At 37.5% G+C, this 54,933-nt stretch overlaps 2 protein-coding genes and 1 long non-coding RNA gene across 3 annotated transcripts; 2 read left to right on the top strand and 1 right to left on the bottom strand.

Moving 5' to 3' along the window:
• The first annotated feature begins 4,118 nt into the window (after positions 1-4,118).
• On the top strand, positions 4,119-7,353 carry LOC119778971. The gene is made up of 3 exons (XR_005280158.1): positions 4,119-4,292; positions 6,855-6,910; positions 7,119-7,353. It is a non-coding gene; the product is annotated as an uncharacterized LOC119778971 (long non-coding RNA).
• Positions 7,354-19,317: 11,964 nt separating this feature from the next.
• snrpc (small nuclear ribonucleoprotein polypeptide C) lies at positions 19,318-26,076 on the bottom strand. Its single transcript, XM_038278512.1, has 6 exons — positions 25,961-26,076; positions 25,405-25,447; positions 24,068-24,176; positions 21,760-21,819; positions 20,052-20,153; positions 19,318-19,735 (listed from the first exon to the last, which is right to left on the bottom strand). Exons 1-6 carry the CDS (start codon positions 25,966-25,968, stop codon positions 19,614-19,616), a joined length of 444 nt encoding a protein of 147 aa, XP_038134440.1. The 5' UTR covers positions 25,969-26,076; the 3' UTR covers positions 19,318-19,613.
• Positions 26,077-29,099: 3,023 nt separating this feature from the next.
• ilrun (inflammation and lipid regulator with UBA-like and NBR1-like domains) lies at positions 29,100-38,559 on the top strand. The gene is made up of 5 exons (XM_038278510.1): positions 29,100-29,257; positions 30,610-30,764; positions 30,882-31,079; positions 31,232-31,536; positions 35,697-38,559. Exons 1-5 carry the CDS (start codon positions 29,100-29,102, stop codon positions 35,730-35,732), a joined length of 852 nt encoding a protein of 283 aa, XP_038134438.1. The 3' UTR covers positions 35,733-38,559.
• Positions 38,560-54,933: the final 16,374 nt, after the last annotated feature.

The following is a 54,933-nucleotide window of genomic DNA, read 5'->3' as shown; positions in this document are numbered from 1 at the left end:
AGCCCTGCCACCAGGTGGAGGGGGAGTAAAAGTTCCGAAAGGACAAAGATTGCATTCAGCCCTGCCACCAGCTGGAGGGGGAGTAAAAGTTCCGAAAGGACAAGATTGTGTTCAGCCCTGCCACCAGCTGGAGGGGGAGTAAAAGTTCCGGAAAGACAAAGTGTGCGTTCAGCCCTGCCACCAGCTGGAGGGGGAGTAAAAGTTCCTAAAGGACAAAGATTGCGTTCAGCCCTGCCACCAGCTGCAGGGGGAGTAAAAGTTCCGGAAAGACAAAGAGTGCGTTCAGCCCTCCCAAAAGCTGCAGGGGGAGTAAAAGTTCCGAAAGGACAAATAGTGCGTTCAGCCGTGCCACCAGCTGCAGGGGGAGTAAAAGTTCCGAAAGGACGAGTGCGTTTAGCTGCAGGGGGAGTAACAGTTCTGAAAGGACAAAGTGTGCGTTCAGCTCTCCCACCAGCTGGAGGGGGAGTAAAAGTTCCGAAAGGACAAAGAGTGCGTTCAGCCCTGCCACCAGCTGGAGGGGGAGTAAAAGTTCCGAAAGGACAACAAGTGCGTTCAGCCCTGCCACCAGCTGCTGGGGGAGTAAAAGTTCCGAAAGGACAACAAGTGCGTTCAGCCCTATTATGTTGCTATTGTTACATTATTTTTGGCAATCAGCATTAAAAATACTCTGTAATTAATACTGTTATTAGAGCTATTATTAATATATAAATGAGGTACTGCATTAATCAATAATCAGGAAGTAAAATGAAGGTGTGCTTATAAAATACATATAAACAAGATGAGATAATTTTGTGATGTTGCTGGAGAAGGGGTGGGGCTTAATACATTTAGGGCCGGATCTATCAAAGGTTTGCGTGTATAAAAACGTGAGCTATTTCACTGCGCACGCTAAAAAATGTACTAACTGATCTATCAACAGCGTGCTAAAAGGATTTGGTCTTTAAAACGTGCTAAATAGCGCCTCTTATCCATTTAGCACTTTTTCTGCAATGAATATGCAATATGGGGCGTTTACACGCAAAAGGGCGTCTTGTGGGAGGAGAACATGTAAATATATTAATTCAGCACTCGCAAAGTGATTTATTAAACCTGAAAGCAATTTTGCTAACGGTATCTGACTCTATATTTAACACGTTTCAAAAGAAGGTGCAATTGGTCTGTATGCGTAATTGCGCACACATGGCAGCGGTGGGTTGCGCAAGAAGGAGACATCGAAATAAAGCAAGGAGACGCAGAGAACACATTTTTTCACTCCGTGTGAATATTTTTGGAATGAACGAGGAAACGATCATCAAAACATATCGTTTATCCAAAAATTTGTATTAAAAAAATATCACTGCTGTTGATACTGCATACCTTGTTATTAATTTATTCGATCATTAAATGGCATTCAATGATGTTATTCATTGTCAAATTTCACTTTTTGGGTAATATTTGTATTAAAAAGAATTATTCAAATAATATCACTCAAGTTAAATCATGAATTTCTTAAAGCTGAAGTCTGTAAGTTTTTAAAAATCACTTTTTTGTCATATTGGCTAAAACTGTCCCTATGCCCAGACAGCAGTACATGTGATATGTAACCTGTGAAAAAAACTGCTTCAATTGGTCCCGCATACTGCCTGTACTTCAATCTGGAAAGAATAATTCGGGACGAGTCAAAACAACCAATCACAGCCAGAGGAGCGTCTGAGCGTCTCACAGCTCCCCCCCCTCACCGCTTAACCTGCCGCAGCCCGGCTGCCGCAGTCAGGAGGACGCCATGACTTCCGCTCCGTGGAAGTCATGGCGGAGCGGGGTGAGAGGGGTGGGGCTTGGAGGTGGGGCATGAGTGAAGCAGAGAGGGTGGGGGAGTGGCGTGAAACCTGTTTATCTTCAAATTTTCAGTCGAAGTCTGCTCTCTTCTCAATGTTACAGACTGCAGCTTTAAAAGAGTTAAAGTAATTAATTGTAGTAAGCAAATACTCTCCACTAGTGGCTTGTTTTTTTGTTTTTTTTGGACAGTATGTTGACAGGAAAGGGGGTATGAGAGAAGGGGAGAGAGATGCAGCAAATGACCACAGGCTGGATTCGAACCCGGGTCAGCTTCGTCGAGGACTAAGGCCTCCGTACATGGGTTGTGTGCGCTAACCATTGCGTGCCACCATAGCGCGCCCTAAGCAAATCCTCTTCAGGTACAAAATCAAACCGGGTACAGGCCGTTCTATTGCAGTATGTAAAGGTCCCCACTTGGATATGTAAATGTTGGTCAGAGATCCAGGTCCTCTCTTGGCAATTGCTTTAAAAATGATTAAAAATCAAATCTTCATTCATATTATGTCAATAGAGCTTTAAAGTACATTTTATTTTGGCTTTTTGCTTTTTCTATAAACTAGAAACAGAAGTCCTCTCTTGGCAGGATAGGCTGACAGTCCACTGTTGGTAGGGTGGGCGTGTAGGTGTGAACAAAATGACAGATAAGAATCAACCTACAAATATAACATGGTCACAAGTTTAGGATCAAAGGTAGCAGATAATGTGTGTGTGTGATTTTATGCATGCATCTGTGCACGTGTGTTTCTGTAAACAAGTGTGACTGTGAGCAAGCAGGTTTAAACGTTTATGTTGAAGCCAGAGGCACACGAATGTGTTAGGTGGTTCTTTCACAGGAAACAATGAGTAAAGCCTTCTGTAAATATATGTGCAAATCTGGCTTAGAAAGCTTTTTCCAGCAAATACAAATGAAATCAAGTTTTCTAAGCAGAGATGACTTTTATTTGTTTTATATTAATATGTTTTTTATGACTGGGGACATTAAAGGCATCATCACTCAGAAATCAGACCTCTTCATGTTAAGGCCTTTGCATTGGCTCAGTGAAAACCTCCTGGATAATCCAGACAGCAGGGTGTGTTTTTTTTTTTTTTTCATGTGGGCTCCATGTTCAAACCAGAAAAGCCAACAATGACGTTTAGATAAAATCCTCCTTTATTTACATAATTTGTGGAAGGGTAAAACGACATCCCTGTGTTATAACTGCAGAGTATATGAGGAAAAAAAAGGAGCACATGAGAAAAGTCATTTTTAAACTTTGAAAGTAATTTTTTATTAGAACCTCACTTCAAAACCTATAAGTATGCCTTTAAATTAAAAGGACAGAGTGGACAAAGAGGGAATAATTGCTGGGTAATTATTCCACAGTTAAAACTGACAGTATACAGCCAGGTCATTTCCAGTGTAACATCACCATAATAGCTGCCCTTGACAAGCTCCATATCCAGCTGGTACTGAAGATGTACGTCTAAATTATACTAATGGTATTGGCAGTCATGAATCAATCAGATCTGCTCAGTATATTCAGCTCTGAATCGGGAAATTCATTCTCAGCGAAGTGGAGGACAATCCATTTCCATTATGAGCCGGTTTTTCAACATAGATTCAGAACACAGGCTGAGAAAAAAAGACATGCATCACTGCTGACAGCTAAAGGAAATATATATATATCTATAAGACCTCTGACATACTCATGCTGCAAATTATTTTCTGTTTATTGTCGCACTGAGCTGCTTGTTGAACAAAACGGGTTCTCCAGCTGGCCTCCAAGGGGTGTACTGCCAAGCCTAAATCTGTCTTCATCTTTAGATACCAAAAGGCTTTTAGCCTTTTAGTGTCTGAACATCAAAGAGTTTGAGAGTAAGAAACCTCTTCCTCTTTAAATAGATCCTGCCCTTATCTCTATATCGAGACCATTTTTAGAAACAATTTTGCTCGTTGCAGGAATACAAGGCAACCCAAGCACTATGGTTTTCAAGTTCTCCTTGCTGTTTGATTTAAAAGATGAGATCACAGAGATTTCCTTTTGTTTTGGTAAGAATCAAATTTTACTTCTTTGTCTGAAAACCCCAGTAAGCAATACTGCAGTATAAAAAAGAGAAAATAAATTAAAATAGAATTAAATAAAGTTAACTGATTATGACCCATTTAACAAAATGATGTGGTTAAATCTCAAAATATGTTTTAAAAAACTGAATAAATAATTTATAGCAAGCTTATGTAACCAGGATAATTTTTCTATATTAGATTCAGTTAATTTTATTTTCCATTTTTAGATTTAATTCTATTTTTTTTTTAAAGGTTTAATTAAAATCCTCCTTTCTTTAATTTATTCAACACTAATCTAGTGAGAACAATACTGTTCTCGCACGGTTTTGACATCATGTGCCAGCTGCACGTCATTGTCCTAATTGACAGCTATGGCTTATATGGCTGCTAACCGCGCCTTAGGTAGGAAATGCTGTTGGACCCTGACGTGCAGGTAGGCTTCTGGTCTGTTCCCAAGTGGTTATCATTAGGGATGGGCAAGTGAAGCCACATGAAGCAATGAAGCTTTCCAACGCAAAGTGTTGAAAAAAGTTCATTACTCGATGCTTCATTCATCACTCACTAGTGACATCTGCTGGTGAAACTGTAACAGCCTTGTTACTCAGTTGGATCATACTTCCAAATATTAGGAAATGCAATATTGTCACAAAGTTTTCACCAAACTCATGTTTAGTAAGAGGAGAATCCTATTCAATTGTCATGTTTTAATGATTAAAATGATTTGTAGCCAATCTAATCCTTGACCATCAGTGGTGGTGTTAAGTTTTCTTTTATGTCATGGACTTATTAGACAATGAAGATGTGTTACTTTAATGTATTGAGAACTGAGTGACTGTTGCTGCAGACTCTGTGTACTTTGAGCTTGAAACGTGCTTCCTTAAAGACAGAATTTGTTTAAAATCATCTCTTCCTAGGAGTTCTAGTTCTGATTCTTAATATTAAGTTACACATATTTGCCTCTTCTAATGGCTTTTAGTCTGGTTTTGATGTGTGATTCTGATGCATCTCCTGATTAAACAAAAGAAAATATAGAAATTTCTGGATTTTAGGTTTAATTGTTTTTATTTAGGAATAGGACTTTTTTCACTGTTTCAGGTTGTGATTGTGATCTGTCATCTCATAATACTCCCACATATGAGAGGTTTTTCTCTTTTTTGACGGCTCCATTTCAACCACTGCTGATGAAAACTGTTCTGCTGATACCAAACCACCTACTACAACCCACGAAGAAATAGGATTAATCGCGCTTTTATTTTGAAAACCGACACGCAAAATGAAGCAGTCACGTGACCAATGCAATGCGAGGCCTCGTTTGTTGCCAGTCACGTGGTTTCCAACAAGACAACACAGGCCTCGAAGCGGGGCTTCATTGACACGCCCCCTTATTACTCTGTACAAGCCTCGAAGCCTGGCTTTATGAAGGACCAACTCTGCCATATTTAAAAATAAATACAGAAATAAATAAATGCTCAATAAATGTATAAGCATACAATTAATTGCCAACAAAAAAGTGAGACATAAATGTATATAACTGTTAATTAGCTTCTTTATTTATTTGCCTTTGTAATATTTACCTTATTTATTTTTCTGTCCTTTATAATCTTCAACTTTATTTTTTAATTACTTATATTTTTTTTAAGTATTTATTTATGTGCATGTTATTATATTTTTGTCTGTTTTATTCTTCCTTTGTATTTTTTTACCTTAGTTATTTCTTCGCCGCTGTTTATTTCTCTATGCCCTTTTTACATTTCTCTATGCCCTTTTTACATTTCTGTATGCATTTCTATCTCATTATGCAAATGAGGAGGGGGTGTGTCCTAGAGAGTCAACTTCTGCTCATTGGTTGGCTTGGCTGTCCATCTTCTTAACTCACAGAGCTCAGAGTACTAAGTTAAATGTTCTCTTTTCTGTTGTTCAATAAAAGTACGTTTTAAGATCATTTGAGGCGAGAACCTTATACTTTTAAGCATCACCATGTGGCCCATTCACAGATTTAATACGTAATTTAAAAGAAAATGTGACGAACTTGAGAGGACCGCGGCACCAGCGGAGCTCCGAAGCTGACGGCAGCCAGGTCCGACCACAGCCCATCTGCAGCGGCCCTCTCTCGGCATAGCCGTGTGTGAAGCGTGTTGGTTAGCATTTTACTACATCGGTCGAATCTACAGGAGGAGAGTCTGATGTCGAGTCTGAAGTCATTAGAACTTGAGTAGGGACTTTGCCAAACTTTGCCAAATACAACAAAAAATCGCCATCATAGCCTGGCTATAGACCTGGCTGCCGTCAGCTTCGGAGCTCCGCTGGTTGCCACGGTCCTCTCAAGTTCGTCACATTTTCTTTTAAATTACGCATTAAATCTGTGAATGGGCCATATGGTGATGCTTAAAAGTATAAGGTTCTCGCCTCAAATGATCTTAAAACATACTTTTATTGAACAACAGCAACAGAAAAGAGAACATTTAACTTAGTACTCTGAGCTCTGTGAGTTAAGAAGATGGACAGCCAAGCCAACCAATGAGCAGAAGTTGACTCTCTAGGACACACCCCCTCCTCATTTGCATAATGAGATAGAAATGCATAGAGAAATGTAAAAAGGCAGAGAGAAATAAACAGCGGCGAAGAAATAACTAAGGTAAAAAAAATACAAAGGAAGAATAAAACAGACAAAAATATAATAACATGCACATAAATAAATACTTAAAAATATAAGTAATTAAAAAATAAAGTTGAAGATTATAAAGGACAGAAAAATAAATAAGGTAAATATTACAAAGGCAAATAAATAAAGAAGCTAATTAAGAGTTATATACATTTATGTCTCACTTTTTTGTTGGCAATTAATTGTATGCTTATACACTTATTGAGCATTTATTTATTTCTGTATTTATTTTTAAATATGGCAGAGTTGGTCCTTCATATGGCTTCAGATAGCCCATCACTAGTTATCATAACTATTGTATATCTTCAATCTTGTGCCTCTGTTAATTTGCAGACGTGTGATCAATCAACCAAACATTGTAAAGATCACGGTTGGTCAAGAGGGAACTGGTGAGTGTTTGCTTGGGAGCTAGCATGCTAGCACTAGCCTCCCCAGCCTGTTATAGTTATACACTGAACTAAATTGAAATGCTTACCAAAACTACTGTTCTGTAGAAATACTGTTTTGCATAAGTTGCATTTAACTATTATGTAAACTCCTGCATTTATAAGAAAATACATGTACATGTAAATTGATTATTTAGGCCTGTTTACACAGGCCAGGTATATTGCAGATCCCCCTCAAGGCGTGGCTGAAGGGTCTAGGATACAGCAAAGATTGTCTGGCTTCATGCTGACCAGACTGGCGAGCTAACCGCTTAACGGATTGGGAGATACATCACCTAGTATCTGAGGAAACTCTTCTGAACTGGTTGGAGATTCAGCCCAACAAGTCTCCACTGAAGGAATTGGATTATTATTATTTTTGTTTTTTCTCCCTTTCATCATCAACAAAGACTGGCTGACTTCCTTGGTTTAAGGAACCCATTTGGACTTTAAAATTGTGGAATAACTTGTGTATATATTGTAAATAATAATACAACTCACTAATTTTGCACCATCAAACTGTCTCTGTGTTTTACAATTTGCCACCTCCTCCAGCAGACGAACCTAGTCTATAAGAAATCACATGGGTTGACTTTAATTTGGGTTATTTCTAATCCTAATAGTCCTAGAATGCAACTTGGGTTACACTTACTTTCTAACTTTAATCAATGTGGAGAAAAAAATGTTAGAACTTAACTTGAAGCAGTAATTGTTTTAATTTTTAAGAATGATTTTGTTCATTGGCCTATTTCTAATCAGATTTGTATGCTTTATCAATTTTTCTGAAAAGAAGGAATACAGCAAAATACATTTACAAGCAAGAGCGCATCTTAAAGACAACTAAAAGCAAAAATAGCTTTAATGCAGCAAAAGGTAACAAATGTTTATGGCTTTTTTGTTTTGTGCATATTCTACACCTATATTGTAGATAACATAAGAGAACATCAGAGGATAGAAACAAATTGAAGGGAAGCATTTAGTCTGGAAAACAAGTGCATAATTTTCTTTAAGAAATGCTGTTCCCCAAGATTGTCATGATCTTGGCACCTTTAGGCTGGGTTCTACTCCTTTTTCTCTCATCTGCTTTGCTCTGCCCTGCACTCATTATCTCTCATCACACTCATCTGTTGCTGCTGCTATTTAAGCCTCCGGATCCCAGCCTTTGGTGCCAGACTATTCAAGCTTCTAGCGAGACTAGCTCTAGCGTTCCCTGTATTTAGTTCTGCAAGTTCATGACCTGTTTCTGTCCACGGTCTTCTGAGTTTTGGCCACTCCTGTTTTGCTCTGTTTGCCGGTCCCGTTTTTCTGGACTGTTACCTGGATTCCTCCTGTTGATGACCTTGGACCTGTCTTCTGACTATGGCTTGGATTAACCCTCCTGGATCCTTCAGTTCCCCTGCGTGCTCTGGCTGCTGCAAGATGCTGCTCCTCTTCTCTCCTGAATCTCGGGTACCGGCTCAGTAACAAGCTACAGAGTTCCGCTTCTCTGGACTTCAGCCCTTCTTCTGGGCTAGGACTAAACTTTGCCAGGTCTGTGGCTTTTATGGTCATAGTCGTTCCTCATTTGAGTTTAAGTCACGGACCTTAGCCTCTACTCCTGCAGAGATTCCAGTGAGCCTGCCACAGCAGACGAACACCCACACGCTTTGTTCAATAAACGCCCTTTAATATGTCACTGTCTGCCTCACCTGCATTCTGGGTCCTACTTTTGAGCCTTCTAACAAGGATGGCTTTATTCAGATGCATTCAATGATTCCCATGCTTAGATGGGACTTTAATGGTCAGATAGCATGTTTTTTTTTTATCTTAGAACAATTATGGTATCACAGTTTCCATTTGTTTGAGTTTTTCTCCTGCCTCCTTGGTAAACCCAAACCACACACTCTGAATTTATGTGATCTTTCTCTATATTTTATTACTAACAGAAAGTTTAGGAACATCTGAGGTAATCTTTGAAAGCTTTGTCATCCCTGAGGCCATTTAAGAGGTTCTGCTATACACTATTCTCAAACCCATCAACAGTAGTGTAAAATGTGTTTGCCTCCAGACAAAATTTTTCTGCTTTCAGATTATCAAACAGATTTTAATATTGACCAAAATATCCAGAGGAAAAACAAAAGAATCTCACTAGACATTAAATGCCTTGGATTCTGTGCCTCTCTACCTCCAGAGTGTAAATCCATATTTCACAAATGAGTTGAAATTCTATTCATATTTCATATTATATGATATTTCATATCATATTTCAATCTGAAATTTTGAGTTCCATATGATGTCTTCTTGGTCCAGCCAAGATGCTTTTCAAATAGTCTCTTAATGAGTGGCCTGAGACTGACAGCTGTAATCTGTGCTGTATATGTCTGTCTGGCTCTTAAAGTTATAACTTCAGAGCTTTAAGCGTTTTGAATCAGCCTTAATCTCTGAAATGGGCTTTCAACATGAACTCAACTCTACCCATTTAATTGTGAGCCTTTTTCTTCCGCATGTTTCCTTTCTATTGAACTTTCCATTAATATGCTTGGATACCTCACTCTGAAAAGTCAGCTTCTTTAGCAATGGCCTTTCCTTTTGAAGGGCTGCCAGCAACTATCTGCTGGAGAAGACAAGAATCTTATCCATAATTGTATGGACCATTACATTAATGCTACTAAAAAGGAAATCATTTATTTATTGCCCTAGGTAATACTCTTCTTTTTTTTTTTTTTTTGAAAAACATTACTTTGAGACATTTAACTCTGTGAAATTGATATGTCACAAGGCATCATGTCCATTCATCATCTAACTTATGCATGGGCATGTGTATGTTTAAAACAGACCAGGTTTGTGCAAATCAGATGGAAAAAGATGAATAAAACTAGACAGTTGGATACTTGCAGGAGCAAAGATCATAACCATTCATGTGACGCAATACAACCAGGAAAGAAGACTGATTCACACACTTGCACTCTCGACCTCCAGGTTCCTGGAAATTTATAGAACACCTTTTTTGTCAGAGGGGACCAGAGGAAAGCCACACAGGCAAAGGGGAATAAGACTTCACACATACAGACCCCTGCTAACAAAACTTGTAAACAGACAACCTTCATCCTTTGTGGGAATAGAGGTTTGCAGACATTCTAGCTCAGAGGAAACAGGGACATGTTTTATTCTGGAAGGAAAAAAAGGAGCAAAAAGACCATGAAGCAAAGCACAGAGAAAACAAACACAAAACAAAATATCAAGCTAGCAAAATAAGAAGTATTGATATGTAAAAAGCATATATAAGAGAACAATAAAAACTATAGATGACTTTCTTGGGATGAAGAAAGCATCAATTATTAACTAGTTTTATATGCGTGTATGGATGAGAGCCATATGGACGATGAGAAAAAAAATTTAAATCCTTCAATCAAGTTGGAGGTAAAATTAAATCAAATATTGATTTATACTTAAAAGAGGGTTACCTGTTTGTTTGAGAGTCTATCTTTTCTTATAGTTTCTTAAAAATCATATTAATACCCACCGGACATTAGGCTCCTATTTATGCATGTCCTGAAATACTTTAAGATCAAATAGTATTCATCATCGTGGTGTTTCAGTTTTGATGAGTCAAAATCTAAGCTCCTTAATTTTATTTTTACCCTGTAAAACCTGATGCAACTCGCATTATTAAAACACAACTGCAAAGTCCTTCCTTGCTTTCTTTGCACATTCGGTGTCTGCCACATTTTCTGAAACCCCTGTTCTACTGTGTAGAACAATAAATGACTCAAAAGCCGTTCATATTTTATTGCAACACTTTAATAACTCATTGAAAATGTAATAAAATCTAATTTATTGGAGCAGATTTATTCACTAGAGAGGCACGCAATCTTAAGGAATGATTGTTTCCATGAATATCAGGAGTTATGGAGCCAAAGAATCAGGTTAAAAAACACAAATGAAAATAACTAAAGCCTTTTTTAATCATTCAATCCCGGGGAAGGATAAGAATTCCTGGAAGTGTGTACTTTAGTCCAATATTTTGCTTTTCAGCCAGAAACTCTTTGGATTGAAACAAAGAATACACGTGTGTAAAAAAAAAAAAAAAAAAAAAAAACATTAATGAGAGGAGGAATATTGTAAGTTCTGATTTTATCAATATTAATGTAAAAACATATTTAACTCAGTCAAAAAATCTAAGTTATATATGGAGTGTTACTTGCAGCAACATTAACTCCATACAGAATAGTGTGGAAAATCAGCTTACATTCACAATGTCCAAAAGGATAGAAATAAAAATGGATCAATGGATAATTTATGTTATTATTTGTATTTTACTTATGTTCCACAGTATCAGAAATAATGAAATCTTAAACTGTGTTACAGATAAAGCTCACACTAAAACAAGAGACAAATGTTATGTAATAAGAGCAACCTTTTTTAATAATTTTTTTTTTTTTTTAAGGGACAGTGTCAAGTCTCGGAGCAGTGGACCCAGTATAGAAAGAGAAAATCTGCAGTTATTTCAAAACTGTGGATCTGCAGTAACAGCGAGGACGTCTCAGGCAGGAACCTCCGCAGGACGAAAACTCAGGTTAGTGACCATGTTAATCTGATGGAGGATGATTATGTATGTATAAGTCACTAACCTGGTTTTATAATTTAGAACGAAGTAGGATCCAGCCCGTGGGTTGTCAACAAGATGCAGCAGGCGCCGCACAGAGTGTCGTAAACGCAGCAGCCCCAGAGGATGGTGAACGAGCAGAAGACCAGATCCAGGCAGGCGAAGGAGGGCAGAATAATCCAGAGGGCAAAGGCAAAGCTGTTAAAAAAGGAAATTGTCAGGATTCAGAACCAGGAGATGAGAAGTCAGAAGAGGTTCTGAACAGAAATCCAGGTCCGTGACAGGAAACAGCTCCAAGTTCAGCAAACAGGCAGAATCCAGCAGAAGTCCAAAGACAGTTTAGGCAAACATATCAGAATGGGAACAGGCAGGATCGTTGGTTGAGAGGCAGAACAGGTCAGGATCAGGTCATCAGAAACCCTAAGGTAACGTTGGAACAGTCTTACCACTGGCTCGAGAATAATCTCATCAGATGATTGGAAGCAGGCAGGGCAAATAGAGACAAGAGCCGGTGGATCAGATGAACGGTAATGAGGAAACGGGCAGAGCTAGGTAGGTGACTGAAAAGAGTAATCAAGGCAGTCATGAGCGCAAATATCATCAAAGAAAGTGAAACAAAACATAGTAAAAGAAAATCTTTGCTGTGATGAGATGACAAAGTATTTATAGTTAATACTAATTTTCAACAAAATTCACTGATGTACTGTAAAGATTGCTCTAGATTGAATAATCATTCTGATCTTGACCTTTAGCTTTTATAGACAAGTTTCAATTATTTGTTAAAGCACAAAAAATATCTGTGTAAGAGTTAACTTTCTTAAGAAATAAACTTGTTTGACAAAATAATGAAAAAGATGACTAACAAGTTTTATATAGTTCACTTTACATAAAGCTACTTTTAGTCTGAGATTGTTCATTACAACACTGCTCTGCATGAACTGTGTCTGAGAAAACTGAAACTTAAGTTCATCTCTACCTTTTTTTTTTAGGAATCTTTTACCATCAAGAAACTGTACAGTGACAAAACATTACAACAGCTAAGACCTGACTCGACAAAATAAAAGAAACTAGTGCTCCTTTCTAATGTTAAACTTCTAGCAGCTGTCTCTTGTAAAAGAGACTAGCTTGGTTCGGTTCGGTTGAACAATGACACAAAACTAAGGAGTCTTTCTCTCTCCTGTTGCAGACAGTTTAATGCTAAAAATTTGGGCATAATTCCTGTTGCTTCAAAAAATTTTTTTTTTTTTTTGTATTTTCATCTTACATTAAAATGGATCATAAAAGTTTCAACTAGACCATTAAAACAATCTTCCTATTTATATCTTGGAGCTGTGTTTCCAAGTAAAAAAAGAAACTGAAGAGTTCACATTTTAAATCTTGCTCAACAAACTGCAGCTCTTGAGCGAAATTGTTTGTCATGTAGATTATTATTTCATCTCCAACTTATTTTCTTTTTCTAAGCTTTTAGTTTATCTGTGCCAAACATATAATTGATCTGCACTAGAGGGTATTTTAGAGTCTTTTCAAAAATAAAATAATTTTTATTTTCAAGCAAAGTTATTAACTCATTAAAAGGCAGAAAAAACTGTTTGGTGTTTTTTAACCAGAGAAGCTGGTTGAATTATAAACACTAATGCTTTAAAGTTGCTCATTTCGGTTGCACTGCTGACCTCCTGTGTATAGGAGGTGATGCATAAACTGTCTGCCTGTTCCTGCTCACTTTAAAAACTCAGCTTTAAAGTACATAATGGTTTGCATGCAAATGATGACAGCTAAATATTTAACATGGTTATTTATATAACATGGCAGAGTGGAGCAGGGGAAGGAGAAACATGATGCAAACAGCTGGCGACGGGCAGGTGACCGCACGGCATGTTGCAAAAGGTTTACTCCTAAGCAGCTGGAAATATTATAGTTTTCTCACTTAGAATGTTTCTTTTAAGGGCAGTAACTTCTTCTTTAGCATAGTTTGACATTTTGCTGAGGATCTCAAGAACACCTTGTCAGTAAACGTATGCTTTACATTTAAACTAGCTTCTTCTCTTGGGTCGTGCTGACAGTAAATCAATGGAGCAGGGAACAGAAATAACAGCGATTCCACCTTTTTTTCCTGGTCACTGACAAGATCCCCCTAATCGAATCAGACTTAACTAAGTCTGATGTCATTCACTGACAAACGAGCTCTAGCTGTGCACTACAGCATCTAACATCAGCAACTGGGATTACTAACTCTGCTTTGTTTTCCCGGAAAGTGTATTGTATGGCATCTGCATGGGCCCTGGGGCCCAACAGAGCCCCTGCTAGCCAGCACAACCACTGCTTAGAAACAAGCATATTCAGGCATCTCTCCCTAAGGCCCTGGAAAATGGATATTGATCTGGAGCCATGACTAAATGGATTAAATTACAGAGTAGTGTTGGTAGCACGGCAGCAGAGAGAATGAGACAAGAGGGAGGAGGAGGAACAAGAGATGGCGAGGGAGATGAAACTAAAAGAAAAAGGTGGTATTGGAAGTCTACATTTTTTGCCTCACAGACTGATTTCTTTCTTGTGGACTCATTTAATCCACAGCTAAAATAGCAGCCATCCTTGCATGCCGTGCTTCCTAGCATCATCCTGGTCTTCATGCAGGCAGAAGCCAATTGGCTCCAGAGGAACAGCTAGACAGGGGATTATCATCCTCCATTCAGCCAAGGCTGTTGAGGGGTAAGACTGCTAAGTGTGTGCTGGGAGCAAAAGAAGATGCTCTATCAGGAATTCAGAACCTGAATAATCCCACAGAGAGCGTAAATCTGGGCGAATCAGGCCGTCTGTCAAAGCCGCTTGCTACAAACAGTTAATCAATCATCAGACCCTCTTAAGCCTCACTCCTGCACAACCTTGTTCATGGACCCAGGGGCTGCGGAGAATCGCTTTCTGAGTGTCTCTCCTGTGAGCGCTGATATTCGTGACATCTATGCATTCACTTGTGACAGGAATATCAAAGAGGTGAGTGTGAACTGCACTAGGAAAGTGTAAAACTGAGTGGGAATTGTAGATAACTATAAAAGAGGTTTAGTTTGCCCTATTTACCCTACAGACCCAAAGCAATGCTTTTATTTGAATGCTTCACCACAAAGTTCCCATTTAGAACAAGATCCAAGTAAGTAGTCGTTGGAGCAGACAGTCAACAGTGAGAAGAAACAGAACTCACATAAACCAGGACTTAATTTCAGCAGACTGCAATGCCACTGCCCTCTCTCCACATCTCTACGAAAGGAAAGATTATCTTAGCTATGACTCTGTGGAAGATCCAGATCCCACAGGAGGAATTTTATCAACCCAGCTTCCCAGGCAGCTAAAACTAAAGATCCCCCAAGAGAAAAGAGAGAATATGGTTCAGCATATTCAGCGCCCGTGTCATTTACAATGAATTAATATAGCCCACCTGTATGTCTTTTTAATGCTAGCTTGTATGATTTTAGAAGCTAAGTTCATAAACTTTTACCATAGTTGAGATTAAATTAAGTTTTTACTTAAAACTTACAGATTTACAGTTTCTTCCTCATTATCTGCAGAGTAAGTTAAACATATTTTCTCTGTTTAACTGGTTAAAATTGTGAGCATTTATTGTCTCACGTTCCTGACATTAGCTCACATTATCTCACATAGGCTATTTTAATAATGATAAAAAAAAATAATAATAATAAAAGCTGTTTTAAAAGAGAGAAGAAAAAAAAAGATTTAAAGGGGACCAAAAGTTTTGCTAAAAAGAAATGTTTTAAGGCCTTTTTTAAAACACTCAGTGGATTTAGGTGGCATCATAACCTCTGACCAAGGCTTCTGATATTATCAGAATAGATGGTCTGTGGAAGACGGGAGAAGTTTGACTGTCCTGGAATTCATCGTGATCATCCGGTAATTCAATAATGGCATGATGGTGGTGAGAGTGCTTGAACGTGGAGATTAACTATCACTCTCGAGAGCAGTTACCATTGAAAAACAGGATTTACATGCCAGCTCTACCTTAGGAAGCCTCTAGGAGAATGTTTAGTATTGAATAAGCCTCAGCGATACCACGGTCCACCAAGAAGTTAACTGTCCAGCAAGTAAAAGTACTCACCCTCCTATATGACATCCAAAATAAGTTAACCACTTTTATTTGGGCTGTTGGCACAGACTCCGCCATATCAGGAGCCAGGACTGAAACCCAGACAAAGACCTTCTGAGATAAGCCTGCATTTATAATGTTTACATCCCACTCCAGAAAACTCAGATAGGAACACGTCTGAAAGCTGACCATCGAAATAGCTGCTATACTGGGTATATACAGGATATGTGCACAGTAAGATAATAAATCAAAGTTGGAGCAAATTCATAATCACTATTTTTGCAATGGTCAAGCTTTAAATATGATATGGATATATAAAAACCCCCACAAAGAGTAGATACAGGTAAAGACAGTTTGTTAGACCTTTAAGAGCTCATATCTGTAAAACCAACACAGTGATCTTCCTACAAGAAATTTAATTGAGAAAGCTTCCTGGAGAGGTGGCGAAACGTCTTCAAATCTTGGAAACCAAGTCCAGTGGATATTTTTTGAATTTTTACGGAATTCCTACAAGAAAACATTTAACTTGAGTTGTTAAAAAGATCAGTCTTTTACTGAATGCTGAAAGGTTTTTGTCTTCATGTTACGCTTCATTATAATCCAGATTTCCTATGATTTTATTAACTCTTGAACTCGAATCAAAAACGCTCTCCGCCACTCCGTTCCCTTCAGGGCAGCGCTCCCAATCATTGCTAAATTTAATATTCATAAAGGCTCCATGGATATAGGATGACACATGGGCGTCCGCCTATGCCCGACACACGCATGAAATGGGCATTAACATGGCTTTATTTCTGTCTCGTTGAGGTGGAAAACTGCCCGTTTAAATTATATTCAACAGTCCATCCTTTAAGAGGAGCCCATGGTTTCATGTAATTTGTGCAGGTCTCTTTGAAGATCATAATTTACAGCAGGCATGAGAAGCATCTCTCAAAAGTATTGTGATGTTAACAGCCTCATTAGTGCCTGGATTGACTTGGTTATAATGTTCCTCCATTCTGCAGTTATATGAAATCAGCAAACCCAGCGTAAAGCATATGGATATCTTCCCTCAACAAATTTGTTTTTTTTTTTTCTACATACGTGGCCTAGAAATTTCTTAACCCACAGAGCTCCATATCCTCTGGGTGTGTGAGATACAAAGAAATTTGACAGTCCATGGAAGCACAAAAATCAGTCACTGCACATCATTCCAGTGTCTTGGTTATAATTGAAAAGCATCGTGACTCTCTGGCTCCATCTGTTGAAGCTGCTTTATAGTTAAAGGCAAATGTTTGTGAACACACACAACCCAGCATAAAGGAGGGCACTGAAGTCTTGGAAGGCATTGTGCATACAAATGTCAGCTGGGATAACGATTCGCTGGCTGCAGATGATTCTTACATAAGACTCATAATTCTTCAAACACGCCTGGCTAAGTAAATTAATGAGGCGCTGGGTGAACTTTTTCATCCATCTACAGAAGAGATATTAGAAATATCCATCTGTTTTCAGCATTTCTCAGCCATATTTAGTGTGATGCTCATCTTGGATGTGGATACACTCTGTTCAGGTCAGGAGGCTATAGCAGAAATTTCTTAAACATCAAAATCTGCAGGCTGAGGGCACATGGCGCCCATTTAGGAGATCCTCTTTGTGTGTGCCTGTGCTGGGTTAGAGCTAATAAGATTTTTGACTGATAAACCTAAACAAAGCTCATGGAGTAGCATCAAATGTTTAAGTTCGGGATGTTTGGGAAGAATGAGTGAGAAACGTTCAGAGTGGTTGGGTTCTGATTGAACAACTATTGCAATCTAAAAGCATTAAATCCTCCAACCTTAAAGTAGAGATGTGTTCTGGATGCATCGGTTTCCCAGACAGCACAGCTTTGATCAAGCTTTGTCTTTTTTTATTACTCCCCTCTTTGTTCTTTGAGAGAGCGCAAATATTGTTTTTCCTACTGATCGATGTAGCATCAAGTTCAATTCTGAACAGACCTTTTAATTCTGTCACAGACTCCTGACTGCATCCAGCTGCCAACTGAGAATTTGAATTTCTGGGACGCAGCGTTTTGATGCCGACCAGATCATAAATCAATGTCTCTATAGATAACAGTAATGCCAACAGCCAGTGTTTGTTTACAACATAAAGGAATGAAAAGAAATTGTGGCATTGGCAGTAATTTGGAGCAAAACACCCACAAGTGAAGCAGAGGGGGCTTTGCAAATGAATAAACACATTTTAGAGGGTTTTTTTTCCCTTAGCCATGGTAATACATATAGAAAAAAATTTTTATTGTATCCTTATACTAATGGTTTTAAGGTTAGTCTCAAAATCACTTAAAACCACTGAAAATGATCAACTAATTGAAAGTAGTGTATTGCATTCACCTGAAATAAGAAATGTGTCTTTTTTCTTAATTACATACTTTTTGTAAAAGTAAACAAAAACATTGCATTTCTACTTTAACAAGACACAGCAAAAAGTTTTTTTCTGAATTAATTAGATCAATTTGATAAAAAACGAATAAAGAGCTGTATTTTTTTAATTACGAAACTGAAAAGGGGAAACAACCATGCCATGACTAGCCTCCAGCATGCAGGTAACTTTGCAAAGTCAACAAGCTGATTATTGCATGTTCATAAAGAGACAAGAAATTCCCCAGTCTAAATCTTAACAGTAAAGATGTATTAAATTCAGCAAACAGGACATCGACTCTTGATACGAAATTTGCACTACCAACAGTAAAAGAACATCTAAAATGAAATAACAGCAGTATTATCTCGTTAATTTAGAAAACATTTACTTTGACTTTCTAACTTGTTTTTTTGTAAAAATGAAGTCAATTGAGGAAAACTGAAAATTTCTATTTATTTTAAATGATCTTGTTAATTCAGAAAAACAGACCATTACTTTAATTTTTCTAGGTGAATGCAATACGCTCCTGTATGAAATGGAAAACTTAATCTGACAAAATGAAGAAGCAAACCAAAAAACCCAGAGTCCCCAAAGACTAAAGTTAGCAGAAACAAACAGATTTCAAAGTGATCTTGCAATATGCATTTATTACTCCGCTGGAATAGTATATTCAGTTCATCTTTCCAAACAAGGCCAAAATTCCCAGGTGTGAGACAAATTCTTGACTGATTTTATACACGACTCATACTAAACCTAGTATTTAGAAATGTTACCTGCATTATCGGAAAGGTTCTGACCTTACATGTACAGATGCATCCAAATAGGTTAAAATAACAGCAACTTACTAGTTTTAATAATACAAATACAAAAGGTGAAATTTCTATAAAATACTTAAATAATTTCTAGAAAATTTAGAGAATCTTGGGTTTACCATAACATTTGAAAAGCAAACAAAAAATTTAATGGATCTTTATTGTTAATTTTTTGGGGCTGCAACATTAACAAAAAAAAAAAAAAAAAACCCAAAACAACTAAACATTATTTGCCTAGAGATTGCATAAACTATTCAAAGTGAGAGCTTAAGTGAATATATTACTTAAGTAAATTTCTTTATTAAATTAACTGTTTGATATTCTTGTATATGGAAGGTTCACGTAACATCTGCAAATTCTATTTTCTAAGATTTCAAACTAGACAAGACAAATAAACAAAAGGCTTGAAAAAAAGCACAAGACAAGTTTTCAAAGCATTGTTTTTATTTCTCACCAATGCTAGTGATATACAAAATCCTTTAAAACTACTGTGAAAAAAAAAAAGGAACTAACAACAAGTCTAACTCACATTCACACTGAACAGTTCGCCTATAGAGGGAGAGATCATTCTGGAACCAAAAATGTAAAAAAAAAAAGTTCTCAGATTGACTCAAATCGACTGAGTATCAATAAATATCATCATTAAAACAAAAATGACGACTAAAAGGTAAAGTTTATGTCCCAGCTGGATCAGATGGAAAACTTGCAATGAAAAAAATTGAAGGATCTTCCCTGGACAATATCTGTTCATGATAAAAACGAGAGCAAGACGTCCGCTTGGCCTTATCTGTCTGGCCGCGCCATGCCGGGCCTGACGGGCATCATCATGGGACGAGGATGACGCATCATATGTGGGGGCCCCGGCATCATCTGCATGGGTCCCCCCATGGGTGGCCTCATGCCTCCTAGTGACAGTGATAGGATACCAAGCTCAGTGTTTTATACAACAGATCAGTATTAACAGATGACACCATTTCAATTATACACTGTATTGTTATAAGTTATCGGAGACAGAATTCTGTGATGTAAATAGGCTACATTAATATTCGACACGACATGAGAAACTCCAGAGCATTATTAACCACAATGTGAATAATCCGCTTTCTGCATGTGACCTTTTTAGGTGCCCCGGAGAATGGATGCTAATTTGGCTGCTCTGTGGAAAATATGCTTATCTAAAGCAAAAATGGGTGATAAACTTCAAAGGAGGATGTTTCTTACCAGGCCCACCAGGCATCATCCCATGGGGTGGAGGCCCCATCATGGGCATCATAGGAGGGCCTCCCATCGGCGGCGTTGGTAGCATGCCTGGGCGTGGAGGTCCTGTTATGTTACAAACAGAAAATGTGAAACGACCACAACAGGGAATGACATTGCAAAGTGAGACCTGGAGGCACGACCATTTGAACTTAAAGAAGAAAAAAAAACACATTGTAAAATTTTAAACTACATTTACAAGTGAATATAGATATCATCCAGAGTTCAAAGCCAATTCTCCTGCGGTTTGATTGGTAATCTAAATACTCAAACTTAATTTTAACTCAAATGCATGATATAAATCATCACTAGCCGTTTTTTGGCTAACAAAAATTGACCAACAGAAGTTTCCATTGGTTCAATTTGAGTTTGTTGAGTTTAAACGACACGCCTCAAAATTAGCTTTTTTTGCAGTTAAACACAATAAACTGGACCTATAGGGCGTTTCATGAGACATTTTTTTTTTTAAATCCTTATCGTTAGGATTATTATTTGTTATTCATATATGCTTGTCATATATGCCCTGATATTACCGTACCTATAAGCATAGTAGATGTTTAACATGTCCATTTCTCTGAAAAGGAGCGACTTTAAAGGGAATTTAACATTAATTCCCTTTAACGACCCCCCTTTGAGACATAGACAGGTTTGGGGCATTGCAGGCTGACAAAAGAAGCCAAACGACCCCCATTCCAAAGGGGTGGACCTGTTTGTCCGTTTCAATATGAATGTTGTCTACGCAAAAACAAGGCTTCATTGGGCTACTGTATAAAACAACTCAATGCCACTTCTGACATTTGAATTGAAAAAGCTTCCTGGATGGGAAGAGAAACATCTTCAGACTTGGAAACGAAATCCAGTGGATTGTTTTTTTTAACTTTTTTGGAATGACTATCCTGCATGACTGAGAATCTTCACCAACATACCAAGGGTTTAACTCTATTAAGTATAGCGGCTAATTCACAGACAGGTCAAATTTCTTAACAAAGAAAGCTATGGTAGTGCGCATTGATTTGTCTTTTATAACACTGCATTATCTCAAAATATCTGAGTCAGTGATGTCTCATCATTTACAAACAACATGCCTAAGATGTGATTATGTCTGATGTGACTCAGCAGATTTATAGAAAACTTCTATTAACCGTTATTCGGGGATCTTCACTAACGAAACAAGGCCAGTAAGGACTGCTGTGCATAACCTGAGACACTTTGCTGGTCTTAGATTAAATTCTGTTAAAGCTGCAGTCATGTTTTATAGTCATTTAATATGTATAAATTGTTATGTGTCGTTTAAAGAGTTCGTTCGAGTGAACTCTTCCAAGAAAGAATCTCGGAGAAAGCGCTTAAAGGTGCAAGTACTGTAGCTTTCATTTTTACACCATCTTACTCTTCAGTCCGTTAAAAATGTTGCAGCTTTATCCAACTGCTGACTAATAGTCAAAAAGTTGTGTTAAAAAGGTAAGTGTATTTGGCGCCATCTTCACTCTGTGCTGATGGACATTTGGAGTCGCCAAAAAACATAATCTGAGACAGTTTAGTAGATCCGTCATAATATTGAACAGTTTGCAAAGATGTTTCTATGGGATTAAAATGAAACTCATCATTTTCCATGTAAAACTACAAAACCAAAGATCTTTAACAAATTTCACCGTTACAGAAACGACTGACTCACCTGGGGGAGGACCACCAGGGAAGGGTGTGGGAGGAATCTTTCCCTGCTGAAATGCAGCCGCTGGTAAGAAAAGCAAAGAAAACCAAATGCATTAACAACACAAGACAAATATTTCATCATTTACTGTATAAAGAGCAAAAGAACACAGGCTTTCATTGGCTTTGTTATGATTTAATGTTACCCTTATAACGACAGGGTCTTTAATGTTCAGCATAGCAAATCCATCATGTAATACCATTGTCTGCAGCAGCTTTACTGGAGGCTAAATGAATGGTATTACCAGTAAAGCAAAACATTAAGGTGCAAAGGAAGATCTTTGTGTTGTAAAGAAGCATTTCATTTCTGAATGTCACATTCCTCCACTGTGGATCCAAACTGTACATTAGCTTTGCATTACATGTGTGGATTAGCAGTCTGTAATCCCGGAGGGGGAGAAAAATAAACTTTTTAAAGAGGCCAGTGTTTGGAAAGAGCTTTAAAATCCCACATGTGCTGCAGAAAGCTTGTGCAGAATATGCAAGCCTTTTAGAGTCCATGTCTGACCACTTGATTGAATATAGAGGAGAAAAAGAATGAAGTGCTCGGGTTAATGAGAGGGAACAGCTGACTGCAGTTAAAAGAAAAGATGGAGTGTTTCTCTAAATCATGTCAAAGACTCTGCATCAAACTGAACATATCAATGCGTTTTTTTTTTTTGCACCATGTTTTTTTTCCCCCCCACATGCTTACATTTGATCACTGCTTCACTTACAGAAATGGGAATGTCATGAGAGCTGTACAAAACAAATGTATTTTGTTTGTCTAAGTTACTGGTCAGTTTCATGTTTAAAAATTGTTGTTAATTCCCATCAAAAGTCTTGAGATATTTAGATACTAAGGATTAAAAATGAAGCAGTTTTTTTTTGCCAGTTCGGGTTTTTTGACCATACCAAACCAGTTTGCATCACTTCTGAAGAATGGGAAGCCAACATAGTGGATAAACATACTGAAACAGGTGGCGATGAAAATACTAAGGAATCTTTGTCAAGTGAGTGCATTACAACTGACAACAAACAGAATCCCGTCGAAGAACATTTCCTGAAACTGCTGCCCCATATGTTGGAGCCTGACGAATCGCCGTACAAGGAAAGCAGCAAGGATTTTTTTCAAACATTCAAAAAGCCCACTAGGTTCAAAAGCAACCCATTGCTACACATCTGTGTCATTAAAAAAAAGCAGCAAAAATCTGTTGATCAAAACCATCTCTTAAGTTCCCGTTAGGCCAAAGCCGATCAACCGGTGTCACACCACTGGCCTCGTGCTCGCAGTCGAAGCATTAGGTTGCAAAGACAGTCGCTATTGCCGATTCTTCGATTTGGCTGAATGATCTATGAACCTTTTGTGTGCCATTTGTTAATGATAACTGTCCAGCGAAAAAAAATGAAAGCTTCATTAATTTTATAAAATAAATTTTCATCCCATCTTTAAACTAGGTTTCCTACATCTTTCGGTGTTTTGGAGTTTCATTTTCACAATTCAAATATAGATTTAGACTTTTACATTTAAATTCTATTAAGTTTCTATATTTATGCCAAGAGTTATTAAGTAAAACTTTTTTTTCCATAAAACAAAGACTCAAACGATCAGAACCTGTTTTTAGTCCAATGCATTGCCATCATATGGAGACAAAACTTTACAGAATTCCGTAAAAGTAAAAAAAAAATCCACTGGACGTGGTTTCCAAGATTTGAAGACGTTTCGCCACCGCTCCAGGAAGCTTTCTCAATTCAAGTGAGAAAGTTTCCTGGAGATTTCAGATTTAACTGGAATGCATTTCAAATTGTTTTGTCAGATTAATTTGGGATAAGAAAGCTAATTTCCTTTACAAAGTAAAGCATTATTCAATTTGCTATAAAGTCCACTATATAGTCCCCATTGCATGAGGACACAGTAAGCTTGTATGAGCTATGAGAGCAGTACATTTTAAACAGGATGTGCACAAGGAGAAATGGGCTTGTGCAAGCTCTTGCAAGTGCATTTTATTTATTCTTTTTATTGGAGGGGCCTTTTAAAAAGTCCTCCACAATACTTTTAAATAACAGTTAATAGTTTTTTGTTAAAAAAAAAGACAAACAGACAACAAATATTTGCACCCTTAATAAATGTTTACTGCATAAAAAACATTTTTGTTTGAAGGCTGACCCTCTTTGAGTAAAACTTATGCTTACATTGCAGCAAAAAAAAAAAAAAAAGTACCGACAATCAATATACATGAAAATGTGATTAGAGTTGCTGGCATAAACAGATCCTTGAACAGATATTTACTTACTTGTTTTATCAATCAAGCTCTGGGCTTGCTCTTCCATCCATTTCTGGTAGTAGTCTTTCACATTTTCTTTGTGTTTTCGGCCACTGCAGTGCGTCTTCCTCACTGAGGGCTAAAAACAGGAGGAAAAAAACAAAAAGAGAGAGACTGGTTTAAACAAGTGACAGTACTTTAGGGATGGGACGATTTATGAAAATCGTCAGAATCGTTCGGTTCGACTGTCTCAGTTCGGTTCGCGTGTGTTTCGTTCGGTTCATGCGCTGCTCCTTTTTCTCATAGAGGAAGCGTTTACACTCCAGAGCAGAAGGTGGCGGTACTGCGACCAAAGCCAACCGCCAGTAGTAAACAAGAAGAAGAAGCGAAGCAGCTTAGCCGGGTGTAGCAGGGAAAAAAATCTGTTGTTGTGGAGAATTGTGTCGGACTGGCGAGTGGGAAAGAACTGGAGTTGGAAGACGCGCCAGCAGCACTTTATAGGTCTGCTGTATGGGAGCGCTTTGCATTTAGAGTGACCTACGATGACGGCAGAAAGAAAGTTGTGGATAAAAGTGCAACACGTTTTGTTTATGCTAACAGCAACATGTCATGCTAACCCCGAAATCCCTCATACTCCGTCAGCAACCCCCGCTGCGCTCCAGACCGGCTGCTCAAAGCAAAGCCTACAGCCCCCACTGTGGCTTCGTCTGCTCCCCTCTGAGTTCCTTGGAGATGGTAGAGAGCATGTAACCTGACAACAGCCAGATGCATGTCTCGCTAGGCGGAGCGAGACATGCATCTGGCTGTTGTCAGGTTAGAGAGCATGCGCCAGATGATGAAATTCAAAGCAGCAAAACATACGGAAATGATCCAGGGTTTTCCGTGGATCATTTAAAATAATTACAATCCATTATTTTTGGGTGGATTTTTTCCTTAATTTCATAATTTTTTATGGAATTTCGGTGTAACAATCAACATGTATCGAATCGAACCGAAAACCCTGACCAGAAACCGTGAATCGAACCGAACCGTGGATTTTGTGAATCGTTCCACCCCTACAGTACTTAGTGTGAGCTCTGGAGCAATGACCTATGGATGTTTTTTCTTTTTTGTTTTAGAGATAATTTGTTGCATTAGCTGTATAAAAAAAAAAAAAAAAAAAAAGGTTTATAGTTACTATTTTTTTCATTATTAAACTTACGTATGAGTCTTCACATGATTAACTTTATTAATAGAAGGAATACTGTAATAAGAAAATGGACAGTAATTAATCAATGAATGAATTACTTTTTTTTTTTAAGTCACAAATTGTAAACCTATTAGAAAAAACATAATCAACAAGAATGGTAGAAACAACTGCCACTTACCGAATCGTGTGTAAGGTAAGTATCACAGTAGTCACAATAAAACCTTGGGATAAAAAAACAAGGGCAAACCTCTATGTCAGTAAAGACAAATGCATCGATATCTACATACCATTAGCATTTATGTATTTATTCTCATGATTTTTCTTTTTTATATTATTAATAAAAATAAGTAAAACGACTCGACGCTTTCATTATGAACCCAGCAGCAGCAACAGAGGAGACCTACATTTCGAATGCATTTAGTAGAAGCAAAAATATTTGTGACAAAACAATTCATTCATAATTAAAATTATTTTCAATTTACCACGATACATATGAACAGATTAACATTTAACGTATTTGTTTGATCGTGTTTCTCAGTTGACCGATGCAGACCACCGAAAATAGTTCCAGCAAATAGACACATCCCAAACAAAAACGACTTCAATGTGGGATCGAACATTTCCGGAAAAAATTATGTACAGCCCGTAATATAAAAATCCAGCTTAAGTATTTCACGATTAAACTAAAAGAAAAATAATAAATACTGGCACAAAGAATATATTAGGTAACTTACTTCGGCATGATCTCAGCAAGCTACGAGGAAGCGCGGTTCCTGTGCTCCCGCAAACACTCCCGAGCAGATATAACGACTGGGCAAAAGTAGTTCCGCTAGAAAACCCGTGTGCACGGAAACCTGGATTGAATAAATCAATAAATAAATAAATAAATAAATAAATAAATAAATAAATAAATAAATAAATAAATAAATAAATAAATAAATAAATAAATAAATAAATAAATAAATAAATAAATAAATAAATAAATAAATAAATAAATACAGATTTTTATGTAGAAAATGAACAAAAAAGGGGAAAAAAAAGAATACCCCAAGACATCTGGCACATTCCCATCTTGGAAAACACTCATTATTCTTGTATATCATATATGTATCCTTTACTTTTATATATGTGTCCTTTACTTTCATATATGTGTCCTTTACTTTTAGATCAGCAGAACACATTGCAACAGGCAAACTGATGTTTAGTTGGAATGTCTAATATATACACCACGTTTTATTTGAAATCAAAAGGAAAATTAGAAAATAACATATTTGTTTTGCTATAATCTTTTGCTGCTGTAACACCACAGTTTCCCCATTGTGAGACAGTAAAGGTATTTTTCTATTCTACATGTTATGCTGGATTTTTTTCTCCATTTGTGATGAGTTTTAAAAATACAAAAGGAAGTTTAACTGTAGAATTTGATGTAAATTTAAAAAGCATTTAAATTGAAATTTGGGCTTTGACAGATGTTTAAGTAACTAAACAAAAAAATAAGATAAAGATATAAATCCTTTGATTTCGCAAATCGATTAATCTGTTGATTTTTTTTAATGATCAATTAATAATTGGATAGCAAAAGGTTTCTTAAAGGAGACAAGGGTTAGAAATTAAACCAAGTGTTTAAAGGCTTTTCCACTTGAGGAGTGCATGTTAGAGTATTTTGACAGATGAAAAAGATTTTTATCTTAAATGCAACACATTTTGTTTTTTACAATTTTGGTATAATTACAGCTCTAAGTGGTTTGCTCTGTCAGCTAAAGGCACATTTTAGAATCTCTACACTCCAATTAACGGATTAATTGATTACTAAATCAGTTGACGATTATTTCAATAATCGATTAATCACAATTAATCCAATTAATTGTTTCAGCCCTAGATACTTTGTTATTAAGACACCTAACTCTTTTATTGTTACAATATTTTATAATAGAATTCATTACACTGTCAGAAGTACAAAGCAATGAAATTCACTTTCTGCATTTAACCCATCTCTTTGGGGAGCAACAGTGGGCTGCCATTGTGTGGTATCAATTACATTTTTTTTTCTCTCTCTCTTATATATACAGGTGCTGGTCATAAAATTAGAATATCATGAAAAAGTAGATTGATTTCAGTAATTCCATTTAAAAAGTGAAACTTGTATATTATATTCATACATTACATACAAACTCATATATTTCAGATGTTTATTTTGTTTAATTTTGATGATTACAAATGACAACAAATGAAAATCTCAAATTCATCATATCAGAAAATTAGAATATTGTGAAAAGGTTCAAAATTGATGGCCCCTGGTGCCACACTCTAATCAGCTAATTAACTCAAACCACCTGCAAAAGCCTTTAAATGGTCTTTCAGTCTAGTTCTATAGGCTACACAATCATGGGGAAGACTGCTGACTTGACAGTTGTCCAAAAGACGACCATCGACACCTTGCACAAGGAGGGCAAGACACAAAAGGTCATCGCTAAAGAGGCTGGCTGTTCACAGAGCTCAGTGTCCAAGCACATTAATAGAGAGGCGAAGGGAAGGAAAAGATGTGGTCGAAAAAAGTGTACAAGCAAGAGAGATAACCGCACCCTGGAGAGGATTGTGAAACAAAACCCCTTCAAAAATGTGGGGGAGATTCACAAAGAGTGGACTGCAGCTGGAGTGAGTGCTTCAAGAACCACCACACACAGACGTATGAAAGACATGGGTTTCTGCTGTCGCATTCCTTGTGTCAAGCCACTCTTGAACCACAGACAGCGTCAGAAGCGTCTAAAGAGAAACAGGACTGGACTGCTGGTGAGTGGTCCAAAGTCATGTTCTCTGATGAAAGTAAATTTTGCATTTCCTTTGGAAATCAAGGTCCCAGAGTCTGGAGGAAAAGAAGAGAGGCACTTCATCCACGTTGCTTGAAGTCCAGTGTAAAGTTTCCACAGTCAGCGATGGTTTGGGGTGCCATGTCATCTGCTGGTGTTGGTCCATTGTGTTTTCTGAGGTCCAGGGTCAACGCAGCCACATACCAGGAAGTTTTAGAGCACTTCATGCTTCCTGCAGCTGACCAACTTTTTGGAGATGCAGATTTCATTTTCCAACAGGACTTGGCACCTGCACACAGTGCCAAAGCTACCAGTACCTGGTTGAAGGACCATGGTATCCCTGTTCTTAATTGGCCAGCAAACTCTCCTGACCTTAACCCCATAGAAAATCTATGGGGTATTGTGAAGAAGAAGATGCAATACACCAGACCCAACAATTCAGAAGAGCTAAAAGCCACTATTAGAGCAACCTGGGCTATCATAACACCTGAGCAGTGCCACAGACTGATCGACTCCATGCCACGCCGCATTGCTGCAGTAATACAGGCCAAAGGAGGCCCAACTAAATACTGAGTGCTGTACATGCTCATACTTTTCATGTTCATACTTTTCAGTTGGCCAACATTTCTATAAATCCTTTGTTTTTATTGGTCTTCAGTAATATTCTAATTTTCTGATATGATGAATTTGAGATTTTCATTTGTTGTCATTTGTAATCATCAAAATTAAACAAAATAAACATCTGAAATATATGAGTTTGTATGTAATGTATGAATATAATATACAAGTTTCACTTTTTAAATGGAATTACTGAAATCAATCTACTTTTTCATGATATTCTAATTTTATGACCAGCACCTGTATGTATATATAGCAACAGATGACGTAGGTGTGACGCACGCACGGTTGCAACGTCAAACGTCGTGTCCACTGCCTCATGCCATGCGCACTGGCGCTTGTTGTTGTTATTGAGCTAGTCGTTATGGCTGAACGAGGCCTCGGATCTAACTGAAAGAAGACCCCCCCCCCTTCCCTTCCCTTCCCTTCACGGGACAACCCGCCATCCATGGAGGGCACAGACATGGACGTGGACGCGGAGCTGATGCAGAAGTTTAGCTGCATGGGCACCACGGACAAGGACGTCCTTATAACGGAGTTCCAGAGGCTGCTGGGCTTCCAGTTGAACCCAGCCGGCTGCGCCTTCTTCCTGGACATGACCAACTGGTGAGTGCGGGGATTGGAAGGCCTGCTGTGGAATGAAGCTAACGTAGCTCTTCGTCTAGCTTGAAATTCTGCGCTAGAATTAGGTAAAAATACGTCGATAGCCTTAAGATAGGACAGAGTAGTGATGGTCAATGCGGCACGGGTCATTTTATCCTTCCGTTACGGGAAATGGTTGTTAACTCTTAGTGGGCCATAAGAGGTAAACGGAAGTCAGGCAGTAAACTTTGTTGTGGCCACGACTTCTAATGCCGTATGTGATTTAAAAAAAAAACAATAACGGTCTGGTTCTCAAACTAACAAGCTAAACTAATCTAACAGAACTCCTGGTTTAGATTGTGATTAGATGTTGTCTGGCGCGGATAACTAATTAAAGAGCTCATTGTGAAGCCTGAACTCACTTCAGAATCACTTGTGACCTATCAGTTGAAAACAGTGATCAAAACACCTTTGTGTTTTTGATCAAATTAACTGAATAATTGAAATGATCATTTTAAAGGTGATTTGTTTCAAATTGTCTTTACTGAAAAAAATTGTAGGTACATCTAGTGTAGAAAACTTAAAAGATTATTTATTAATCATTGGAAACGTATAGTATTTTTTTATTTTTTATTTTGGCCATTCTACAGTTTTTCTTTGCTTCTGTTTCTTTCCAATTTACACCTATTTTATATCTGTACTATCCAATTTTCTTTTAGAAACGCACTGATTAGTCAGCCTGTTTTTTCCTCTGTACATAGCAGCTCTGATTTATTTTTAACAGACCCAATGCCTAAAAATCTGATTATGTTTGACTCATTTTTTTTTTGACTGTATCAGAATGAACTCCCACCATATGACTCTCTGTAAACACAACCATCAACATTTCCCAAATATACTTTTTTATTTTATTTTAGCAAAAGAGATATCTAATTAATATGTCAAAAGATTGCACTGCACATGTTTTGTCATTTTGAATAGAAACAAAATTAGGATCAGTAAGTTTTACCTCAAAGATGAGGTGAGCCTGATTGTCCATCTCTCTATTTCATGTTTGTAATAAAGAGTAATCCTGGATAAATACTTTAAACACTGTAAACTAACAAAGTGTTTTGCTGATTTAGAGAGTTAAAGGGTTGTAAATAGTAATACAAACTCACAGGTCCTGAGTCAGAATTTTATTGAATTCTACATTATTATAAAACTATGAATTGTAGGATATTAACCTTTTATTTTAGTTAATTTTCTGAACCATCATAAAGGCAAACTCTTTCCAAAACCTAACTCATTTTAATGCATGTTGAAAATATTGCATGTATAAAGATGAGCCCCAATAACTGTATTTTTGTTTTGTTTTTATCATTATGCTGCAACAGGAACCTTCAGGCTGCTATTGGTGCATACTATGACTTTGAAAGTCCCAGTGTCAACTCACCATCCATGTCCTTTGTTGAAGACGTGACTATTGGAGAAGGAGAGTCTGTTCCTCCGGATACACTGTTCACAAAGACTTGGAGAATACAAAACACAGGTACTTTATTAGTTATCAACTCTTCCAAAAAGCATTTCTAAATATTATATAATGCTTATTGTCACTACATGTTTTTCTTATTTTTGTTGTTTTCTTTTATATTTTTCTGACTTGTAGGTGTGGAGTCATGGCCGCAAGGCATTTGTCTCAAATACATTGGAGGGGATCAGTTTGGACACGTAAACTCAGTAATGGTGAAGTCTCTAGACCCACAGGAAATTTCAGATGTCAGTGTACAGATGAGAAGTCCTACAAATCCAGGCATGTACCAGGGCCAGTGGAGGATGTGTACAGCTACTGGATTATTCTACGGAGGTAGATAAAAAGAAAAAAAAAAGAAAAAATTTAAAAACACCTTAACTTTACTTATAAGTCTGAATTTTTGTGGGGCTATTTTTGATTTTATCTCATGGCCCAAGTATTTTTGTTTTGGAACTATTTTAATAATATATTTAATATTTCTGCAGATGTGATCTGGGTGATTCTGAGTGTGGAAGTTGGAGGTCTCCTCGGCGTTACTCAACAGCTTTCCTCCTTTGAGACGGAATTCAACACGCAACCCCAGCGCAATGTGCAGGAAGATTTCAACCCGTTTGCCTCGCCACAGAAGAACAAGCATGATGCCACTGACGGCACCTTCAGAGAACCTGGAGGAGCCTGGGATCGCACACAGGAGCCCATCCAGCAGGATCAGAATGGACTGTCTCATAATGCTGTTAATAGGGCGTCAAATGGTCTCCAAACAAATCTTTCCGTGGTGACTTACGGCCAGGTATGTATTTGCTAATATTGTTTTTTTTTTTCTTTTTTTTTCTAAAATGTAGAGATTCTGAACTGCAACTTGATTATTTGGCTTAAAGCTATCTTATTCTAAAGTTGTTTGAGGAAGGAGGATGTCCCACTATGATATTAGCCAAAAAAACACGTATTTTTAAAAACCCATGTTTCATTGGCCATCATCTAAAATCTCAGATAATTTCATGCTGATACAAACTGCTTCTGTAAAATGTTTTGTAACTCAAACGTTTAAACAAATTAAGCTGGGGAGGTACAAGATAATGTAAGCTTAGCAAAAAAACTATGGGTTATAGAATTATACCTTATACACCAGGAAGCCACCTTCCTGAGGTGGAAGCACCTGCCTTAACCAGGCTGTGCCAGCACTCTAAACAGATGCCCACTTTCTCCCATCAGAGAAGCAGGGTGCTTTGATACATGCTTAGAGAAAAGATGAATTGACTGTTTTATCAGCTAATCTGCACACAGGACAGCAACCCCCCCTTTTTTTTTTTTTAGATAATGTCTTACGTTTTGAAAAATCTAATCTTTGGCCAAAAGGTTCGAAGGCCAGTGTTTTTCTTCAGGGATGAAAGAAAACAAAAACAACAATCTTTTGTATATAACATATAAGAGAGAAAGCATTTTTTATTCGAGGGGGAAAAGCGTTTTTTGGAAATGTTTGAAGCCACCCAGCTCTGAATGTGTAAAACCTACAGAGTCTGTACACATATTTCCAGAAACTAGAATGTCTTGGCTTTCAAATGAGATATATCACAAGCATGTGGGATTTATTATATTATTTAACTGGCCAATAGCGTTAAGGAAAATAATACGTCTGTGCACTGGCTATAAAAAGGTGGGTGGTGAGATTAAGGAACCACTGTATTAAGTCATAGACTCAACAGACCAAGTTGGGAAAAAAAGAGCACAAGCTCACTGAGTCATAGGCCAGACATATTCAGTCATTTAGTCTTTGTTAAACCCTTGGCTTTACTGTCAGGAGGTTTATCTGTTTAGTCGGATAGTAAAACAGTTATTAAGGATTAATTTCTAATAGTGTAATACTGTGCAGCTGCTAATACAGCGTTTAATAATGGGGATTTCCAGCACATTGTCTTTGCTAAACAGTGGTACATGTCTCAGTCTGGTCAGGGCTTTTATATTTATTGTTTTAAGGGTGCTAATGGTTGTTTTTAACTGTTTTTGTTTTCTATATGTGTATTGTTAACTGGGTAGTGTGTTTTTTGAAAATTTAAAACTTCTTATTTGTGTTCTGTTTATTAACCCATTAACTAGTCACACCAAAAACTCATGAAAAAGTATAGGTTAAATCAGCTGTTGTTCCTTAACCATGTGGAAAGGCCTGGCCTGCCATATAAAACCAACGTAACAGCAAACAGTAGCTTTATTGCAGAAGTATGAGGCTGCAAACTTGGAAGCACCATGAAAAATGGAGAGAAAGATCGTCTCTTGTTACATATTAGATATATACTTATTCAGGTCAGATAAATCATTGCAGGATCCTTTCTAAGGATTGTATGATATATACTGTTGCATAAACAATGACTAATATTACCATCTGCCCTGAATTTAGTTTTAGTTTCCCGTTCCAGTTAAGAACTGATGTTTGATGTTTAAGCATCTTCTCGACAAGTTATTCTCTGCTACTTTTAATTAAAAACACGCCAGTCATCTATTCAATTAGCTTTGCTTGTGAAGCCTGACTGTAACAAAGTTAGATGAACTCAGTTACCCCCTAAATGTTTAATTATCCAGTATGTCTGTTATCTAAAAGCTAATTTAGACCACATGTGTATGAAAACTCAAGTGAAGGAAAAAAATTATTTGACCATTTAGTCAGAGCAGCCATCTTCTATCATGCATTTACGCTGAAGTTCTTGGACCTAAGAGTTTTTACATGAATTTTACTTGGATCTTCTGGGATTCTCTCATTTCTAAAAAAAAAAAAAACAAATGATAAAAGCAAATTAAATATCTCAGTTCTTGAGTAATGAATCAATTTGTGTTTCCCATTAATTATACCTCAATTTCTTCAAGGCAGTAAAGTGCAACACATACATTAGAGATGTCCCGATCCAGGTTTTTGCACTTCCGATCCGATACCGATGTTGTTTTTTGGCTTCCGATCCGATACCGATACTGGCCGATACCAGCCTATCCGAGCATGTATTTAAGTTTAAGTTAAAGTATTTAGCCTTAGTTGTAAGACTCATGTTGAAAAGGGTTTTAGTACTCTTGATAACATCTAGCCAGCTAAATTAGGTGAGATTGAATAAAACACAATGCTTGGTAACACCAAACTTACCTGTTTATTAAGAGATAAACACAAACTGGACAAAATTATTAATAGAAATCTAATATTGCACAGTGAGCAGTAAAACCGTAAACAGTTAAAGGTGCTATATTACTGTAAGTTTTAATAATAATGAAAAACAGGGAAACACTGGCGCAAAATACTGGAATGGATCGTTTCAATCGGCGAAACTGGAAAATACGGACCAGATTTTTTTTAAAAACTGGATCGGCAGTCTGGATCGGCATTTTACATGCTTTGCCGATACGCATTTTTTTGCCAATATCGGCGTCCCGATCCGATACGTGGATCGGATCGGGACAAGCCTAACATACATAAATGTATGTGTTGGAAATCCTAAACCAGAGGGCTTACAGTCATTTTCAAAGCTCCATTAGGGAGTTTTGAGAAACCTGCATTTAGCCTAAAAATTTGAATAAGCACTCTTTAGAGGTCCATCCATCTCAGCTACTGTCTTTTGCTCTACAGCTTCTTCACCACAGTGCAATGTTGCCAACTTAACGACACGATCACATTGTTTATAGACTTTTTTTTAGAAACCGATAGCGGTTAGTGATGAATCTAGCAACTATTTTCTGTGCTGTTGAGAAAAGCAAAGATCCCTCTGAGTTTACTGTCTCAGCCCCTCCCTCTTCCAAAGCCCCGACAGGTACCGGTAGTCGGACTCGACAGCCAAACCTTGTCTGCAATCAGAGAGATCAACTCTTCTGTGTCCCCAGTGAAAATGAGTGTTACATGCAAAAAAGCTTCCACTGATCCTTCCTGGATTGAAAGGCAGGATATCAATATTTTTTTTATTTGTTTTTTATACTCGAACAAAAATGTTGGTGAAGATTCTCAGTCATCCAGGTCATAGCATCCAAAGAAAAGTAAAAAAACAAACCAATGGACTTTGTTTTCCAAGCTTGATGACGTTTCGCTTACCATCCAGAAAGCTTTTTCAATTCAAAATGTCTGGAGTAGTGTTGTGATTCAGGCTTATAGATACTGCTCTATAAAGCCTAGAACTCGACTCTACTCCAGACATTTTGAATTGAAAAAGCTTTCTGGATGGTAAGCGAAACGTCATCAAACTTGGAAAACAAAGTCCGCGGGTTTTTTTTTTTTTTTTACTTTTTTTGTATACCTAAAAAGTATTCCTTTGATTACTTGATTTGAACTTTACAAAAAAAAAAAAAAACAACAGCTTTGTAAAAAAAAATTAAATAAGAGTTGAACCATTTCAAAGAAGGAAGAAAAAAAGACAGCAAGGTTCTGCTGCCAGGAAAAAAAATAAAATAAAATATGCATTTAAATTTAAGATAACACTGAAGTTCAGTCTGTTGAAAAAGCACCCAGTGGTTGATCCGTGTTGTTGGCAGGTGGGGTGCTTCATTAGATTAAAGCTGCTCTTTACCAAAGTGGTCAAAGTCTTTTTGTTTCTGAACATAAAGAGAAAGTCAGGCACTCATTTAGTAGTTGACTTCAGTGAGAGCTTCCAGTTAAGTAATGGTGCCATCAAATCTTCTGGGATCTCCACCATCCTCTCTGCTCTCATTTTGTGTGAGTAATGGATGCCTATCGAACACAAACGCTCATTACGCTCCTCAGTCAATCGCTGTCACCTATGCCTCCATCTCAGCCGTCCCTGCAATGAAAACAAAAAGCTGCCCTCTTCTGAAGAAGAGAGCGTTAAGCTTTTTTCAAATTCCATGCGAAGGGAGATGTTGTTTTTCGCTCTTGCAGTTTGTATTTAAAAGGTTTAGGGTTACCACATATGTTTTTTTATGTTAAAATTAAAACACAAAGTGACATGCTTTCTTCCTCTTTTTCTCCAGGGTATTCATGGTCCCTATCCGTTTGGAAAGAGCTAGAAAGACAAAGACCCCCCACCCCCACTGTGAATGATGAGCTTACCACCGTGGGATTCCTTAAAATGCACAGGAGTCGGAGGGGGGGATGAACTGTTATGTTCTCTCTTTTTTTATGGACTCATGACAACTTTCCCTGAAACCTTTATGGACCTTTAACAGACAGTCACACAACAGCAACCTGACGGATCACATGTACTACAGTAAAACATCCAACCTCACATGGATTCACGTGTGAATGCTTCATTTAGGAGTGCTTTAAACCTCTTAAGATGAATATACAGAATAATTTTTATTTGATCTTGTAAGACATTTCTAATTAAGGAGAAAATCCCCCTAAAAGAACCGACATCTGTTACTCCCATTGGCAGCCGAATAGTTTCTCTCTTTATTAAATGGTTTCATACCATGTTTTTAAAAATGATTGGCATTGCTCAAAAAGTGGCAAGGATCATAGATCATTTTAAGTGTTTTTATATGAGTGGAAACAATAAAGTATCTTAAATTCAGAACACCACTCTATTTTTATTTGGTTTAGAAATGCATCTGGTCATAAAAATATGGTAATAATGCAAAGATTTTTTTGAAGTTCTTAATTATCTCTCTCCATGTTGTCCAAAATCAAGATTATTCTAATTTTCTTTCATGTAGAAAGTTGGATATATTCCAGGAGAAAAATGGAGATTAGTCCTTGTGAAGCTTAAAATTGACTACATCCAGTTACTGACGTTCATTATTTTAAGTCTGAGTTCTAAGTACTGGGATCAAACAAAATGCTTTTTTCTTTTTCTCTGTATGCACATGAGGATTATTAATGTTGGAATGCGCTGGAACGGTTTTAAATTTCTATTTTTTTTTCCATTTAATCAGTTTAGCTTTAAATTTGTTTCATCCCAGGTTAGAACATGTTTGACCCATATAAGCATTTATGCAGTTAATAATAGCAGATTTTTTTGGTATTAGAAGGTCTGTGCCCACCACTAACAGCGGGTTGAGTTGAAAATGTGCTGAACAACTATCTCATCTTTATATCCTAACATGATTTTAAAACTTTGACTTGGTTGGGTAGACAGAAAAATTTTTTTAGGAAGCCCTTTGATCATTTTTGAAGGAAAACACTTTTAACATAATTACGTTCTTTATCCTTATTTACTAGTTGAATATTAGTTTTTGTTTTTTTCTTTCTAGGGAGATCAGAAAATAACTTCCAAAGCTACAACACTAAATGTTGACACACTAAGCTCTCTATCTAAAATTGTTATTATGCAGTGTAAAAGCTGGCCTTAAATATCGGTTACTTTGTCTGATTGATCCCTTTTTCTCCTTAAGATAAAATCAAGAGAACCAAAACACTAACCTGTAATGTCATCAGGTATTACAATGTGAATCTGGCCAGTTCAATTTGCATGGGACAGCGTGCGGTTTCTAGGGTGGGTTTTCCCCTTAAACAGATGCTGAAGTGCAAAAAGGATGTGAGTGAGTTTGAGTAAGAAGGATTTAAAAAGCCATTTAAATCTATTTTGCCTGGTGAGTGACTGTAGTTGGAGTCCATGTGTACAGGATGTGTATTAAATATAAAATGTATGCGCGAGTGTGCCTGTTGTGTACGTATCTCAATGGTTTCTCCTTGGATTTAACTGACGTAATATAGTGTATACTACTTGGGTAATGGATGAATGGACGCATCAACATCATTTTAGAGAAAGCTTTAAACGTTGTGTACCTCAGAAGTATTTTTTTTTGAGTGATCTATTTAGATAAGCTTGCCACAAGTACCCTGATTTTATTTATTAAATGTCTTTTTTTTTGGTGTGCTGCAGATTCTATACGTCTCACTGACAGCCAGGAGGTGGTGCTAAAAATCAGAAGACAAACTTTAAGATCATTTTGAGAACCTCATAGGTAACAAGTTGCAGCTTGAGCTTGATAAAACATGTTTAATATTAGTCACAATGATTTGCATCAGCATTGTTAGCGCTGGTGTTTTGTTTTTCTAATATTTGCACTATGCTGTCAACTAACTCTGCAGAAGGGGAAAACATTTTTTTATTCTTTTTAAGTTGGGATTGTGACACCAGCATTTTCAGAAAATTAAATCCTGTCGGTTTTGTTTTTTCGTCTTGTACAGTTTTCCCTTTAGGACATAAATGTTAAAGATGGCAGTTTGATTGATGCACAGAAATATCAGATGTTAAATATATATATATAAAAAATGCCTTTTCTTTAGATCACAAGAATGAGTTTGTTTGCTGTTACACCTGAAGCTGTATTCCAGCTTTAAAATCTTTATTATGTCAGTCTGTGATTTTCATGTATGTTTGACTGAAAAAATAAATGGAAAAAGGTTATTAACAATGATCTACAATAGTTAAATTTGTGCTATATTTTCTGTCTCCAAACTGCTTGTGCAAACCTGTTTCTATAATGGATACATTTGTTTTCTCATGCGGTTTTTGATGCGTGTTTTAATGTGTAAACTGAAGCAGCCTTTTGCAGTTCTGTTGAAATCATTATGAGAGTCCTCCTCCCAAACAGTATACACTGTTCTTTAGTCACAACAGTTTTTAGTTTTTTTTTTCTATGTGTGCTTTAATGTGTGGGATCATCTGCGATGCGGGCGATTGTTGGGGAAGCCGAGATATTGCTGGATTCATTCTTTAGTTTCATTTTGTGACTATGTATGGACTTGAAATGGGTGGCATGGTGAGTGAATGTGAGGAGAGTTTACATAGCTCTGAAATGGCACATTTATGTGGAGATGAAATTGTTAGGTTTTTTTCTGTATCTATAATTACACATTTTTATGATTAAATTAACACTGAAACAATGACTAAGTTGTATTTTGTTTATAATATAAAATACATTTACAGATGGTTTCAAACTGTTTTAGAACAAACCAATTTAATGGTTCTCTGCATTGGAAATTCAAAAGCTGGACAAAAAGTATAGTTATATCAAATAATATTAGAATAAAGTACAAAAACAAGTACTGATTAGTGGTAACCACCATAAAAGAAGACCATCCTTTTTCTATGATTAAGCACATCTATCCATCCATTATCTGACACGCTTGTCCCAGTTGGGGTTGCGAGGGGTGCTGGTGCCTATCTCCAGCTGTCAGTGGGCGAGAGGCGGGGTACACCCTGGACAGGTCACCAGTCCAGAGATTAAGCAAAGTTTTTTCTTAATCTAAATAACATTTTCTTCTTTTAATGCCCTTATAATATTTGAAATCCCACTGACTTTTTATTGAAAAGGTCAATGAAGGCTATCTACCGCAGACAGTGGTAGCCACAACTGACTAAAAGCACTTATTGCACTACTGCAATAATAGCATGCTACTGATGAACAGTTAAATAAGTTGCTTAATCTAATGCTAAAGACTGACCCCTGCTTAGTGTTTTTAGATCTGTTTCCAGCCCAAACACAATTTGGAAGCTGTCCACCAGCACCTCAACACCTCTTGAAACTTAGGTTAAACGTGTGGAATTGCTACAACAAGACCATATCACAAGCAAATAAGTAATTAAAACAATAAACACTGCACAGAGCGGCTCCCCAAAATGTTTTCAACGAGGCAGGTAAAAAAAAAAAAAATCCAACAAATGTTATCAGATACTAGGGCTGGAACAATTAGCCTTAACTTATATCACAATACTTAATTTCAGTCAATAAGTATTTCAATATCTTTTGAGGACAAGTTCCAGTTGGGACGTAGTATGCTCGCATAGTGCCTGATAATGGAGACATTCCTAATGTGATTTCCAGTAGCGGATTATCATTTAGCGAAAGCTAAAGGGTCGGATACAGATTTTTAAAGTTAGTAAAACTGCTAATCCCTCACAGAAAGTTGGTTCTGCGGCTGTGTGTGTATTAAAGGGGTCTTTGCCCGCCACTAACAGCAGGTTGAGTTGAAAGCATGCAGATGCTATCAGGTAACCTCAAAAGCCTTTGTGCAATAAACCATCTCTTTCCAATGTAAATTCATGCTGAAAATGTAATGTTTTGCTACTCTGTGAACTGTTTTGGTTGAGCAGGCTGATGCAATTTGATCATGCTCAATTAAATCATAGCAGTTACATAGTCGAATGCAGCATGGTACAATCTTCATATCTTCATGATAGTAAGAAGTATAAAAGCTAAATGCTTTCTTTTTATGGAGAGTAGGACAACAGGCTATTTACGGAGTGGTAATAAAATGTGTTGACACCTTTTACGTCAAACAAATGGCATAACAACAGTATCATAACAACAGAAGAACATAAAAAAAAAAAACAGGCCGACAATGAAGTATTACCATGTATTAAAGCAGATACCGAAAATGTGTATAATCTAGTATATTTTTAGATGGAATTTGAAGATTGTAAAATAAAGTAGATAAACAGATAAATTTGGTAGTATAGCTGAAAAGCCTTGTGGCATTCATATGACATTAGAAATAAATTATTCTTTAAAGACTTCCTCTAATATTAAGTTCTTTTTAAGTAACACTTCATTGACTCGAAAGGAAATTAAATGTTAAAACACCTAATAGTTTTTTTTTTCTTTTTTCGAATAATTGTAGGTATAAGACGATCTCCTGCAGCAGTCTGCATTACAGCATTTCTTGTGAAGCCTTTGACAGAATACACTGTTAAATCTTCCTTTAAATGGGATGCTCAGCGTTGTCCATAATGTTATTCATTTTATGAAGAATTCTTCCATAAGTTCCCATTCACACAAAAACATGATTATGCCTACAGTGAAAAGAATTGGCAAAACCTGTGTAAAATCTACACAAGGCTGATGTGTCGGGGGTCCATAAATGACCATTTTTGAAACTGGGTCCCAAAGTGAAAATATTTCCAAACTCGGTTTATACAGGTCCTTGGTTTTTGCTTCTATGGGACCTGTAGACAAACACATGCTGCACACTCAGGAAACAACAACAATGCTCTCGTATTCAGTGTACGCTTCTTACCAGGTTAATTAAGATACATAAAATATTATGTTGGTACAGAATATAGTCTTTTTAAGTAACATTACTTACCCAGCATTGCAAGTGCACTTTTCTGTCCAAAATCTGGTTGTTTATTCTGTTTACAAGGATCCAAGCCAGCTACATGGTCATTTTCTGGCCTAGCCTCAGCTAGATAGAAGGGGCGACTGATCTGGTTCCATCCTTTAAAGTTAATGTCTTTACAATATATCCTGGCCGCCCAAAGTAAATAACCTTAGATTATATATCCAGATTTCTTCATCTCAATCTCAGGTCCTCTACCAGAGACCTAGAAGCTTGAGGGTTCTTCCAATCTCTTAGAGGTCCCTGGAACTGTGCACCTCTGGACTCAGATCTCTGATTTTTCTCCAGATATCTGTTGAAGCCCCTCCTCCAGTGTAGGGGTTACTGTCCCAAGTGCTTCAATGACCATGGGCTCTATAGTTGCTTTCAGATTTCAGTCTCTTTCTAGACTTCCCTGACCCCTTGGTATTTCTCCAATTTCTCAGTCATTCTTCACCACCTTGAGGGATGGCTTCCATTCTTGACCTGGGGGTCTCCAGTTTGTATTTTGTGCTGGTGTTTCTTTCCACCATACTAGCCACTTGGTTAGACATTCCATGTATTCCTTGACACCCTGAAAATCTGAATTGTTTCTGGAGCCTCTCTGCATAGCCTGCAACGGGATCTTGTCTGGTATAGTAGATCCAGGCCTCTATTGCTCTGGTGCTCAAGGCCTGCTCCTATACTGTCATGGTCTGTACTGTCCTTCAGCCTGGCCCTATTTAGCCATTGGTTGGATTTTCACTTTAGCTTCACGTATATCTTCCTGATATATACTTGGAGCTTCATGGGTCTGATGCTCACTTGGCCACTGCCTCCTTCTTTGCGCTAGTGGCAAGTTTGTGGATAGTAGATTTGGGGTGGAATCCACCATGCAGGGTGAGTAGCTGTTGTGTTTTAACATCAGTGGCCTGAATTTCCTCTTTAGGCCAACTTACCACCCCAGCAGGGTATCTAATAATTGGCAAGACATAGCTGTTGATTTGCTGGACCTTGTTTTTACTACTGAGTTGACTTGTCAGATCCTGCCTTACTTGTTTCAGGTATTGGCGTTTGCTGTTTTCCTTGTAGCCTCTTGGTGGTTGCCATGTGCCTGTGGTATTCTAAGATACTTGTAGCTCTCATGTTCATCTGAGTTCTCCCTTCTAGGAGTGCATTCCCCTCTCCTTACAGCACCTTCCCGCTCCTTATCATCATATGGCCACATTTTTCCTGCCCAAATGACTTTCCGACAGTGCTGTTGTGGATCCTGGTGGCTTTGATCAGCAAGTCATATTCTCTCTCATTCTTAGTATACAGCTTGATGTCATCCATGTACAGGAGGTAGCTGATAGTTGCCCAATTTCTGAGTTGCTATCCATAGATAGTCTTGCGTATTTTCTGGCTGAGAGGGTTCAATCCTATCCTGAACAGAAGCACAGACAGAGTGTCTCCTTGGTATATTCCACATTTGATGGAGTTCTTTGCAGCTGGCTTGAAGATGGATTAAAGTGCAGTTTTCCACAACAAGGAGTTTGCAATGAAGGCTCTTTGAGTGCTGCTGACCTTGTACAGCCTGAGGCCTTTCAAGATCCATATGTATGGCATTAAGTCATAGGCTTTCTTGTAAAGAATATACACTGATCATAATGAACTTCAAAATACACTTAATTCCAAAGCAGATTTAGAAGAAGATTAAACATAGCCAATTACCCTGTCTTTTTTTTTTTATGAAAGAGGTGTGTTTTTCAAGTGAATGTTTATTTTAGTGCTGTGTGGGAGGTTTTCCACTGAAAATTTCGGTGGCCAACTGTGGCCAAAGGAAACCATTGTATTCCACCTATGATTATCAAGCCATTAACCAAAATTGAATTAGATTATTCTTATGTTTGCATCCAGACAACTACCATCTTGGAGGAAGCCAGCAGTTCATACTGTAACACAGGTGCTCTGTCATTTATGTGCTTTTTGTACACCTGACGGGTGCAATGAGGCCCTCAAATAGAGCTTGAATGGGGCTTGTGTGTACATACAGTGACAGGGCAACTGAAGATAAATATTGACTTTTGTCTCAGCGTAAATGCTGCCAAACCTCCTATCCCATATCACATCTTCCACCGTGCTTGTGTCAACAGCCCCATGTTTGATAACTGCCCATCATAGCTGTTGTGTTAAAGATGTTTAGTCTGAAGGTTCAGAGAAGGAATTAAGTGAAAGAAAGAGTTAAATACGGAAATTACAGAATTTCTCAGTATAACTTGTTTTCAGAAATATGTAAAATATTTTTTGTGACTGTGACTAATCGTCTTTCGTTTGCTTCATGATAAACTTTTGAGAAGACTCGGCATGGAAAGCATTATTTACATCAAATCACTTATAGTTGTCCCTTTTCCCACACTCAAATCACCTGCTACCATGATTTTTTTTCTTACACCATCATGATTTCCCTGTCAAGCGCAACAGATTTTGAACTTTTATATTATCTGTGATAAAACTTAATTGTAGAGTCAGAACTGGAGATAGGAAGCAATCCTGTTTTAATGCGACATCTGGTAACCAGAGGATCTTGTGTCTTTGGAAGTAACAGTGTGACTAGATTAGGGATTATATTTGTCTGGGTGGAGAACACTAAAGTATCATAAATGACATGCAACATGTGCCAGCCTTTTCTTTGGACTGAATGATTGAGAACATAAAGAGGTAAACAAACACTGGAGAACCATAACATAAAAAACAGTAATAAACTACAAAAAATTCTACATTATCCTAGGTACGTTTGGTGAAATAGGCCTAAACCTATTTTTCAAGCATTTGCGAAGGGCTTGAAAATGAACATTACTCTAATAAAAAAAAAAAAAATGGTACAATATACACTATATTGCCAAAAGTATTTGCTCACCCATCCAAATTATTGGAATCAGGTGTTCCAATCACTTCCATGGCCACAGGTGTATAAATTCAAGCACCTAGGCATGCAGACTGTTTTTACAAACATTTGTGAAAGAATGGGTCGCTCTCAGGAGCTCAGTGAATTCCAGCGTGGAACTGTGATAGGATGCCACCTGTGCAACAAATCCAGTCGTGAAATTTCCTCGCTCCTAAATATTCCACAGTCAACTGTCAGCTGTATTATAAGAAAATGGAAGTGTTTGGGAACGACAGCAACTCAGCCACGAAGTGGTAGGCCACGTAAACTGACGGAGCGGGGTCAGCGGATGCTGACGCGCATAGTGCGAAGAGGTCGCCAACTTTCTGCAGAGTCAATCACTACAGACCTCCAAACTTCATGTGGCCTTCAGATTAGCTCAAGAACAGTGCGCAGAGAGCTTCATGGAATGGGTTTCCATGGTCGAGCAGCTGCATCCAAGCCATACATCACCAAGTGCAATGCAAAGCGTCGGATGCGGTGGTGTAAAGCACGCCGCCACTGGACTCTAGAGCAGTGGAGACGCGTTCTCTGGAGTGACGAATCGCGCTTCTCCATCTGGCAATCTGATGGACGGGTCTGGGTTTGGCGGTTGCCAGGAGAACGGTACTTGTCTGACTGCATTGTGCCAAGTGTAAAGTTTGGTGGAGGGGGGATTATGGTGTGAGGTTGTTTTTCAGGAGCTGGGCTTGGCCCCTTAGTTCCAGTGAAAGGAACTCTGAATGCTTCAGCATACCAAGACATTTTGGACAATTCCATGCTCCCAACTTTGTGGGAACAGTTTGGAGCTGGCCCCTTCCTCTTCCAACATGACTGTGCACCAGTGCACAAAGCAAGGTCCATAAAGACATGGATGACAGAGTCTGGTGTGGATGAACTTGACTGGCCTGCACAGAGTCCTGACCTCAACCCGATAGAACACCTTTGGGATGAATTAGAGCGGAGACTGAGAGCCAGGCCTTCTCGTCCAACATCAGTGTGCGACCTCACAAATGCGCTTCTGGAAGAATGGTCAAAAATTCCCATAAACACACTCCTAAACCTTGTGGACAGCCTTCCCAGAAGAGTTGAAGCTGTTCTAGCTGCAAAGGGTGGACCGACGTCATATTGAACCCTATGGATTAGGAACGGGATGTCACTTAAGCTCATATGTGAGTCAAGGCAGGTGAGCAAATACTTTTGGCAATATAGTGTACATAAGTTGAATTGAATTAATTCTTGCACTGAGATAGACTGGCAACCTGTCCAGGGTGTACCCCACCTCTTGCCCATTGACAGCTGGAGATGGGCACCAGCACCCCTCGTGACCCCAGCAGAGATGAGCATAAAGGAAAATGGATGGATGGATTAATTAATTCTAAAAGTAAGTGGAAACTATTTTAGATGTAGCAAGGTGGGGGGACTCTTATTTATGTTTTTGCCTAAAATTACCCATTTAAAAACATAATTCTATCCCAAAAACATCTTATGCTAATTGGGAATTTTATAATAATGTGGACTTGATTGTAAAACCTTTTTCTATTCACATAAATAAGTGCAACACTGCCAAAACCTCTTTAAGCTGGTTTATTTCATCTGTTGGGAACTTTGCTTGTTAATATCATACCTGTTGAGAGGAGCAACTTCAGATACCAGATCTGTCGTATTTTTAATAGTAAACTCGGAGCTGTATGTGACTTTTACTTTTAAATACATTTTCTACCCAAACTAATATGGGTGACAATAAGAACATTACACCAAAAAACATGAACCCCAACAGAACCATAACACAGAGTCATTTCAATATTTTATTCTGGTGTGCCATGTTGAGATTTTCAATACCACCATGTGTCAAGTAAATGTCAAATTCACAAGGACGATGGTGACATTTGCATTTTGGCAAGCTGTTCTCATCTGCTATGCCGTCTTTCATTAAGGAAATAACAGATCCAGTTACGTGTGACTGAATACATTTCAAAGTGAGGGTGCCAACAGCGCCAGGTGCAACTGAACAAACAGAGCTGATAACAAATAAGGAAAGACATATTCAAATGACAGGAAGTAAGATACTTATATGGACATAAAAATCCAATGAAAAATTCTAAAACTAAATAAAATTCATAGAAAAGCCTGTAAATATATTTGAATTTATTTAAATATATATATATATATATATATCAATGTTTTAATGATAGAAAGTATATTTCAATTGTGTTGGGTCTAGTCCAGTGATAGAAAACCAGCAGAGCCAACAGTCATCACAAGAATCCTGCTGATTTGGTGTAATTTATAGGTGACCAATATGGGACATTTTCTCCATTACACTTGGTTTGTGGATGCTCATGATTATCCATAATGTATATAACTAATGGCATGTACTTATATAGCGCCTTTTTTCAAGTCAGGAGACTTGAAAAGCGCTTTACACTACATTCATTCACCCATTCCCGCACACACTCACACACTGATGGTGGCAAGCTACATTGTAGCCACATCTGCCCTGGGGCTCACTGACAGAAGCGGGGCTGCTGTACACTGGCGCCACCGGGCCCTCTGACCACCATCAGTAGACAATGCAGGTGAAGTGTCTTGCCCAAGGACACAACTACAATGAAAGTCGGAGCCGGGGCTTGAACCGTCAATCCTTCGATTTCAGAGAACTCCTACATCCAACACCACTGTCGTCCTGACAATAATTAATCTTATAAAGAACTCTTCTTTGACAAAATCATATCCAGAGTTTCTAGGTCAATACCTAAAATAGTTTCAGACTTAGACTACAAAGGGCAGAGTTGAAGCAAGAGGCCATTAAAGATAAAAATACAACAGACAATATAAAAAGAGTGTACTGTATATAGTACAAAAGAGCATAAAAAGGGTGTAATCTCCTGGAATATGTTTCCTTTAAGTATAAAAATATCTGCACAGTAGAGAGCTACGGGAAGACTACACAGTGGTTGACTTGGATTCTTGCACTTGCACTACAGAAATTTACTGCTCTTATAGATAAATAAAAAAATTACACAAGCTACACAGTTGTTGTCGGGTGTTATTCCACAGTGAGAGAGAACATAAGTGACATTTACTTTCCCAAAGCACACAGAGACGGTTGAAATGCACCTCAAGCACTTTTTAAGTGGTTGTTAGGCAGGGAAAAGTAGCTATTGCTTTAAACTGAACCAAAACATTAAAGTAGTAGAGAACGCCATGGCCTACAGAAGCTGTCCCTGTATATGTATCATTCTTCAATCTTTTATTGCAGAAGGTTTGCTTTGGTCATGTACTCATTACAGTGTTAGTTGCCATAAATAGGCATCAATACACACTTTTAAGGTCTTGCCTTTCAGTGTTGATTTGATACAATAAGTAATGAGCAGTTTAGATATGTTTTTTGTGATTTGGGTTTGAATCAGTATTGTCAGCTGATATAATCTAGACAAAATAACCACACCAGATTAAAAACAAAAGGTCAGGGCGAGCCCTGGATGAGTTCCAACAGTTGCATAGTCACCCCATCAACCTTTCTCGATGGTCAGCTACTGTAATCTATTTATCTAACCATTTGCAGCTGTTTTTCCTTCTCAGCATTTTTTTTGCATATTGAATTCTAATGCAAAGGAACCGATAAACATTTGCTTTTCTAGAGAAATTCACACACAGTTCTGCACAAATTGCTATATACTTGACTTCCATTCCATTTGAAGCTCTTTTAATAAAAAATGATAGCAGCATGCTAAAATAATAAGTAAAGTTAAAAGTCCCCATAAAAGTGATAATTTTCCAACATGCACATTCATTGGTAACACGGCACACCTTTTTCCATATCCTATCATAAAGAGAGATGATTCCATTTTCCAATCAATTTGAAGAAAAGTGAAAAAATAATCAGTGGACTTTGAAAAAAATAGCTTTTGTATTTCACACATGTAATACACAAGACAAACACCGGGATGTCATAAGCATCTCTCACAGTATGATGCCTGAGGCCCCTTTCTTCATGCTACTAGTACACGTAATATGTTTACAGATACATTCTGATAGACACACGACTTAAAACAATTAAAAAAGCCAAAGATTTGCCACAAAAATTCACAATTAACACATGCTATTTTAGCAATGAGGTTCAATGTGTGAGTGAACAGGAAAAAGGGGGCAGCCCAGATCGGGGTGGGTGATGGAAGTAGAGCTTGGCTGTTGGTTCTCTTTAAGGTATGTTCACATCAAATGCAAATTTCGTGCAAGTTATTTTAATGTGTATATATATATATATATATATATATATATATATATATATATATATATATATATAGCTGAAGGAATGCCCCCAAAGAGGCATAGTCCCCTAATGACTATGACCCCGGAGGCTATGCTGGTGCCAGGGTCCCACCGGACTGCGGCACTGAGCCCATAGGATAATCTGAATGAGAGCCCCTGGGTCTGATGTCCGGGGTCGCAGCACCATCAAGTGGGGACCCCGCAGGGCCAGGAGGCACAGGCCTGTCCCGGCAGGTACCAGGAATGAGACAACATCCACTGAAGTACCCAACCATGCACATACAGAATCGTCAGCGTGACAGCAGGCACAGGAACCCGTCACTGGGAGGGAGCATTAAAAAAAAAGGGGGAGAAGGAAAGTCCTACTCATACTTGGGTCTAGGATGTTCAGTGGGTGGGGTGTGGGAGGCAAACAACCAACCTGACAAGTAGACAGTAAGAACTTCACAGTCATCCAGTCACATTCACACAATCCCACCCTCACACCCATACGGACATATACAAGCACACAGTGGAGACGCACAGAGGGGCAGACACTAAGCATATTCTTAGAGTCTTCAAACATACCATACACTATCCTCCCAGGGGGAACCTACCCACAGACTCAGGAGGAGATCCCCAGACCACCCTGTGCAGGAAAGGGACAGGCAAATAAAAAAAAAGTTTTTTTTATTTCCATATTTGATTATCAAAAGTCGGCAGGCTGATGCAACCAAAGGTTCCACATTCCTTGCAAAATATCTCAGTCCATCTCAGGAGTTAATCATACAACATTCTTTAGATACATTTCATGCATTTTATTTGTGTTGTAAACTTTCTACTTTCTGCACTGGATTCACTCCACAAACTCTAAGATTTTAGCCTGAAATCAGCTGTATCGTTAAACATCTGCAGGATCAGACATGTCTCTGCTGCACAAACCTCCTTTACAAGCTGCACTGTGCTTCTGGCCTGCAACCTTGCAATTTTATTAAATTTAAATTCTCCAAGCCAAAATGCATATATATTATGAAATGCTTATGAGCACACACCTTGCCTGCTGTATGGGTACCTCACAGATTAAAAGAGATACAATTCACATATTTCTGTTAGATGAGGTGCCATGACCACAATGAGATGATAACTGACTGCCTACCTGACAAAAAGTAAACTCGCCACCAAACAAAGATCACACTCAGGCCAACCAAAAAGTTTTTATTGACACTGCTAGGAGGAGCTAGGTGGGTCACTAAGACCTGTTTGCTGTAGAGCACCTGCACAATCATTACTCACATCAAGCTTACTGTGAAAAAGCTGTGACTTGATATTTGGCATCCAAGTCGTTTAGTCCATTGCTTCTCAACTGTAAGAATGTTCCAGAGCCGAGGAAGGGGTCAATGATGTCAGACAGAAAAACTGCCATGCAAATTAAGTTGATGGAAAAAATGTGAGCAAGAAGCCAAACTTTCATCAAAGTGAAAATTGTTAGATATCTTTTTCATTTCCCCTTGAGAATACCTCCTTATTTTCTTTTGATTGACAGTGGATTTAGATGTCTACAATGCAAAAAAAACAAACATATATTTTATAATGTTCCTTCATGCCATACGATGGACAAACAATGCACTGTTGCTGGTTTGTGCATAAAAAATGCACGCGTCTGTCTATCTCCAAATTAATTTCTCTGTAGAAAGTAGTCAAGCATCGCTCTGTTTGATATGGTGACTACTGCAACGTCTTGTCATAGTTTGTGCACTCCCTCTCACTTTTGATCTCAACTGTGACAAATGATAAACTCATATTAGAGGAAGGGAATTTTATAAATAAGCAATTATTCCAATTACATGAGTGAATTCTCTTTTGCTAGCTTTCATGTTAAAATATTTTCAAAATACTTTCACCTCTTTCTAAGCTCTGTAGTCACAGTCCAGTATGAGGAGAGAACACTGCTCCTTTTTCTATCTGTCAAGCATCTTATTCTATGTTCATAACAGCTGGTTTATACTGCTACAGTGTGGGAAAAGACAAGTACATTGTTTTAGAGAGCAGCTTAAAAAAAGCCATCATCAATCAATGGTTGCTTTTACAGATACCAGGTGTAGTAAAACTCACAAACTTATGTTACTAAATGTTTTTCACATATTAAACTCAAGTCTGACACAGGTTGTACACTTTTTTGAATGATAATTCACATTGTGCTTTTTCATCACCACAGTGGTAAGATATAAGCATAATTATCTTCCTTTTTTTTGCTAAGGGATCTCATGACTTTTCATATAAATGCCAAACAAAAACAAGTAAACAGCAAAAAACAATCTAGGAATTAAAACATTCTTAAATTACATATTTTACTTTTAATTTCAGTAGGTAAATAATATGATTTGCCAACATAAGATGTACTTTTAATAAGACAATGCTGCTGCTTTTTCTTATTTTGAATGTAAATTTGTCTTGTTCCATTGGCAAATTGTCCCACTTACCTCCTCAATTAAAGACGAAATGCACTTATTTTAAGAAAAAATAACAAATTTACGTTTCAAGTTTTTGCAGAGTAAATGTCAATCATTTTATAGAGGTGCTTTTGCAGACAAGATTTCCTTGGTCATAAAAAAAAATTCTAGCTAATCTGTAAGTTGAGACCAATGTTCTAAGTGCCACCTGGAGGTTTTCTTTTCAAAACCGGTTTGCAAGACCTAGACTTTTACTGTTCAACACCCTAAACACTAGAAACAGTTAATTCTTTAATCAAACTTCATTATTTAACAGGGGATCACCTTTCCTTAACTGAGCCCAAAAGAAAAAAAAATTAAAAACAAACATTTGTTTTATTCTTCTGTACTTCCTTCTGATAAGAATCCATTTCCTGGGTCCTGATGTTGTCATTTATATCTATTAACTCTAGTGTGTCCCCTTTTCTTTAAATAAAATTAATAATATATGTTGACATATTCAATATATAATAGAAACTTGTTCTGCTTGTCAGAATTGAGTGATGACATTTTGAGTGGTTGTGAATTTCACAAAACTAATTTCCTCTAAAGAGATCTGATGCTGACTGAATGCATCCATCCATATAAAAATAAATAACCTCTGCTAATCTGCAGAGATAGTCATGTTGGCACTTCATTATTGCTCTTTATGAAATCACCTGAACGGCTGCAACAGAGTCACTCTGTGTCACGCAGAGAGAAGCAACTTCAGATGAAGCAAAACGTCGGCTATTTCCTTGAATCACATGAATCACCATAACTGTAACTCAGGCGACATGGTACAATAATAATCCAGACTTAATTTGGTTTTCTCGTTTAAATTCCTGAACAAAAATCTCCTCAAATTAGTGATAAAATGGGAAGGATAATAAATTGCTTAGGTGAGTTATGTAGTATGTAAACGTCAATGACATATTGTATTGAAAGTAAAAAAAAAAATAAAAAAAAAAAACAGAATCCTAATAGTTTTGGGATATAAGTTAAAAAACATTAAGGAAATAAATATTCTTCAAATCCTAACAGTTTTCGTCTTAAATTGTTTTTCATCTCATGTTTTTCCATCTAAAAATAAACAAAACAGAAAAAAAGGATGATGATCTTTAAAATGTAACATTTAATCCGAAACCCAAAACTTCAAAATGTCAGCTGGTTAATAGACCCTTGGAGTGAACTTACCGAAATTATGTTTCAATATGTCATGGTAAACATTTCATTAGTGGGGACCACACCAAAACAATTCTGATTTTAAGATTTATGGTCTGAATTAACTGATAGATGAAAGGAAGGAGGGATCAGGGGATAAAAGGTTGAAGAGATTAAGGGTAAAAGGGAAGAGGTTACGAAGGGACAGGGTTCTGCACGTGCATTTTTTTTTTAAGTGGAGAGGATGGATATTTTAAAATTTTTTTGAAAATCCTCCTCTATACCTTCAAGTGCTGCAAGTTATCACTTTTCAATCTCATCCCTCAGATGCACTATCTGAGTGATGTACTGTAACATGGAATGCACTCCTCAAACCAATTCTGTATCAGATTATTGTCTTGCCAACGAAATCTTAGTCATGAGTGAATTTTGTATACTTGGTCTGCAAGATATGGATGTGAGTCATTTCATTCTAGCAGCCATGTTGTTGGTAGGACTTGCAGTTTCTCCTGCTTAGAAACCTTAATGCTTTGGCAATACCTCACACCTCAAGCAACTAGCCTGTTTCATATTTTTCATGCTGGTGCCATGTTCTCAGGGAATTGGACACGCCTTGTGTTGCATTTGAGGTAACAAAAATCCAATTGTTCTGCAGATCCACTCTAATGCTTATGTTTCCACTGTAGGAGCTTGTACAGCGGTCAATTTAGGTACTATACTCAATCTGCAGCTATAAAGTTACACACAAAGTATAATGTACCTTCTATCCTGATAAATTTCACTCAGAACATGCATTTAACTTCTTTAGCCCTCTAAATACCAGTAGTTTGTATCAGCAGACAGGCCAGAATTCTCTCACCACATGTATCAGATTGCCTAAGCCAATCGTAACCCTGTTACTGGTTCATTAATGTTCTTTCTTTGACTTTTAAGGTCAGTCAGAAGGCTCCAAAGGAGCTGTAGTTTCAGAGATGCTCTACCTAAGCCATGTTGTTGGAGATAATATTAGTCTTATATTTTTTTATATTCTTCACTTACTGTCATTTACATTTCATCTACTAACAGGTGCCATGAGGAAGAGATGATAAACGTCCTAAGATTATGATCACAGTGGACATAATGTTATGTCTTCAAGAAGAACATCTGTAACATCTGTGTAATCATTTTTTAGGAAACATAACAGGTCGTCTTCGTCCTTTGTCAGATAGATGTTGTTGTCCTTTTAATCCTTGTCCCGTGCAAGAGTTCTTTATTCTGATGTTTTTCTTTAAAATAAAAGTCCTTATTAATCTACTAGACACTGAAGTTTGATCAGTGTTTTGTCTGTGCTACATTAAATGTGTTCACATTTTAGGGAAATAGTTTGGCTACTTACTTTTCCAACCTTAACTGAAAAATATAGAAAACTGAAAAAATATATACTTTTGATGTTTTGATATCTCTTTTCCATGCAATTCATAAACACTTATTGGTATTGGAAAGCTCTAGAATTAAGATATAGCTAATAATAAATCCAGTTTCCAATAAATCATGATCAATATTTGTTATATGGTTTAGGCTTTTATAGAAAATCTCTTGTAAATTCTTCAGACATCAATAACAAGACCCTTTTCACACTCAAAAAAATATATTTAATTATATTGAAGATAATGAAAAGATCTGTCCATTGTTTCAGAGATCCCAGGCAAACAGCATTATAACAGGAATTATTTTTTCTAATCTACCAGCTGAAAGATGACTTCAGGAAAAGTTAAATTAATGTATTAATATATATAAAGGAATGTTACTATTCAAGTCAGTGTTGTAAGTCTATTTGTGTACTTTGGCTACATTCTTATGAAGGAAACAGAGGCACAGCCAGAAAATTTTAATAAAAAAACCCAATGTAAACTGAGGGGAGGCCGAAAGGGGATAGGCGCCAGAACCCAAGGGTCCATCTACACTGTTCCAACAGGAACAAGCACAACATCCATATTTTCTAAATAAAGACAAACTATACGTTCCTACTATTTTCCTTTTGATCACAAATAGATGCATATATTTAAACATCCAAGCTGTCTAAATAAAAGGTATAGTGGACAAAATGTCTGGGGCAAAAATCTTTTCCATTGTCATTACTTACCTATTTTTATCAAAATATTCTGCATAACATTAATTTTGCATGCACAAATATCTACATTAAATGGATTTTTAAGTTATTATTTGTCTATAATTTTACTGAAAACTCCTTGATGACTTGCAGAGACAAATCATTTTCTCTTTACTCCATATAACACAAAATTAGGGTCTTACAAGAGCATGAATTCTGTACATACCAACTATAATGTAAGTATTTAGATGTGCATAATTAATCACAGCGTTTTAGTTGTCAAGTAACTATTAATATATGAAAAATTAAAATGTTTAATAAGTTTAAACATTCCTCTTGATAGTATTACTGCTGCCACCATCTGTATTAGAGGGAAATAAATGGTAGGGGTGGCCACAGGGGTGGCCAATGATTGTTTAAGGGTGGCCATTGCCACCCCTGCCCCCCCATCTAGCTCCACCCCTGGTAGGAAATAATTCAGACATGCATTATTATAGACTAGAGTTGTCTTCTTTGTAGAATGAGAGTCTTTGGGCCTGGTCTTTAGCATGTTTTCTCACCTGCAAGCATGTTTGTACATGCAGAGCATATTTTCTAAGAAGGTGCAAAGGGATGAAGTTGCACATCTTTTACTCATGGCAAGAAGCTTCTTTTCTGCATTTAATGTTGTTTAACGAGTTATGCATGGAACACTGTAATATTTGACTAAATTATTACTATGGTCATACTTTGTTCTATTCAATTCAATTCTGTTTATTTATATAGTGACAATTCACAACACATGCCATCTCAAGGCACTTTACAGTTCACCAGATCATACAGTCAACTTGATTTCAAGTTTTCTATCAAAGCAAAACCAGTTGATTGAATCGACTCATTGACTCAAATGGAATCCGTCACACTAAGCATGCTTGTAGCGACAGTGGAGAGGAAAAACTCCCTTTTAACAGGAAGAAATCTCCAGCAGAACCAGGCTCAGTGTCAGTGGCCATTTGCCGAAGCCAACTGGGGTTCAAGGAGACAGAAGCAGAGATACAAAAAGCAGCTGTAAAAGGCTTTCCGTCCAGGAAACACACAGCCAGGCAGACGAGCTCCAAGCCAACTCCCATGTCACAGGATGAAGAGAGCACATCCAGCCAGTCACAGTCAGAGAAACAGGACTACACTGGAAAAACAGGCAGATCTCCAACATCTATAAACAAAGGTGTTGATGGCAGCAGCATAGCTGATATTTCTCTCCAGGATGGAGTCACAGCCAAACAGGAACAGACCAGATGAAGCTACTATGAGGAAAAGCAGAGACA

This window comes from Cyprinodon tularosa, unplaced genomic scaffold (genome assembly GCF_016077235.1).
Source record: "Cyprinodon tularosa strain WSP-4 unplaced genomic scaffold, ASM1607723v1 ctg141, whole genome shotgun sequence".
Taxonomy (NCBI): Eukaryota; Metazoa; Chordata; class Actinopteri; order Cyprinodontiformes; family Cyprinodontidae; genus Cyprinodon; species Cyprinodon tularosa.
This window is presented reverse-complemented; position numbering and strand designations above follow the sequence as displayed.

Bases quoted from the DNA above. Each gene is read 5' to 3' on its own strand.
- snrpc (XM_038278512.1), bottom strand. The intron at 24,177-25,404 runs GTAAGTGGCAGT...TCCTGTTTTTAG, and splicing joins CTTACCTTACACACGATTCG to CCCTCAGTGAGGAAGACGCA. The intron at 19,736-20,051 runs GTAAGAAACATC...CACTGTCACTAG, and splicing joins GATGATGCCTGGTGGGCCTG to GAGGCATGAGGCCACCCATG.
- ilrun (XM_038278510.1), top strand. From the start codon at position 29,100: ATGGAGGGCACAGACATGGACGTGGACGCGGAGCTGATGCAGAAGTTT. The intron at 29,258-30,609 runs GTGAGTGCGGGG...ATGCTGCAACAG, and splicing joins TTCCTGGACATGACCAACTG to GAACCTTCAGGCTGCTATTG. The intron at 31,537-35,696 runs GTATGTATTTGC...CTTTTTCTCCAG, and splicing joins CCGTGGTGACTTACGGCCAG to GGTATTCATGGTCCCTATCC.